Here is a 53,003-nt window from a genome sequence, read left to right as displayed (position 1 = left end):
AATTTACTATGAAAGGCGGATCATTCACGATAATACGGTGCATTAATTTATACCATCGATGCATGGATTTGAAATGAAATAGGATTTTGTTCTTCATTTCCATATTTGCAAGAATTTCATGTCGACGGATTGTAATTTACCTATTCACCTTACCAATAATCTTTTGAGTAATTAGGTCATGCGCACACCGTTGATTTTTAGTTGGCCGATAGTTGTGCCCGATTTTAATTTGTATGAAGAATCGGCCAAATCGAATCGGCGTAGTGTGCGCACTCCCATACATGCCCATACTGATCAACTGCCCGACTAAACTATCGGCCGACGAAAAATAACGTTAGAGTAGGCTCTAAATGAAACAGAGGTTTTGTAAAAGATATCCCATCAAAAACAATACTTGTCAAAAAAACCAAGTCTCTCAACTCAGTTGTTCTACGGTAAAAAGTTGTGAGATCCATGTAATACCAAGTCCAGGCCAGGAAATCTTTAACGTTTTACATAAATTATTGACTTGGCCATCGCACTAAATAATTTAATTTACACGTGTTTTCATGCGATGGCCAAGTCAATATATTTATGTAAAACGTTAAAGATTTCCTGGCCTGGACTTGGTATTACATGGATCTCACAACTTTTTACCGTAGAACAACTGAGTTGCGAGACTTGGTTTTTTTGACAAGTATTGTTTTTGATGGGATCTCATTTCTTTTTGTATTTTGTAGACAGCAGTTATGTATCTAGAAAACTGGACCGAAATTGATAAATTTTACTCGACTTGGCGGTTGCACTACCGTGCCCCCAAATATAATTTCTTTTTGTATTTTGTAGACAGCAGTTATGTATCTAGAAAACTGGACCGAAATTGAAAAATTTTACTCGACTTGGCGGTTGCACTACCGTGCCCCCAAATATTTTAGTTTTTCCTTGATTCATACACCAAACACTACTTATATTCCAAATTTGAAGCTTCTAGGTCTGCTAGAAGTGCCTTAGAGTTTTGATGATCGGTGAGTCAGTGAGTCAGTCAGTGAGTGACAAAATTAAGTAACTTTGACCCGTTATAATTCTTAAACTACTGGTTCAAATTGAATGAAATTTTAAATATACCGTGTCTTTACAATGCCTGCATAGCTAATGAAAATTTAGCCTTCTAGTTTTATCCACAACGAAGTTACAGGCGGTCGAAAATGGCCTGAATTGCTTCGAGAAAAGGATGGTACGGCCGTGCCGCTTTTTTGCTCGACTTGGTGGGGGCACTGCCGTGCCCCCAGATTATGGTACCTTTACATGTATTATTATATTATTGTGCATCGATATTTTATAATCCTTTGTCTGCTTTTGTGTCGAATACAGATTTTGCCAGGATTGTTTCTGGAGTACCGGACATATGTTCTCCACCTTCGTCATAGGCAATTGTGATGGTTATAGAAGCACGCAAGCTAAAATGGCGTTCATTCCATAAGAAATTGATTTCTTCCGTAACCGTAGATACGACAATACTTCGTCTTCTTCATCAATAGTGAAAGTTTAGTTTTTTGCCTTTGCATTGTCTGCCTCTTATGTGCAAATAATAGGCAATGAAGTCACAAAGGTTTCACTTCTATCAAATTATGAATAAGTAATAAACATGTCGCAGACGGTCATGAGTACGGACACTAAAGTGAAACGCAAGTGCGCCACCTAGCGGCGAATCGGCGCAACACCGCTTTGGCGCGCTTTGACAGAGTCGTAACGGTCACGCCGGGACGGATCGAACTCACTTTCGCTCCGGACGCCGACAAGAGAAGTCATCGTCACGGAACTGTCCCACGTTTCACCTAGTGCCTATTTTATCGCTCGACGAAGTCTAGATTGTAGTAGTTACTAAGAACTAAGTGCTGATTTTGAACTCTGTTTGACGATTATTAAAAGTGTTCGAACACAAGTCTCATTCTCATTGCACGATACCCTATTTCGCCCACAATATCTGAGGCTCGAATCCCTGACGAGCCGACATCAGAAGTGGGATCGAATCGTGCAATTGAGATCACTTTCAACGATATTGGCACCAACACGCTAATGAAGAGGCCAACATTTGCGACGTGCTAATTTGGACCAACAAAATAAGAACATACCTACCTACTACCGGCAAGCTCCTTTGGCATCCAGGAACCGCTTGCTCGCTGGTCGTTCACTGGGCCTCGACCAATGTCGTCTCACCCGGTGGGCTAGTACCGCGCTGAGGGCGGAACAGTGGTGTCAAAGTCGAGCTGAGGGTATGCCCGGAATATAACTGGCCAGAAGAATGAAGAATCAGGATAGATGACGCGGGGCGACGGTCAAGTTCACAGCGTTGGACCGGCGCGAGACAGCGGTCAAGCTCACAGCGTTGGACCGGCGCAGGACGGCGGTCAAGCTCACAGCATTGGACTGGCGCGGGGTGGTGGTCAAGCTCACAGCAATGGACGGCGGCGGCGGTTAAGTGGAGGACACTGGACCGGCGCGGCGCGGAACGAGGTTGCCCGCGAGTACTTTGGATCACAAGGGTGAGCGATATTGTTTTTCATTTTATTCTTTTGCTGAATACTTGTTGTTGTTGGTTAAATATTGTCGCCAAGATTGAGTGGCAGACGTTTCAATAATGTTACTGTAATGACCGGTATAGGTGAAACACAAGTAGTCAGCACAGAATACATTTTATGTTGTGTAATGATTAACGATCGAATTGGAGGAATGCCCATCAGTCGAGTGCCGATTGATTAGTAATAACGATGATTTGAGTAATGATATTAGTGATGTAGAGGCCACTGAGTGATAGTCACAGGGATGACTACCACTATGTTCGTAATCACAGGGATGATTGCGATGTGTGATGTAATCACAGGGATGATTACATAATTTTGACTTGATGACGGACCATAGACTTTCGACTTATGACGATATCGTGATCACAGGGATGATTGCGATTAGTAATGTAGTCACAGGGATGATTACATTATTTTGAAACCTATAGTCACAGGGATGACTTGGGGTGTAGTGTGCAGTTACAGGGATAATTGCAATAGTAGTCACAGGGATGATTACTTTATTTTGAAACCTATAGTCACAGGGATGACTTGGGGTGTATTGTGCAGTTACAGGGATAATTGCAATTGTAATCACAGGGATGATTACTAGTGATTGTTACAGGGATAACATTCACTCATTTTGAGAGTCACAGGGATGGCTTTCAAAGTTGTGGCACTTACATACCTACTATTCATGATGCTTTCTTTATATTTGACTGAACGGCACTTGTACTTTTTGGCTTTTCTCTAGTATTTTCGTTAAAGTACGATTTATAGGACAAAGGTAGTTTTCAGTTGATGATTTTTCATGTTTTACCATCTGGTAAAAGGTAGTTGTTTGCAAATTACTATTACGTCCAATCAAGTGATAATTTAATCTTGATTCAAATAATTTTTGGTTTGGCTCAGTGGTACAAATGGTATCAAAAAAGGGGGCCGTTAAGAACATGCAATAAATTACGTCACGTGCTCAATCACGCGTGACCTCAGCTGAGTTTACATTGAATGAAGATGTTATTGTAAATTGTTTGATTCCTAGGTGGTAGGTTCACTACTGATGTGAATATTATCGATACGGACGTACGTGACGGATGTAAATAGACTAAAACTATTAGAATTGCTTAAATAGACTTCCTGAATTCCTTGTCGGTTTACCTTGTAGGTACCTACTCGTTTAGTAGAATACGGGCGGTGAGCTTAAAATAAGATTTCATCTTAGGAAAGTAGCAGCCTTGCCACTTTGCACTTGCGTACCTACTATTCATGATCAATTGAGAAGAATGCCATAGGGTTATGTACCAGTCTAAAGTTGAAGTCGAGGTACATGCTGATCACAGTTGTGGTGATGATGATTATTTTTCTGTAATGGGAACTCGAGTTTGCTCTTGAGCCGTAAATCGTGGTGTGTAGTCGGTGAGTGATGCACACGGTGGCAGAGGACGTGGTCTTGGTAGACCGTAGTGTGTAGTCCGTGAGTGATGCACACAGTGTTGTGATGGTACTTAATGGTACAGTTTCAGTAATGGTGATTACTGTGGCATATGGAGATACTCGAGTGTCCTACGAATTTATTAGTGACTAAGATTATTGAAGTGTTTCATGTTACATAGCCCTGGCTACTTCTATGTTATTAGAGTTGATAATGTATCAAGTGTCGATTTTAGAAAATAATTAGAATTGAGTTAGTTTACTTTCATGTTTTAATAGCAGTGATTATGGTAGCGATTGGTAGTGTAATTATGAACATTGGATTGCAATGAAATTAGAACGCCTGAGGTAGACGTGTCTAATGTAGTACAAAAATGCTAGATAAAGTATTTGGTAGAAGAGTGTACTTGATGGAGGTATATTGCTTTTTCATGGATGATAATGAATCCCCTACATTCATATGGAGATGGACCTTAAACCAGTTGAAGGATTAGTCGATCAAAGCTCAATTATTTTAAAGTTCTTTTTCTCAGTATCGTAGTATGCAAGTCACTCAGATTGCTTGCATCTCCCGTGCATTCGTAGTCGTAAGCGTAAATCGGGCTTGATTTCCCGTAGCAGTGCGGCCATGACTGTGAATGGCATGCGTTTGGCGGTGAGGTGTAAACGATCGCTGTGAGTCCACCGGATTGTTTGTATTCGGGTACCGGAGGGAGGTAGCCCATGATTGTGTTGTATTTGGGTACTGGATGAAAGTAGCCCATGATGTGTTGTATTCGGGTACCGGATGGAGGTAGCCCATGTTTGTGATATGGTGTAAGAAACAATCGGATGGAGATGAAGAGTATTGTTTACTGCTTTGCTGACCTTAGTTATTATGATGATGTAGTTTATTGAGTTTTGATGGACCTCAATCTCTATTGTGTTTTGATAATGTATCAAGCGATCGCTAGGTACATAGTAGCATACGTGCCTCGCTGTATGGCACCTGCCGCGTTTCCGAATAGTCATCCGTTAAAATCTAACGGATCGTTGATTATTTCGTATTAAATTCTAATTGATTGTGGGAATAGACGTCTATACTGCAAATAGAGACTAATATTTCGAGTTTTCCCGCCATGTCAGACCCACTTTATAATGAGTCAACCCATCTACCTTCGCTTCAAATTGTGGAAATCTATGATGGTGACCGTTATGTTTTAAGATCCCTAATTAACAAACGTGTATTGAGTATTCACATGATCGTGTTAGGAAGACCCCAGAAGGCCCAGTACCTATTGAGATTGTGAGGGAAACGAGTTGGATGACTAAATTCCATCTAGTTAATTACAAGCACAGGTTTCTCAATTGTTTGGTCGGAGATTGTACCAGGATGCCGTAGCCGTAGCCTATTAGAAACAGGTAACTGCTCTGAGTAGTCCTTGGGAATTCGGTAGTGCGATAGTTCTGGGTGGTGCAGTAGGATCTGGCAGTGTGTAGCTAAGATCATAAAGACATTGGTTGATTGACTTAGGCTCCCGAGGTAGGGTAGCAAAATGTGGACCGCGATTGTGATACCTGGGTGGGACTCATTCAATTTTTGAAGTAATTTTTGAATGATGATTTACCACAATATGGTCTTAGTGACTTCAATGTAGCAATTATTAGGAATTGTGAATAGTAGTGATTGGATTCCTAAAAGCTAGGTAGTTTCTAATAGATAGCTATGGTTACTAGTTAGAAACACTAGACATCAACTTGGATGGCTTTTATTTGGAAGAGTGGATAGAGTATAGGAAACTAGTAGTAGAAAGAGTAACTAGTAGTAGAAAGAGTAACTAGTAGTAGAAAGAGTAACTAGTAGTAGAAAGAGTAACTAGTAGTAGAAAGAGTAACTAGTAGTAGAAAGAGTATCTAGTAGTACTGAAAGTTTAGTTTCCTCATTTCTGAAAGCACATAAGTTGCTTGAAATAGGATTGGCCGAGCGGATACTGTGCTGTTCTTTTGGTTTTTTTCAGATGATCACACGAGGACGTGTGACACGCAGGATGGCCGTGTCGCAGACGGTCATGAGTACGGACACTAAAGTGAAACGCAAGTGCGCCACCTAGCGGCGAATCGGCGCAACACCGCTTTGGCGCGCTTTGACAGAGTCGTAACGGTCACGCCGGGACGGATCGAACTCACTTTCGCTCCGGACGCCGACAAGAGAAGTCATCGTCACGGAACTGTCCCACGTTTCACCTAGTGCCTATTTTATCGCTCGACGAAGTCTAGATTGTAGTAGTTACTAAGAACTAAGTGCTGATTTTGAACTCTGTTTGACGATTATTAAAAGTGTTCGAACACAAGTCTCATTCTCATTGCACGATACCCTATTTCGCCCACAATATCTGAGGTTCGAATCCCTGACGAGCCGACAAACATATGTTTTTTTTAACTGCGACAATTATTTGGGCGCAATAAGTTGCAAACGGTCACTAGATAACGATTTCTTTTGTAACTATTTAATTTTAAATGGCTACTGCCTTTCATATGTTCAATTACTCGTATAGCTCGTTAGATTGAAGCAGACCGACAATAAATAAGCCACTGAGATTTATCTCTAAGTAAGAATGTTGTCTTGTAATATTCATGTGTTAAACGATTGAAGAATTTCTTTTAAACATTGTCTGCAATTTTAAATCGGTCTTTATTTTGGCACACAAATGGTAGTATGGCACAGTAAATAAAAAGAAAAACATTACATTGTTTTAGTAGCTTACGCACAGAATAGTGTTTAATTTTTTATATCTTTGGTGGGTTTGGTGGTCATTATAAAGCTAGCAGATATTACATGCTATGTATTCTAAGTTATTAGGTGATCCAATTTAATATTCACGTCACTGCACCTGCTAATCCGCTGCAGGAGCGGTCTCAGCATAATGTCCGTAGACTCCCTGGCGTCTGCGTATTGATTCATCTGACCTTGTCCTCCGTTATGTAACTCAATTGAAGGTTTCTTCCACATTTTTCTCTTCATTTTGTGTTAGGATTACTGGAAGTAGGTTACTTGGACAAATGCTGCTGCCTGCTGTTGATCAAAGGCTTTGAAACTCCTTTTGTCGTGATCGCGAAGTTATCCAATACCCTGCTTATCAGCATGTAGTGTTCTACATAATATTTGTTTGATCTTAAAAGTATATCGATACCTCTGGGCTCAAAGGTCGTAAAGGACAAAATACCGAAAATGAGTTATTTATACAGTTGTACTCAGAATTTAATTCTCTATCGATCTGTATATTTAGTTTGTCGAAATTCTCAAAAAAAGTGCCTTTACGACCCATCATATTTGATGAGCTAAACAGAATTCATCGTGAAAATTGGGATGTAAATACCATTTGATTTTTAAGTACAGTTAACATGGTAGTAAAGAACAAGTAAACACAAATTTTTGGGCGTATAATATACATGTAGTATAATCTATTGTCCTTTACAACCTAAAATTTTCATACCAAATTCAAGTAATTTGTCCTTTACGCCCTTAGATTATCTAAACCAATATTTCAAAAAACTATAAAGAAATGACAATATAACAACTGAGTAGGTAAATTTTATAGACGTTTCTTATTGTATTTAAGTATGTGCGTTTAGAACAAACGAAAGAACTAAAAAATCATCAAAAATATGTAATAAAACTATTTTAGAGTGTAACGTTTATGTGATTTGTACATATAAAATGATGACATCTATCCACATCGGGTAAAGTAATAATGATTTTTATTATTTCTCATATTTGAAGAAACTAGGTATTTGTCAGGTAAAAGATAATTAAAAGATGATTTAAGAAAATGAAAACGTGCTATAAAATAACATATTACCTAATTAAGTTAGGATAGTCATCATACAAAGGACAATGACCAAAAATGTATGGAGTGTGGTCCAAATGTCCACCACTAACGAGACCTATGTAGTAAAATAGTCTACTAAATACTGATTCATTATAACCAAACCGCAATCAAAAATATGCTGTCAGTAAAAAGTTATGACTGAATGAAAAGTCATGTTTTTTACCTTTTCATCCGAAAAATGTTCTTGATATCATTCTATCCATCGCACATTTTGGATTAATCTATGCATGTTATGTCATGTCGCTTAGTGTGCCGTGTTAGATTCTCGCTAAAAGAAAAAAAATAAGCTCAGAAGAAAGACAACAATATTGGAATTATGGTCGGGTGGTCGCTGCTCCTCCCCTATTGGTTGTAGGGTGATGTTATATAAGGGTATTTCTCATCGCCACGGTTCTCATCGTCACCTTCGTGGCGAATTTTATTTCTAACTTATTTCAACTTTTTGTAAACAAAAATTGTAGCGCTTGATGTGAAGATTGTATTCTCAGTAAATCAGTCAAATAGTGAGTCTCGTTTGGAAGCTTTAACGTTTTGAATTTTTTGATGCCACGAAAGTGATTCTGTACTTCACAGCAATAAATATTTTTTTCAAACTTTATTACTGTAAATGACTAAGTGTTTATAAAACATATATTTTGTCTTATATTCATAGATAAATAGCAATAACATAATATAAATAGGTACCTACTTAAATACAAGATAAAATTTTACCGATTACGTCACCTACTAAGTTACAAGATTCTACGCAATTGGTTTTAAGGGTGACACTGGTGACATTCTGAAATGCTAAAGAAGCAAAAAACGGATTATCAGTACCTCAATAAAAAGAACTCTAACTGATTATCAGTCCCTCAACAAAAATATGTTTTTTATTTAGGCCAGAGGGCCTCGTATTTTTATTGTACAACTTTTAACTCATACTTCAGATTAAATTTATCTTACAAACAGATACACAGTCACATATACAGACATACATACAGTCATACAGACAGATAACAAAAATACCCTTATTTATTTATTGATGTACTGATCTCTACTTACCACGTATAATTTATTAGTTATTAAAATATTGTAAAAACATAAACACCAGTCACTATATCTGGGGGCACGGCAGTGCCCCCACCAAGTCGAGCAAAAAAGCGGCACGGCCGTACCATCCTTTTCTCGAAGCAATTCAGGCCATTTTCGACCGCCTGTAACTTCGTTGTGGATAAAACTAGAAGGCTGAATTTTCATTAGCTATGCAGGCATTGTAAAGACACGGTATATTTAAAATTTCATTCAATTTGAACCAGTAGTTTAAGAATTATAACGGGTCAAAGTTACTTAATTTTGTCACTCACTGACTCACTGACTCACTGACTCACCGATCATCAAAACTCTAAGGCACTTCTAGCAGACCTAGAAGCTTCAAATTTGGAATATAAGTAGTGTTTGGTGTATGAATCAAGGAAAAACTAAAATATTTGGGGGCACGGTAGCGCAACCGCCAAGTCGAGTAAAATTTTTCAATTTCGGTCCAGTTTTCTAGATACATAACTGCTGTCTACAAAATACAAAAAGAAATGAGATCCCATCAAAAACAATACTTGTCAAAAAAACCAAGTCTCGCAACTCAGTTGTTCTACGGTAAAAAGTTGTGAGATCCATGTAATACCAAGTCCAGGCCAGGAAATCTTTAACGTTTTACATAAATATATTGACTTGGCCATCGCATGAAAACACGTGTAAATTAAATTATTTAGTGCGATGGCCAAGTCAATAATTTATGTAAAACGTTAAAGATTTCCTGGCCTGGACTTGGTATTACATGGATCTCACAACTTTTTACCGTAGAACAACTGAGTTGCGAGACTTGGTTTTTTTGACAAGTATTGTTTTTGATGGGATTTTAAAATAAACCAAAGCAAGTAATCACTTTCGTGGCCTAAAATCACCTTCGTGTATAAAACACCACGAAGGTGATGCCACGAAGGTGACGAAAATTTTAGTTTTTTATGAATTATCCTTAAATTTGAATTTAACGGTTCAAGTCGAATACTACATAAATAAGTCTAACATGTTGAGTTTTCAATGGCAAAGTTTCAATTAAATTGTTTAAATTTTAGAGGTAGAAAATATTGTTCAAGCAAGCGACGGTATGTCTATGGATAATCACAAAAAGTTACGTATTTTTTTCGCGGAGCGACGATCGACCTATTTCACCTCCCCAATGGTCGAAGCGCGACTGACGTTAACCGAATAGAACACTGTGATTGGTTGCTGATGTTCGGTTTAACGACAATCTTGTATTATTACTCAAAATTTTAGGTACCTAAAATCGTGTGACCAACGTATTTCGCTTTCTCAATTCAAAATAATTTTAAGAAGATATTTTTTTGACTATTGTGTGGAAAGTATATTTAATTACGATGATTTTAGTATATGCTACACACAAATTGATTGCTAAATAGATATTTTATCATCTGATTTCAAAGTTATTGTTCTAACTTATACCGTTTATGAACTATTATTGTGTGACCATCAAATTTGAGTGTAAATGAGAAGTACCCATAACTTAAACCCATCCTTGATAAATGGGCTATCCATAACAAAAATAATTTTTCAAATCGGACCAGTAGTTCCTGAGATTAGCGCGTTAACTACAACAATTTTTCATACGGTCATAACTTTTAACTGACAGCTTATTTTTTTTTCGTCCCGTACTGAAAGTTAATCTCTATTTAATGGACTATAAGCCAATATAGGTCTCATTAGTGGTGGACATTTGGACCACTTTTGGTCATTGTCCTTTAAAAAATGAAAAAACTAGATGAGAAAAAGAAGTCACCTTACTGTAGTACCATAAGGTGTCATTATTACCCGACTACCGACATGTTTTGTATGCATAAATCACACAAATGCTACACTTTACAATTGTTTTTAATGATTTCCTACGAATTTTGACTAACCACGTCAAAACTACGTTTGAGTTTTGATTGTAACAATTATAATAAATAAGTATAGTTTCTAAAGTTATTTGGATCAGCTAATAAAGTATAACTAGTAGGAAAAATATTTACGCTTAACATGGGAAAACATAGTGTCAGTTGAGACTTAATGTACTAAAAAGCGTGAATGCACTTTTTTTCGAAGTTATATTTTTATATTAAAAATAATTTACTTTTAAAAACGGTATTTGTGTAGGAGTACAGTAAGTGGATGTACTTTACTGGAATGAAAAACTTCCTACTTGAAATCTTACTTACCTAATCTTTCTACTTTTGTACCAAGTACAATGACATAATTTCAAGCTATTATGAATAACAATGTTTAATCTATTTAGAATTTAGAATAATTATTGTTTGGTTTTCGTTTGTCCTTAATAGTTCTATCCTATCTGCATTATCATAAGGTCAACTGGTTGACAGACTGCCCTATGGAATTAAGTCCGCCATTTGTAGTTTTTGGAAACAATTATAATGATTAAATAAATAAATAAAATAAAATTGGTTTCGGCTTTTCGTATAAAGTAGACATTATTAATATGAAGTTTTATTTAAAAGCGTCATAATATTTATTTTCTATATTCGCTCTTATATCGGAAATGGTATCTTCTAGTTTGAAGATATCAAAACTTCTGCTTGCTTAAATAATAGTTTCATAAATTGTGTGCATTAAATTATGAAGCTACGAAAAATCATTTTATTTCATTTAAAATACCATAATTCATTAACAATATGTAAAGAAATGGTATATTACATATCAAATACCATAAAACATTAAATATTTATGCTAAATTATCAATTTACCCTTGCATAATACCTTACTTGGGTGTTCCGTTACGACCTATGAAAACCTATAAAACTATGTAAATTGTCATTTATTACCTTGGTTTTGTAGTTTTGTAAAATAAAAATAGACTTACGACCTGAGTAACTTGCCTAGGACGTATATTTGAGGGGCGTAAAGGACTTTTTATTGTAATTTTGAGGGCGTAAAGGAAATCTATCTCAGTAAATACAGCCCTAGTCCAGTTTTTCAATACCTCTTCGGAAAATGCTGTGAATTCTAAGCACTTTCTTCTTAGGTCATATTTTAGTAGCTCAAAAAACAAAAAAGTTACTGTCGAACAAAAAAATAAAAAATCGTTTTTTGCTTCTCCTGAAAAGTCGTACTTTGTCCTTTACGACCTTTGAGCCCAGAGGTATCGATATCTGCTCATCCATATGATATTCATTGGTTAGTCGATCAAAGTGGCACTCGAAAGCTTTAATTAGATCGTTGGTTCATCGAATGTGGAAGCGTTCAGGAGTGATTCTGGTTTCTAAGTTATAAATTAATCTAAGTTTTGTCTGCCTTGGTAAGTTCCATCGATTTAGTGGAACTCCTCAAATGTTTTTGTTACCGTTGTTAGTGCTTAGTTGAATTCTATCGAAAAGTAATTTCCTATCTAATCCTTTTATATCAGCAATTTCAAATCTTCATAGATAGTTATTAAAATATTTTTTTCCCTACGGCTAGACATTACGCTCTTCAACAAGGGATGCTCTACCAATTTGTTTATCAACTCCATCATGATTCATGGCAACCCCGTTATTAGGTGTACAATCGTCACAAGCTGACGCTGTATCATCTTATGCAGTTGTATTAGATTCTATTTTAGCACAAAAAATGTGTAGCTGGATAAGCTGTCGACTGTATACGTGTTGTTGTGCAGATGTACTTGCACAAACTGCGCATGTGTGCGGGGTAGGGTCGCATAGGGGTGGCCACCCCAGCTAACGCGATTGGGAAATAGGGCGGTGCAACGGCTCGTGACGAGACGGCTTTAATTTGTTGCTCGATTTCAATCTCTTTTAGGAAATGAGAGGTACGGTTTGTGACAAAATACTTTATCGTAACATTCGTAACAGACGTTTATGTTCTCATCACTTTGACGGTTGTAAGGATTATAAAATAAATAGCTTAGTAAAATTTTGTTGAAAAATTCAGCTCGTACCTACCTGTACCATAGATTCTGTTTTTTTTGTTAATAGTATTTGATAACTGCTGATGATAATTTTCCAACCATAAACTTCTCGAGATATCTTGAGATCTAATCATTTTATAGAATAACCTTGAAACTGCTGATAAAAACAAACTAGTGCATACGTTTATTATTACTGTAAATAAAAACACGAATCTTGACTGACCTTATAATCTTGGTGATAACAGGCTAGTAGAATGTCTAGGTCAATTTATGGTAGGTATTTCACATAAATGTCCTTATCATTGATAGTTCGTCTTGTGGTTTGATTGTTATTCTGTCAAATCACATAAACATGCTTTCTGTTCCATACCAACATGCACTTTGATCCTATAAACTTTTTCGTAAAATCGTGTTAACTAGATAAAATATGCTATGTCATAGCGTGGAGATAAGATTTAAAGCTATGAATATCACAGCCATTTCATCGAGTTCACCTGTCGCTATACTATCGACTCGATAATGCTAATCGAGTGGCGCCGAGGCGCGCGCCGCACTAGGCCACCGCTACCACTAGTCGATTCACTCCAGTACGCAATTCACCTCCGGCGCGGACGGACGCGTGCTGTCGCTCCCAAGAGCCGGCATTAAAATAACCACTTTGAAACCGTTTACGCGTCCATTTCAACAACCGTCCTGAAACTCACCGTAATAATCTTCAACCTGTGTCTCTCAATGTTCGCTACCTTGGAAGGATCAATGTTCATTCAACAATGTTTTTCTTCTTCAAATTAATTGGTCGCATCAGGCGATAATCATGCTTTTTCTTATTAATGTATTTGGACACTAACAATTTTAACGTACAGCCACAAATCACGCTTTTAAAAAAAATAGAAACGTTATTGCGTGTTTGTAAACGAGGTCTTGTAAAATCGATTACGTTCCAACTATGATGCGGCTTCGTGAAGCTAGTGAAATACAACATTTTCCATTCGATCAAAAGAAAAATTTTTAACCCACCCACATGGTAATAAAGATTCTGAGTATTCTTGTAAGTCCGATCGGGTCAATAAACTAAATTCATGTGAATAAAAAATTCTTCAACGTAATTAGAATTTCATAACAGATTGAATTTTATTGTTTTTCTTTTGAAAGGCACATTCGATCACACGAAGAAAGCTTCCGTTGATTAATCAACTTTCGATTTTTCTCAATCGAGGCATTGTTCAAGCTATTTTCAATGGACGCCCAGTAATTGAAATTATCTGACTATTAAAGATATAAAGATTAGTTGACCCAAATGATAGCAACGCGAATAGTGCGATAGTATCGTTATTTTATAAAGCGAGCGGCTGAACGGCATGAGAAAACGGCCCGGGCGCACACATTCTTTTCACGATTAAAGTCCTCAGTCATTAACATTTCTGCGCTGGTATTCGCGTTTCGTAAAATTTAATTACGACCACGTTAATACACTTTATAATACTCGAACGGCTGGTTTTTCCTTCTCCTAATGAACATTCGGATGTGATTCGGATTTTATTGACAACTGCACGTCAAATCAATTATTTATTGTAAGATGAACATCTTACTAGTCGGTTATCAAATTAATTTAGAAAATATACTATGGAGAGACTGCTGAACAAAAGATGGATTATAAAATTTATAACAGTCGTACATTTTCGTTATTAAATTCGCAATTTAAACCGCAAACGGTAAAGTCGTATTAAAAAACAATGTTGATTGTTGTACATGTATTGCATTAAGCTCAAAGTAACAGAACTCTTTTTATCTTTGCCAGTAATTCAGATCTGGCCTCATTACTGAGTATTAAAAAGCAGGAAGCAAAAAGGCTCTCTTCATGGTTTCACTCGGAAATATCGAAGGATTTCTAGCTGATTTAAATTCTCTGAGTCAAAGGGTACCGCTTCCGTTGAAATGTTGGAGAGCTTTTGCCGAGCTTAAGATTTCCCTCAGGAACTCCGGGCAGAATGAAGTTTTCAGTTCATAAAATATGGTTACTAATCTGTGGAACTCTTTATTATTCATATCGTCATACGTTAACAGGTCATTGTCTTAAACATATAAAATATTCAATACATGCAGTTGCGCGTCAAATGAAATCACCCAGTTACCGGAATCAAAGCAGAATGTGGTTGCAAATCGCTCGTTAGATTCGCAATTATCGCATGATTTCCACCGAGTCATGCGTTATTTACATTTTTACTTCAATATTTTAAGTTATATCGAATATATTTTCAAGTGTGTATCGTTAATCCAATTGGACGTAATAATACATCTAATCTTCACTCTAAAACTGAATAGTTTAAGAACACCAATCTGCAAAAAAATAATGAAATATTAAAATATTTCGACGCAAATGCTAGGTTTAATTATTTTCCTATTCTTGCTGCTACTGAGTGATTGCGAAAGTATTTTCATTAAATTAATATTGTTGCGCACTGCGGCATCATAACTTATTTAGTGTTCTATTGTAGTTTTCTTGTTTCTTGGAAAATGAAGCTCCCACATCCATCATGGAATACATGCTTGAAACAACGGCACCCAATGTTTACTATGGTAATAAAGCTCGCTTTTATGACGTTGTATCTGGATTAATGAACTTACGCCGATCGACTTCGATATGTAGCTTGGATTTATTTATGACGTAACAAAAACAAATTATTCTAAAATACGATGTTTGATAACAAATAATGCCACACGTCGTTGATATGATGCAAAAACAAAAGGCGATAGCATTGTCAACGGATGAGTTTAAGGGATCAACGACACACCAGCGGCGGAGTTGCGTAGGAGTTGATCTATTTTAACTCTTCAGTTTATATTTCGAACTCTTTCTTTCTCGGGGGAAACGTATAGCGTCGTTGCGTACAGTTGAAGAATTGTGCAACTATTGGCACGGCATTTATTTTCCTCACGATGTGTGCCAAAACCACACGTGGATGACCTGAGCCGATATAGATAACGCTTCCTTAGTGGGTTCATGGCGTTTCATGCCCTGTTTTTGTTTGTTTCGATAACGATATGTCGGTTTAGTTAATAAAACGAAAATCTAACGAAACGGGCTAAAAATCTACATACAACCATTTTAATTTTGTTTTGTCAAAACAACTTACTTCCTCATGCAATATTGATTTTCGTGACAATGAAAAATTAACATGCATACATCCTTCCAAGGTTGCTACAAATAGTTTTTTAAATTCTGAAATTCAAATTTACATTTATTTACAGTGGACAGTGTTAGAACTTAGAAGTTAGTCATAAAACAATATTTTGCTACAATATTTACTACGTGGAAGTTGTGTGATAAGAATGCCGTTCATTACGTCGTTCTAGTGTGGTGAAATGGATTAATTTGTTAGTTGCCCACCAATTGTATAATGTCGAAGACTCTGAACGCATACAGAATGTGAGTATGAAGTTATTTATGTTTCATTTCAATTATATTCGTCATGTCAGCACCTATTCATTTCATTGTCTGTTTAACAATAACACTGTTGACACACAAGAAACGTTCAACAACGACAACATGGTTGTAATTTGTTTCGATTTCGACAGAGTGTACGAAAGTGAGAGTGTCTCAAGGTGTTAGTTCATCTGACTGATTATGTTTTTTAATAATTAGTATTTTAGGAACATTAGAAATAAAAAACATTGCAAATTTTTCAGAAACAGTTACGAGTCGTCATCAGCTTTTCAAATCTCTTTATTTGTAGACTAATTATTCTGCACAATATGGACGTTACATTAGCGCACTTGGGAATAAATTATGGTGCGACGAAGTGGCTCTATAAATCTCGGCCCCTTATGATTATGGGCAAACGACGGCCGAATTACGGGTCATTAATGAGTGTAATATGTTCACTTTCAACCGTCTAGACTTGCTCATCATCAACCTCCATACAAACATTTGCTTTTAAAAAGCTGTTATGTCGTCCACGAAGTTTATTGATGACTCTTCTTCGTGTAGGGTGTGATGAACATCAATTCTTATAGGCATGACGATGGTCAAGTTACGTTTTACTTTACGGGGCCTGAAAAGCCCCAGTTTCGCTCTTGAATCTACATAATCGATATCATATTTCTCATTTTTCGTAAACTTTGTTTTGCTCAGTCTACAAAGTATGTGGAACACTGGAACAACTTGTAAAATCTCATCTCTGCGAATAGACGAAGTTGGGCAGCAACTGCTTCCAAGTTGTTTCCTCCGAAGGCGCTTACGTACATTCGGTGTACTTAGTTTTATCAGTCACGTCTGTAACTTTCGCTTTGCTGTTAATTTATAAAAGGAGGAAGCCGATTAACTAAGATAGTTCTGACTCGAAAACAGCTTGTTAATCACTTTCTATTGTTATTTCTCCCAGCCAACCTTTACAAGCCTTTATGTTATTAATTTACTTTTTAAATCAACTTCCAGACGGTTTGTCTTGTCAGCATTATTACCAGAATGTACCTGTTACATAATTTCAGCCAAGTAGCTCGTCTAAATTCGCGCCCTTGACCTTTTGTGCCCTTTCAGAATCATCCATCTAGAGTTCTCGGCTTACTGACCTTGAAAGGATTTGCTCAAGGGTAGTGGGTATTAGATTAACGTATTGGGATTTTAGCATTTATATTGCTTTTATAATAAATGAAGATAAATAACTTGAAACTGAAAAAATTGGCACACATCTTTGGGTCTTACCCATTTCAGCAGCTCTCTATGAGTGAGGTGGCGGATAATACGGGTCCGAAAATACGTGCGGGCACTGACATCCACGCCTTTTCACATGTCTACCGAGAGCTTTTACCACCTGTGATTATAATCTGTACACTGTCAGAAGGCAGCGGGTTCGCATCCCACCTGAACTGAAGCAGGTTGTAGATTAGTTAATGACAGACTTTTTGAGATTAATCTGGGAAGTTTAATTAGTTCTCACTCTTTGCCGCTCTTAAATTAATAATGAGTGATCATTAGTCTAGTATTGATGTTGTGTTGATCCGTAAAGTGTAATACTTTAACAAAAACTAGACATTGTGAAAAATATTCAGAGTAGGATTTTATAAAAGCTTCATTAGTTATTAATTAACACTTTTGCACTGTCTAAACTAACTGATGAAAATGTAACCATAACTTTTTTCGTTAATTGCTCAACTTTGCTTAGATAGATACAATTTACAGCAAAATATAATAATGAATCGCATCACGAAATAGTGTTTTAAATATTTATTGCTAAATCATCTCATACCGTCGGAATCCAAATAGATCAATGAACCAGGCGAGACATTTTAGTTTCAATTCAGCATCAGCTTTACAGCCGTGGCCCCGGTTGCCTTTATGTCTAGACGCATCGATTGGCCGGCCTTTGTCCTTATATGAACACAGTATAATTGCATTAGGGTAACTCGGGCCCTTTGTTTGTGATTCGCAGATCACATTTATTCTCAGTACCAGCACCACTATTTGATCAGCCCGTGAGTCACTCGTTGTCGTTGCCGAGTCTAGCTTGTTTGTTGTCTGATTTAGTAGCCATAAAGAGTGGTCCTAGGGATGTCGTAGGTAGTGCTAAAATATCGATATTATTCTTTAGTATAGATTTCTGGCGATCTAAAATCTAGCCTTTCCTCTTATTCCTACTGACCACGAGTAAATAGCTATCTGATTGACTTGTAATCTATCATAATGAGTTCATTTGTTAGATGGAAACAGAACACTGTTTTATCACTTGAAATTTTAAATCGATACGGATGCCAAAATATTAAATATCGCAGAAAAGTATCGATATTATATCGATGTTTTTTAACACTTAAGTTATCCTTGGCATCTTTACATTGCAGTCATTGCGCATCTCATTCAGTCGACCAACGCGATGTATTGTCTGCTGAAACCGTTATTGTTCTTTTTATAAACGTGCTGTTTATTAGTTGCACTAATTGTAGTTGTTATGTAAGTGTCGCTTCATGGATTAGTTTAACGAATGACGTCATTGTTGCCAATAATGTTGCTTAGAAAATATTTCCTTTGTTCAGCTGTACAAATATTTTACCAAATCTGCGGCATATTGCAGTATCATATGAGTACCAGTTGCTTCTGGCTCTCGGCCAAGACGAAAGCCTCCATTTCATGGGGTTTAACGAGAAAACGAGAGAGGGAAACTCTTCCCATATCCGTAACCCCCGGTGAATTGGAGTTTGTTTTACGACGGATTTTATTGCGTCTGGGATCAAGTATGCTTCAATATTTTGAATAGATAGGTACAGATGTTGTCTGCAATGTAGGAATACCCAAACATATACCAAGTAATAAGTCGATTTTATTAGTTTCTGCGCCCATAACATATTATTGTGACCCCAAGCAAAACAACGACGTCATCAAGATAAACCCAACAACGTATGCCTCAAGCATTATTTGCTGGACTCATTCGCCCCGAAACCGTGTCAACATTAATAGGCGCCCGAAAATGTAATCAAATGTAGACTAATTTCTCCTTTTCTAGAGCCTAACACGTAGACGTAGTTAAGGGGGGTTGTCGCCCTTGGTAGCCATGGCAACGGGTATTTTATGCGGCCCACGTCGCTCATTCCTCTCCCCCATGAGAAGGGGGTTGAACTCGGTACGAATTCGGCAAGGCTACGAGCCGGTACCTCTGGATTATATGAACTAGTGAGTCGGGTTTAGTGCTTTGAACCAGACTCCATTGATCAGCCACCTGGAATTGTGAAAGTAGAGGTAATTGTCTTACATTAGAGACTGGTTTCCTATGTAGGTATCTACTTCTAATGCGAACTTTTTTTGCATATGTCGTGGGGTGGGAATAATGGAATGGCTAAGTGCTGACTAGAGTTACGGCGAATTTACCCTTTTTTACTAAAACTGAAAAAATAGTAAAAAGTTAGTGCTTCGCTTAAAAGCACTAACTATACTGGCTGCTTGAAGTAGCAGCCAGTATGTAAACAAAGAATACCTGAGGCGTCTAGTTTCAAATCCCGCTAAAACGATTTTGATAAGATTTCGAGAAATTGAAAAAAACCGCTTATCCATATAGCTTTGGCCTTAGGCAAAAAAAAATATGATACGAATTATTATTGTCATCTGGCAATACTAACAGTAATTGCTATTTATCTTTAAATTAAATATAATTTGAATTATAATGAAAACTATTTTCATTTTGGCGTATTTTTTTACGAACATTCGGTTTTAATGGGATTTGAAACGGACATGTTGTATTTTAGCGGAATTTGATAAGAGCAAATTATGAAGCAAGCACGTTATGAAAAAATCTCCATACTGATTTCGCAGTCACGTGACCAAAATACCGTGCTACCATTGGTCAATCAACTTTTAGAGGGTTTTGAAAGAAACGGACGGCGTTTTAGCGGAGTTTGTAACATAAACCGAATTTTAAGTGCTAGTTTAGTAGTCTTTTAGTGTATTTTGATCGAAAATAATTGAACAGTATGATGAGAAAATTGCAGTAGCATCATTTAGAGATATAAACAGAAATTAGTTGCAGGAGCGTTTTAGCGGGTTTTGAAACTAGACGACTCACCTATACACGAATGTTTTCTTTTTATACAATACACGACACAAAATGGTTTCGGCATTGAACAATTGTTAGAAAATGGATGTATTTATTCCATTAAACCGTTTAGGTTCAGTATAGTTCTCACGAGTGTTTGCCTATTGTTATGTGACCATCTTTACTTTGTGGAAGGTCATATTGTTTAGCTATACCTTGATAATGAAGTTATTCCCAAACACGGAAAAAGAAAATTGTGATGATATAAGAGATATAAACAAATTATTAGTAGAGTTACGAACGATACTTCAAGTAAATACTGTGGCATTTTATCTAGTTCAAGTCTGATGTACACTATTCTTATTTCATTCCTGGCTTTGATAAATTAATGAAAATAACTGTAATAATGAAAATTCCTATGTATTCTTAAAAGATTTTCTTTTCTTTCTTTTTTGTAATCTGAAATTAATCAAATAATTAATAATACCTGTACCGTTAGCTTGTTCAAGAAATTAATTAAATGTTTATTGGTAATTTCATTTCAGTTATAACAGTTTTGTTAGAATATCTCCTGAGGCTATCCTTTTGTTCCTTAACATCGTTCATCGCATCCCTTTTAACCTTTACCCTACGCAAAAAGGTTTTATGTAAAATCCTTACTTATAAAATTTTCTATGTATTTATGTTACCTTTAATCACGTTTTATTAAATGTTGGATTTTCTCTGGCCTAGACAATGTAAGATTCATAGTGAATTTCGCATAAAAATTACATCAACGTCTCGTATAATGTGTTAACGTAATTTAGGCCGTAACGAAGTGATCACGACTTAGATTCGAAATGTAATGTACTGTTTAAAGATAGGTACCATAATTTGTGACGTTTATGACGTATATGATAACAGTATAAAATAACGGTGTTTTTAAGTGTCTTGAAAGGCAGGGTCTAGAATCTAGATTGCGTTTTGAATCATAATAACCCTTGACAAATTCGTAATGTAGAACGAAGGAAGTACCCATTCTCCAAAACTGTTTGGTAATTTGCATATTATTGAAATGATACATAACATTTTGTCACGTTCAAATCATAAATTAGTATTCAGCTAGTAGCCCTGTCATAGTTAAAATTTGATATGGCTGCGATTATAATGTTAACACCTTGTACTTGTATCCTTTATAATCTAACATCGGCATACATATGAATTTAAATACCTACCACAGGCAAGTTGCCAAGCTTTTAATCACTAATTACACAAATAAATTATGATTCCTATTTTATTTTGTAAACAGTGATGTATTTTTATTGTTGTCTAACATTATTCCTAACAAATATTCATGTTGTTACTGTAATAAGCTGCTAAGTTATTCGTGTATCGGCTATTCACTTACTTACCTACTTATTACCTAATTATAACCGCTAATTAAGTTACGGTCATTTGACGTTAATCTTGTTTTAAAGCTTATTTACGTAACCGAGATTGTCGGTATTTCGGCGAAATGTAGTAACGGTTATGATTTACTTACACACACTATTTTTGTGTGTTTTATGTGCCTTCTATTACAAACAAACACCCTATTTCTCAAAAAAATGAAGCTTGTTTTCTCAGTGAAATAAAAAATAATAAATATAAGTTTAACAAAAATGTCATACCGTTAAAATGATCTTTATTTCACGTTATCAAAGTGTTTTAACAGAAAAATCTTTCTTTTTATTATCTTTATTTACGTCATCAAAGTGCTTTTTGACATAGCGGTTTTGCTTACTACAGCTTCAAATTCTCTGGGCACCGGTTTTGTTCCAAGTTTCAGCGTTTGACGTCTTGTTTTTATTTCATACTGTATCAATCTTATAAGAACTGCTCATTTTGCACATAGATATCTAGCTACCTGGTAATATTGTAGTGATCGCAAATCGAATTACCAGGACGTCAGCTCCACTATGTTCCCGACCGCGGCTCTTCCGGCGCACATTCTCACGGCACATCGGCGGCCCATATCGCCGCACCACGACTTTCGCAATATCCACTTCCACCTTTTTTCTGGTGTCAATGGACCGGCGTAATGCACACTTCCTCTGTTGTCCACTCGATGTCGACCGTTCGACCTGAATCGAAAGACACAAAAATACGATATTTTACAAAACAACGCTTAAATTATTGCTGCAAATATCAATTAATGAATTCTATAATGAAAAATGGCATTCAGATATCCGTGTTTCGCTTCGTTTATAAATAAATAATGAATAGGATCATCCATAAAGCTAATCAAGTTTATTAATCGCGTTTTCACCTTTCACACTAAAAAGTGTGTCTGCTGTCTGTCTCGTCTTGATTTGTATTGTTGTTAAGATCAGTCTCCAGCCAGTGCAGTATAAATCTTGCGTACTTATTATTTATTTGGATAATATTGCTACTTTGATTGTATCATTAAGTGGAATTATTCTTTGAAGAGTCATCATACTTTCTCCTGTCCTTCCACCTGTCCAAAATTAAATAGATGATAAATAAATATTTTTATGTTTCGTAACTCCATCGACTGTGTCTGCGAATCGTCATGTCTTCGGCTATTTATTAGTCAAATAGCTTAATGCAATATGAAATGTGTCGCGCAAAAAAAGCAGCTTCATTTACCCAAATGTATGTTATCATTAAAAATGTATCAACACGATTAGGTTTGCAAATGATACATACATATTCTTGTTGTGACTAACATCAATAAAGACAGCCGTGACAAATATGTTGCTTCTTGATTACAATCTCATCTGAAGGATGCAGACGCGATCTTTAAAGTAGCGAGTTGACCAGAAGTTGCATATTCACTTGTGTCATCAACAACACAAAACACTCTTGAGCTGATCATCGATTTTCATCTTTATTACATTGGCACTATAACTCATTATTCCCTATCTTGTCCACAGAAAGAAGATCGAATCCCTAGGCAGGATGACGGCGATGACGCAGGAGGAGATGGTGGCCGGCGCGCGGACTGTCGCCGCCGGCCTCGAGGCCCTGAGGGCCGAACACGCACAGTTGCTGGCAGGCCTGGCCTCTAATACAGACCACGAGCACGAGAAGGCAGCCCTGGTCAGGAAGAGCATCGACGCCATCGAGCTCGGGCTTGGAGAAGCACAGGTGAGAGTCTAAGTGTAACGTTAGAAGGCTTGAGGGCGAACACGCACAGTTGCTGGCAGGCCTTGCCTTCAACAAGGATCATGAACACAAGATGGCAGCCCTGGTCAGGAAGAGCACCGATGCCATTGAGTTCGGGCTTGGAGAAGCACAGGTGAGTCTAAGAATGATAATAGCCTTAAGGATCTGAGGGCCGAACACGCACAGTTGCTGGCAGGCCTGGCCTCCAACACGGATCATGAACACGAAAAGGCAGCCCTGGTCAGGAAGAGCATCGATGCCATTGAGCTCGGGCTTGGAGAAGCACAGGTGAGAGTCTAAGTGTAACGTTAGAAGGCTTGAGGGCGAACACGCACAGTTGCTGGCAGGCCTTGCCTTCAACAAGGATCATGAACACAAGATGGCAGCCCTGGTCAGGAAGAGCACCGATGCCATTGAGTTCGGGCTTGGAGAAGCACAGGTGAGTCTAAGAATGATAATAGCCTTAAGGATCTGAGGGCCGAACACGCACAGTTGCTGGCAGGCCTGGCCTCCAACACGGATCATGAACACGAGAAGGCAGCCCTGGTCAGGAAGAGCATCGACGCCATTGAGCTCGGGCTTGGAGAAGCACAGGTCAGTGTCCTTTGTTCATTTTTGACGTTAAGGGACGAACACGCACAGCTGTACGGCGGCCTTGGTCTCAGAAGCTCTGGTTAGTGTCCAAAAGTGTCCGTTAGTCTCAAGGCCTTGAGGGCAGAACACGCACAGTTGCTGGCAGGCCTGGCCTCCAACACGGATCATGAACACGAGAAGGCAGCCCTGGTCAGGAAAGGCATCGACGCCATCGAGCTCGGGCTTGGAGAAGCACAGGTGAAGTGTGACATTAAGGCACGAACAAATAATTCAGTACGGCGACTTTGCTTCGAACCATCTCTGGTTAGGGTCCAAAAGTGTCCGTTAGTCTCAAGGCCTTGAGGGCCGAACACGCACAGTTGCTGGCAGGTCTTGCCTCCAACACAGACCACGAGCACGAGAAGGCAGCCTTATGCCCGTTTTTTTCACCATCAATGCCTAATTTTTAAGTGACCCCTATGAAAACAAAATTCCTGTTATTCCTTACCGGGAATTAGTCAGGAAGAGCATCGATGCCATCGAGCTCGGACTTGGAGAAGCACTGGTCAGTGTCTGATTGTGATTGTGATATTAACCATGACAATCTAAAAGACAAGCTGAACTTTTTGCCCTGCCTGGGTTTGGGCTTTGAGTCTCTGACCAAGTAGGCCTCAACCTTTAAGCGTCAGTAGTGACCGAAATGAGGAAATGATTAAGAGTCTAGTTATTATTACGTGTATTTACGTGTAATTTTCATGGAAATTATAGATATGGAGTAAATTAAATTACTCATATCCTTTTCGATGATGTAATTTATATGTTTAGATGTCTTGACTGCGAGTGAATGAATGAAGATTTATCGGGACGATTCAATCGACTCAACGTCTCAACCTGTTGCTATAAAGCTCTGTCAACAATAGATTACGAGTAATGTCTCTATCCTTCGCACATGTTTGCGGTTGGTCGATCTTCATGCGTCCCGCACATGTGCTCAACAAAACAAACGAAACGTGATCGAGTGCGGTCAGGGCTTTGGGTTTCACTATCTCGATTCGAGCATAACGTGTGGATGGTCATATTTCCACGTTTGAGGTCTCCCCTCTGCGGTTTGATGAAGATACGCGTGGCGCTACATGTGTCTGAAGCTAGAATCGTTGCACCATGAAAACTTATCCCTTTGGAGGAGCTACAGTGATGTACTCTTTTTACAAAAAGAGTAACATTACGGTAGTTGTTCACGGCAAAAGGAATTGCTGTTAATAATTCCAAATTATATGCTTAACTGCTCGCATTCGATATGCATGATACTAGATTTTTTATTGCTGATAAACATAAATCCTTAATTTAGATGTCGAACAGCAATTAGGAAAACCAGTTCAGTCTGCATATTCATTGATATAGACGATATAAATAATTCGCTTTCTCGCTGGAAAGTTTTTAAAAGTATTTTAAAAGACAGCCCTTAGGGCGTGAGGGTGTCCTACATTCAGTCAATGCTTAAAGGACTTTTCTTGGCGCGGCATTTAGGTCACCTCTTATCTTCGTTCGCCGAGGCGCCTTTTGAATCAAAACCTAAGCTTTGATTCGCCTTAGAAAAGTCTGAATCTTTTGATGACAAGTAAACCATTAAGGTCGTTTTTTCAATTTGTAAAAGTGTCTATTGTCTCACTCAGATAAAAAAGAAAGCTTACAAGTCCTTTTTACCGCCGTAGGAAACATTTTAGTCCGTAACGCAGGCGAGAGAGCGCGCGCACGCCCCATTCATCATGGCACAAAGAATAATTAAGTACCACTACATTATGACTCCACTCGGGCGTCATCACAAAAGCTTACGCGCCACCCCTTTGTCAGTTGGATGTTTGGTCTGTTGCTCTGGCGCAATTTACAAGCGAGGACTATTTTTTTATGGAAGCAAATAATTTATGGTAGGTAGGTAGGTGAATAATGCATTTCAATATTGTTATCGAAAATATGCTAAATACGTCAATAAAATTGAAATTGCCCGGAATTGCCACGTGATCATACTTTATGTACTCTTTTCTGAACACCCGATTGCTTTTTTATTGGAAATTGTTGTGTTGTTCTATCCTGACGACTGTTGAGTTAATTGATCTATTGAAATCATCAATTTTCAAACTGCCCGTCTCTCCATTCCAGGTGATGATGACCCTCGCCTCCCACTTGCAACTGGTCGAGGCCGAGAAACAGAAGCTCCGCACACAGGTCCGCAGGCTGTGCCAGGAGAACGCCTGGCTCCGCGACGAGCTGGCGGCGGCGCAGCAGCGGCTGCAGGCGTCCGAGCAGCGCGTGGCGCAGCTGGAGGAGGAGAACAAGCACCTGCAGTTCATGGCCTCCATCCGGTGAGTGCTGGCTACGGCTGGTGACGTCACCGGCAGGAGACTGCGGAACAGTAGCTCCGCATTAGGTCCGCAGGTTTTGTCAATCAGAAGCCAAGATGTGCCAAGAGCAGTGTGACGCAGCTGGAGGAGGAGAACAAGCACCTGCAGTTCATGGCCTCCATCCGGTGAGTGCTGGCTACAGCTGGTGACGTCACTGGCAGGAGTGCGAGGAACAGTAGCTCCGCACACAGGTCCGCAAGATGTGCCAGGAGCAGTGTGACGCAGCTGGAGGAGGAGAACAAGCACCTGCAGTTCATGGCCTCCATCCGGTGAGTGCTGGCTACAGCTGGATGACGTCACTGGCAGGAGAGCGAGGAACAGTAGCTCCGCACACAGGTCCGCAAGATGTGCCAGGAGCAGTGTGACGCAGCTGGAGGAGGAGAACAAGCACCTGCAGTTCATGGCCTCCATCCGGTGAGTGCTGGCTACAGCTGGATGACGTCACTGGCAGGAGAGCGAGGAACAGTAGCTCCGCACACAGGTCCGCAAGATGTGCCAGGAGCAGTGTGACGCAGCTGGAGGAGGAGAACAAGCACCTGCAGTTCATGGCCTCCATCCGGTGAGTGCTGGCTACAGCTGGATGACGTCACTGGCAGGAGAGCGAGGAACAGTAGCTCCGCACACAGGTCCGCAAGATGTGCCAGGAGCAGTGTGACGCAGCTGGAGGAGGAGAACAAGCACCTGCAGTTCATGGCCTCCATCCGGTGAGTGCTGGCTACAGCTGGTGACGTCACTGGCAGGAGTGCGAGGAACAGTAGCTCCGCACACAGGTCCGCAAGATGTGCCAGGAGCAGTGTGACGCAGCTGGAGGAGGAGAACAAGCACCTGCAGTTCATGGCCTCCATCCGGTGAGTGCTGGCTACAGCTGGATGACGTCACTGGCAGGAGAGCGAGGAACAGTAGCTCCGCACACAGGTCCGCAAGATGTGCCAGGAGCAGTGTGACGCAGCTGGAGGAGGAGAACAAGCACCTGCAGTTCATGGCCTCCATCCGGTGAGTGCTGGCTACAGCTGGTGACGTCACTGGCAGGAGTGCGAGGAACAGTAGCTCCGCACACAGGTCCGCAAGATGTGCCAGGAGCAGTGTGACGCAGCTGGAGGAGGAGAACAAGCACCTGCAGTTCATGGCCTCCATCCGGTGAGTGCTGGCTACAGCTGGATGACGTCACTGGCAGGAGAGCGAGGAACAGTAGCTCCGCACACAGGTCCGCAAGATGTGCCAGGAGCAGTGTGACGCAGCTGGAGGAGGAGAACAAGCACCTGCAGTTCATGGCCTCCATCCGGTGAGTGCTGGCTACAGCTGGTGACGTCACTGGCAGGAGTGCGAGGAACAGTAGCTCCGCACACAGGTCCGCAAGATGTGCCAGGAGCAGTGTGACGCAGCTGGAGGAGGAGAACAAGCACCTGCAGTTCATGGCCTCCATCCGGTGAGTGCTGGCTACAGCTGGATGACGTCACTGGCAGGAGAGCGAGGAACAGTAGCTCCGCACACAGGTCCGCAAGATGTGCCAGGAGCAGTGTGACGCAGCTGGAGGAGGAGAACAAGCACCTGCAGTTCATGGCCTCCATCCGGTGAGTGCTGGCTACAGCTGGTGACGTCACTGGCAGGAGTGCGAGGAACAGTAGCTCCGCACACAGGTCCGCAAGATGTGCCAGGAGCAGTGTGACGCAGCTGGAGGAGGAGAACAAGCACCTGCAGTTCATGGCCTCCATCCGGTGAGTGCTGGCTACAGCTGGATGACGTCACTGGCAGGAGAGCGAGGAACAGTAGCTCCGCACACAGGTCCGCAAGATGTGCCAGGAGCAGTGTGACGCAGCTGGAGGAGGAGAACAAGCACCTGCAGTTCATGGCCTCCATCCGGTGAGTGCTGGCTACAGCTGGTGACGTCACTGGCAGGAGTGCGAGGAACAGTAGCTCCGCACACAGGTCCGCAAGATGTGCCAGGAGCAGTGTGACGCAGCTGGAGGAGGAGAACAAGCACCTGCAGTTCATGGCCTCCATCCGGTGAGTGCTGGCTACAGCTGGATGACGTCACTGACAGGAGAGCGAGGAACAAGCTCCGCACTGGGTCCGCAGGCTGTGCCAGGAGAACGCCTGGCTCCGCGACGAGCTGAGATGTCAGAGGCACCCACTACTGGGCCCCGATTACGCTAAAAATGTTCATCTTCAACGTGCCCGAACGACTAACGAACATCAGCTGTTTTGACAAATCCGTATCACGGTGTCGTTTTGACAGCTAGTTAAAACCAAGCATAGACGTAAACGTAAAGCTAAATACAATGTGACAATGAAAATACTAGGCAGGTACGTCCATTACCGTGATACTGAATTTGCACCTCAGCTGGAATGAAAAACGGAAGAAAGAAAGCTAGAAGCTCCGCACACAGGTCAGCAGGTTTTGCTGACTTACTCTGCTTATTGTGCCACGAGAATGCTTTGCTTGTGTCTGACCAGTTTTCACAGCCCTACCTCTTAACTTAATTCTTCCCTGACAACCGTCAAGTAGACGGTTCTCTAGGATGGTGACTTCTAATAATGCTAACTACATAGAAGTAGTTGGGAAATTGAGCATCTTGCAAACAAGGTTGTTGATCCAGCTGTAGGATGATAATATCTAGTCAGTCAATCTTACAGCTCCATTGTTAAACATATGTACACCATTTATAGACGAAAAATATTTAGTTTGGTTCATCTACCATGATTTACGGTCCGTCTCGCTATGTTTGAACCTCTTCGAGAATTTCATTAAGGCATTGCCACTCCATCGAATGTAAATGACTCGTGTTTTGCGTTAATAATTTCCATAGTTATTGACTTACCGTGATTTATTCCATTGCAGCAAGTACGACAGTGACGTGAACGAAGAGTCGGACAGCGGGCGCAGCGGGCAGACGGAGAGCAAGCGCGACGACCCCATGGTCGACCTGTTCCCTGATGATGACCACGAGGACAACAGGAATAACAAATGTAAGCATTCAATCACTTATGCTTCAACCACACCAACGCGTGCAGATCGCCATCGCCGGCGCAATCATAGTCCAATGACAATCGCGCGACCCATGACAGTCTGCGCGAGCTGTCATTGGCCTATGATCGCGCCGTTGGTGTAGTTGAAGCTTTATGACCAGAAAAATAACCCGATATATCGGTCTATTCCACTTTGATCATCTGGATTTGATTACCCAGGTGATCAAAATGGACTTCAGGCGACACTTTGGTGTCCTTTGCTCACTCATCATCCTTTGATCAAGGAGGACTTCTTATCCATGGGTGATCAAAGGACACCAAACTGTCTTTAAGTCCAGATTAGTCGCAACAACTGCCTATCCTTGATCATCATCATTTCAGCCATAGAACACTGTTGACTATAGGCCTCCCCCTATGATTTCCACAATGACCGGTTGGTAGTAGCCTGCATCCAGCGCCTTCCTGCTATCTTTATGAGATCGTTGGTCCACCTATCCTTGAACTCTTATTAAATTCGTTGCGGTTTCCAAGACAGTAAGCTATCCCCCGGGACTACTCAACTTTCATTAGTTTGATTTCATTGGAGGCCAAACTGTAGATCCTGGCTATACAGGAGTTGCAGTGCAGGTGCAGCAGTGGTTGGAATGAGAAGCTATTAGTCTTTCATTTTATCTTAAAACTAAAAGTAGAACAACATAAAAGCCTTACTTTGTTCCGATAGAAAGGCAAAATCTTACATAATTCAGGCACTAGTTTCCGAGCGTTTATAACGTCGTAAATAAAGGGGAAACACGGCAATCATAGTGGAATGAATACATAATGTGTCTATTCATTGTCTTGAAATAGATTGCGCTATTTTGAGTTCAATCAATAATCTTTATCGATAGCAATTTCCCTGCCAACTTAAATTGAAATCGCTTCATGTAGCGGCTACTGAATGAGTCACTGGAAACGATAGATGTTACTTTCTCTTAGAAACATGCAATCATCTTTCTTATCAGAATTATCTAAATTACTTTGTGTCGAAATAACAATCTTGCAAATAATAACGCGGCAAGGCTCAAGCACAAAATATAACAGAAGACAAACTCCATACTAAACGCGCTCGAGCCACGCACACATAGACACCGCTCCTAGCAAGACTGTCTTGGACGAATGCGAGCGCGACGTGGCGCGACAGACGTTCGCCACACGTTCGCTGTGGTTCGCTTGAGTCACGCGCCGGTCAACCGCTTGTGATATTATTTTGTTTTGCGAAATTGACGAAAATGAGTGAACAGAACAGAAAAAGTCGTCGTTCGGTATTTGGTTGCTTAAACTCATCATTAAATACCGAATTTTCATTTTTTAAATTACCAGTTGATTCGGGGAGGTAAGTAAGTTATTTATTTGAATTTCAATTGAAATTGAAAGCCAACTCAATTATTAGGAATATCGAATTGTTTTAGAGAGGTTTTAGGAATTATTGGATAACTAGCTTTTGCCCGCGGCTTCACCCGCGTGAAATTTAGTTTGTCACAGATCGTCATAAATTATAGCTTATATGTTATTCAGGGTTATAAACAATAATACTGTAAAGTTACATCAAAATCCGTTCAGTAGTTTTTGCGTGAAAGAGCAACAAACATCCAGACATCCAAACTTTTGCATTTATAATATTAGTTGGATAATAGTGTCAACCACTCAACTAAATACTACTTCCTTCTCGTGTATTTGTTTGCAAACTATTACTATAATAACGTACTAAATATAAATAAGTATACGTGGATGTCTGTTATTGTCTTTCTTGCATAGTATTAAGAGTATCATTTTTCTATCATAACGAAATAAACACAACACATGACAAGACAACCCTGGCGCGACGGCCGAGCGTGCGAGCGAGAGAGGTATGCAAAGCGAGGTACATACATGAGTTTACCTTCTGTTATATTTTGTGGCTCAAGGCTGACATTGTCATCATATTGTTTGTACACAGTCGTGTACTAATTAGTAGTTTTTATTAGTCCCATAACACCGTTTTTATTAAAAATAATTTTTGTTTTACAAACTCCTGGTAATTCTACCAGCTAAGTTAAAATAATTAAGTTCACCATAATCAACACTTAAATTGGCAGTACGACACTGAAACCGTTGGTTTATTGTCGCCTGAAATATTATTAAATTTTCTTGATGTCGATGCGAGGTCGAGGTAACTCGTATCAAATTATTATGTAAGCGGCTGTGTTTCTTTTAATTTATTTAGCATCCCGAATGTTTTCTATGCATCATCCTACTAATATTATAAATGCGAAAGTTTGTGTGGATGTCTGGATGTTTGTTACTCTTTCACGCAAAAACTACTGAACGGATTTTGATGAAACTTTCCAGTATTATTGTTTATAACCCAGAATAACATATAGGCTATAATTAATGACGATCTGTGACAAACGAAATTTCACGCGGTTGAAGCCGCGGGCAAAAGCTAGTTTAACCTAAGCAGTTGGTCGTTTTTCGCTTTGCCAGTTGATTTTATGAGCAGCTGATTCGCTGCGAACGATGCGCGCGGTTGCTATTATCCGCAACTAATGCCACTAACGGTCTACAAACTGCCAATAGACAGTCAGCCGCTTATAGTCCGCTTTAAGAGATACACAGCCTAAATGGGTTAGCAAACTAACACGAACATCCCCTTTCCAGCTATGTCTCCCACACCGCCGTCGCAGTTCGCGCAGCAAGTCAACGCGGGTTACGAGATCCCGGCGCGTCTGCGCACACTACACAACCTCGTCATCCAGTACGCGTCGCAGGGCCGCTACGAGGTCGCCGTGCCGCTGTGCAAGCAGGCGCTCGAGGACCTGGAGAAGACCTCCGGCCACGACCACCCCGACGTCGCCACCATGCTCAACATCCTGGCGCTGGTCTACAGGTCAGTGACCCGCGAGGCGCTCTAGACCTCGTACAGTACGCGAGCAGGGCCGCTACGAGGTCGCCGTGCCGCTGTGTGGGTAACATTCGGCCTCTCGTGGGTCCGTATGTTACAGTTCTCGACCTCGTATAGGACCGCTAGGAGATGTCGAGTTACGAAGTATACAGGTCGCTTATCCTACACAATCTTTTCTTGCGATCACTTACCTGAACCTCTTCATAGAGGCGATGGTTGTTCAAGTGAGACTGTTTAGTCTAGTAGATGATTTCGTGTTCGTCGTAAGTGACGTTCGTTCATTTAGCGGAACTCTTGACACAGACCATTTTTCATCCAAGCTGATGTAGCCAGAAGTTAAACAACAATGCGGTTAATTGTTTGGTGTCAATAAAATTAAGATATCATAATAATATAAACATGTGTATTAATTTGACGTCATCGTTGCAGGGACCAAAACAAATACAAGGAGGCTGCCAACCTGCTGAATGACGCGCTGTCGATCCGCGAGAAGACGTTGGGAGAGAACCACCCCGCCGTGGCCGCCACGCTCAACAACCTCGCCGTGCTTTATGGGAAGCGAGGTGTGTATGGCTGCTACACTAAAGGTGCTATTCTGAAGCGCTGGAAGCGCTGTCGAAGGCTGTTTTCAGCAACTCTCTTTGGAATAGCTTTCATTAAGGCTAAATACTCACGTATGCGGGTCCCGCGACACCGGCGGGCGACTAGTAGAATCGCGCAGGCCGCGGTAACGACAGCCTCGGCGGTTTTCTCCCGCACGCTCTGGAATCTATCGGCGGGCGACCATTTTGTACCAGTGACTTGATTGGCGCGATTTCTACAAGTGCGAGTGAAAATCGCGCCGTGAGTTCTTAGCCTAAAAGTCTTGCTGCTGAATGACGCGCTGTCGATCCGCGAGAAGACGTTGGGAGAGAACCACCCCGCCGTGGCCGCCACGCTCAACAACCTCGCCGTGCTTTATGGGAAGCGAGGTGTGTATGGCTGCTACACTAAAGGTGCTATTCTGAAGCGCTGGAAGCGCTGTCGAAGGCTGTTTTCAGCAACTCTCTTTGGAATAGCTTTCATTAAGGCTAAATACTCACGTATGCGGGTCCCGCGACACCGGCGGGCGACTAGTAGAATCGCGCAGGCCGCGGTAACGACAGCCTCGGCGGTTTTCTCCCGCACGCTCTGGAATCTATCGGCGGGCGACCATTTTGTACCAGTGACTTGATTGGCGCGATTTCTACAAGTGCGAGTGAAAATCGCGCCGTGAGTTCTTAGCCTAAAAGTCTTGCTGCTGAATGACGCGCTGTCGATCCGCGAGAAGACGTTGGGAGAGAACCACCCCGCCGTGGCCGCCACGCTCAACAACCTCGCCGTGCTGTATGGGAAGCGAGGTGTGGAAGCAGCTTCTGTAGAATGCAGATACTTATGTAAAAACTAATGCACAACTCACGACGCGGTTTGCGCTCGCAGCGGGCGCGGATGTATGCGGGTCCCGCGGCACCGGCGGGCGACTAAAGCCCGGTCCGTGAGCACTTAGAATTTTGTCCAATGACCCCTAGCTACCCATCCTTATCGCTCGCGCGTAATTATATTGCTGTCGCGACTGTGCGACTGGCACCCGCAGTGAGTGTGCGAGCGCGACAGCAACATAATTACGCGCGAGCGATAAGGATGGGTAGCTAGGGGTCATTGGACAAAATTCTACGTGCTCACGGACCAGACTATAGTAGAATCGCGCGGGCCGCGGTAACCGCAGCCTCGGCGGTTTTCGCCCGCGCGCTCTGCAATCGATCGGCGGGCGATCATTTTGTACCAGTGACTTGATTGGCGCGATTTTTACAAGCGCCCGCGGCGGCTGCGGGTGAAAATCGCGCCGTGAGTTCTTAACCTAACCGCGCAAATAACTGCTCCCGTGAGTTTTGAAATAAAACCGCAATTCCACAACCGCCGCGGGCGCGGGTGTAAATCGCGCCGTGAGTTCTTAGCCTAAAGTCTTGCTGCTGAATGACGCGCTGTCGATCCGCGTGAAGAAGTTGGGAGAGAACCACCCCGCCGTGGCCGCCACGCTTAACAACCTCGCCGTGCTGTATGGGAAAAGAGGTGTGTATGGCTGCTCCTCTGAAGCGCTGCTAAACTAAATGGACAATTTGCTAATTGGACGATTTTAGATTTGGACTAGTTGTAAATTTTGAATCCACTGGACATAATGCTCCCAACCGTTCTGAAGCGCTGGTAGTGCTATCGGCAGCTGTTTTTAGCAACTCTCTTCCTTCTTTTAAATTCTTGCACTCATTTGCGCGGAATATTTTCTTTGATAAATTGAAAAAGACCTACTTGTTTTTTTTTTTTCACAATGTAAGTAGAATATATCCACCTCCAGACATCTATTCTTCCCGCGGATGTCGTACTCTGATAACTTAGACAGTGCAGTCGAGACTACTAACCTTTACCTTCTATGTTCTTCTGATAAATTTCGTTGCGGGTCCAATGACAGTCCGGGACAAACTTGACCTTCACTGGTTGGGTTTTTATTGGCGGTCAAGGTCTCAAGCTGTAGATCCTGGCTACACAGGATTGAGAGGTGGGAATAGTCCTGTTTTTGACGATACAATCATCATGATTTACTACCGGCCGACCGCGATGTACCCATGAATCCCGTTTTACCCCCTTAGGGTTTGAATATTGCAAAATCCCGTCTTAGTGAACACCTAAGTTCTAAAAGGAAACCCATGCAAAATTTGAGACTCCTAGCACTTGTAGTTTCTGAGATTCCATGATGAGTGAGTTTTATAGTTATCTATTATTATATTGTGTGCTACAGGCAAGTACCGCGAGGCGGAGCCGCTGTGCAAGCGAGCGCTGTGCATCCGCGAGGCGGTGCTGGGCCGCGAGCACCCCGACGTGGCCAAGCAGCTCAACAACCTCGCGCTGCTCTGCCAGAACCAGGTCGGTGAGCTACCAACTAATGAAACGTAAAGTCGAGTACAGTTAAAGCCTGGTCCGTGAGCACGTAGAATCCCGTCCAATGACCCCACGCTACCCATCCCTATCGCTCGCGCGTAATTATGTTGCTGTCGCGCTCGCACACTCACTGCGGCCGCCCGTCGCACAGTCGCGACAGCAACATAATTACGCGCGAGCGATAATGATGGGTAGCTTGGGGTCATTGGACGAAATTCTATCTGCTCGGCAACCGGGTTTTATGCGGTCTCACGGTGCGCGTGGACGCACTGGATCACGCATGAACCAATCACCGAGCTCTATTCAACACTGCGTTCGATTTCCCGCTTCACAAGCAAGCATCGTTTGTGAATAGGGGTGTAAGAATATAAAAATAGTCGCGTAAGGGCCAGCGCAAACTTAAGAGGCCCGGCGAAGCGTGGTTCTGATCGCAAATCATGAGATTCCAAGCGTCACTAAAGCCATTAGTCGAGTAATTCGCATTTAGTAACTAAAATACTTGCTACTGACCAGAAAACCGTCCGCACTTTTGCAATTATATAATTTACAAGTGAGCAATGTTTTCTATAATAATATGACTCGACAGGTTCTAACATAATATTTAGCCGTTGCACGAGTGAGCAGAGAGTTAAATGTGTAACTGAATCTAAAACGTTAAAATGCTGAGAAGTGTCTTTGTCTTTTGTGCATTGTCGTCACGTCCTTGCCAACCATCTGCTAATTCGATAAACTCTCTTCTCCCTCAGAACAAATATGAAGAAGTGGAGCAGTACTACCAGCGCGCGCTGGAGATCTACGAGAGCAAGCTCGGGCCCGACGACCCCAACGTCGCCAAGACCAAGAACAACCTCGCCTCTTGCTACCTCAAACAGGTACGCTGTCTATCATCATCATCATGTCAGCCACAGGACGTCCACCACTGAACATAGGCCTCCCCCAATGATCTACGAGAGCAAGCTCGGGCCCGACGACCCCAACGTCGCCAAGACCAAGAACAACCTCGCCTCTTGCTACCTCAAACAGGTACGATTGTCTATCATCATCATCATCATGTCAGCCACAGGACGTCCACCACTGAACATAGGCCTCCCCCAATGATCTACGAGAGCAAGCTCGGGCCCGACGACCCCAACGTCGCCAAGACCAAGAACAACCTCGCCTCTTGCTACCTCAAACAGGTACGTTTCTATCATCATCATCATCTCAGCCACAGGACGCCCACTGAACATAGGCCTCCCCAATGATCTGCGAGAGCAAGCTGGGGCCCGACGACCCCAACGTGGCCAAGACCAAGAACAACCTCGCCTCTTGCTACCTCAAACAGGTACGATTGTCTGTCATCATCATCATGTCAGCCACATGACGTCCACTGAACATAGGCCTCCCCCAATGATCTGCGAGAGCAAGCTGGGGCCCGACGACCCCAACGTGGCCAAGACCAAGAACAACCTCGCCTCTTGCTACCTCAAACAGGTACGATTGTCTGTCATCATCATCATGTCAGCCACATGACGTCCACTGAACATAGGCCTCCCCCAATGATCTGCGAGAGCAAGCTGGGGCCCGACGACCCCAACGTGGCCAAGACCAAGAACAACCTCGCCTCTTGCTACCTCAAACAGGTACGATTGTCTGTCATCATCATCATCATCATCATCTCAGCCACAGGACGCCCACTGCTGTACATAAGCTCAATGATTTCCATATCGCTCGGTTGGTATTCAAGAAATGCCTTTGCCTTTGTCAATCAGTGGACGTCATTTGGCTAAAAACGAAGTTCTAAAACCTTTAGGCTACGTTTAGATGTCACGCCGACGCGCATGTAAGTGAACGTACATTCCGAGGGCTTAGTGCAAGTTTACATCAAACGTCTTCTGGCGGCTACTTTCAAGAACTAAAATCTTCTTAGATTTTTTTGACGCACCACTAGCGAGGACGTTCAATGCAAACGCACTGTCTCGCACTAAACACACTGTAAACGGTCTTCCACGTGCGACCATCTGAACGGTCATATTATAAGTTATGCTTGCCACTGAGTCTCAATATCTAGTCTCAACGAACAAAATCCACTGCCTTGCCAGAATGGCGTTTGGCATAGTATTTAAAGTTACTCAGTTGTTCCATGGATGTGCTTGTAATTATTAGTGATAGAAAGCTTATATGGATACAGGGTGAAATTTTTAATGAATATGAATGTTCGTCTTTCCAGGGCAAGTACAAAGAAGCAGAAACATTATACAAACAAGTGCTTACACGGGCACATGAGAGGGAATTCGGAACTATTGATGGTAAGTAGATTTATATTTCAATACTACACAATTTTATAATAAAAAAATAATTACGATAATACTTTAACATAACATTAGTACTAATGGTATGGTAACTTGGATAAATTGTATATACCGCCATTGAAGCTCGAGTCGAGCAAATACTGACATAATATTACTCTATTCCATACAACGTATTTCTCTTTGCCGTTTCAGAGTATATAGCATCATTAAAAAAGCCAAAAAAATAACCGCAATTTTCACCCGCACCTACTGTTTAATATTACCTACGAATGTCTTCTGATATCACGATGAAGAGTTCGCAGTAACAACTACATTCCTAAACTTTAAGACGCAATATTTGTTCAATAATAATTCTATATAAATAACTTGAGATGAATGACAAAAATCTATTTTATCTTTCAATTTTTAATTCGAGACGGTAAAACTGTGCTGAAAACTTAATTCAAACTCGACAATTAATGCCTATTGTAGACTGAATTTCTATTTAGATCAATTATACTATTTTTTTTAGATTTCATTCATGAATATACTGAGCTCGAATTATTAATTGGAGTATAGAAACCTAAACGGTATCATATATTTTATATGCGTATACGAGTAGGTAATAAAAAAGCAAATATTAACCAATAATAATAGGATTTTGTCATTCATCTCGGTGATTAAAGTGGTGATGGTCTAGACAATTTCTAATTAATATGACCAAAGCACAAACTCCAAATGAATCATTGCATAAAATATTTTAATTTTTCTGGATTAATTTCAACTAAATCGAGCCAATATTTTATTTTATTCCAAGCATGTCGTTTATTTAAATATTCGCTTATTAATTTTAAGGTTTAGTTGTAAATAGTGCGTAGTGTAATAAACTTTTAAAAGTAAAAAAAAAAACTGCATGGCTTATTGTTATATTTGAAGAAAGTTAATACAGAATGTAACGAAAACACCTAGGGGCAATAAATTACTCAACTAAATATTTTGTACGTAAAGTCCGACAGCAATATGATGTTCTCAACTTAAGGCCTATTCAGACCTAAGCGGTATTCGCTACCGTCTGCGGCAGAGAAAACCCAGTGGGTATGCGGTAATAATACTGTTCAGACCCTTAGGTCTGATTATCGATTATGATCGGTATTCGCTACCGTCTACGTCGTCACAGCGGCAGCGAATATCGCTCAGGTCGCTCTAGCCGCGATACTTGATACTAAATACCTGAGCGAAATCCGCGCGGTATGTACCTCAACCCACAGCGGCAGCGAATATCGCTCAGGTTTGAATAGGCCTTTAATTGGGTAGTTACGAAATATGCGACGAAAGATTACATTGTATAGTTAGCGTCAAATAGTTCGTGACACCCAAAGTAGCCAAAAAGTTCGCAACACGTCAAGACGTGTTGTCAACTTTTTGGCCACTTTGGGTGCCAGGAATTGTTTGATGGTGACTCTAAATGCAATATTTTATCACCGGTTTGTTGTCGGGCTAATTTAGAAAAATGATTGTCTAGTTTTTTTAAGTGGTAATCAATTCTTGTTCCTAGGGTTTTGGTTACAAGCTAGTATTTTATTTATATGGCAATGAAAGTGTAGTTTTTGTACTGATGCATAAACATTAGGATGCTCATAGTTTTGTTATTGTGAAAAATATTATGACCCACCTATGCTTGTTCAAAAAATTATTTAATAATGTATAGGATAGGATAGTTTTATTTATGGATAATGGATATGGTTACCAATTTTTTTAAATACCTGAATTTGTTTTATGGCATACTTTATTTTTTGTTTCATTTACAATACTCATTTGTAATTTCTCGAATTTGTTTTGCTTTCATTTTATTTTGGTGGGTCATGTTTTTGATTGTCATATTATATTATAAAGTAGGCAGCTGCCTTTGCTATGCTGACTAGATTTTTTATTTTTCAATACATTTGTGTTTTAAAGATTCATGTTATTTATCTATTTTTATAGACGTTGATGTTTGTTAGGATCTCTTGTTGCATTTTATTGTATTGTATATTTTGCCATTAGAGCTTGAGAGGATTTATATTAGTTATCTTGCCGCATATAAAACTAAAGTTTTTGAAATGCTATAGTTAGTTTTATGAATAAGAAGTGATATGTAGTTCCTTTAGTTATACAAGCTGTTATTATGCATGAAGATAGATCCGATATAAAGTTATTGGTGATTCCACGTTGTTTTGCAGGATGTGATACCAATTCTTTTACCCAACTACTAAGGCGCATATGTTTTTTTTTGTGTATATTTTTTGGTTAGCTCTGTCCTAAGCCTAAACGTCAAACCAATTTTGCCAATGTAGCGGTAATCGATTCTTTCTTGGTTGTGGAGTGACATAGTGCTAATAAATCATCAACCAAACAGTTGATTAAATCGAAAATTTTTAAAATACAGCGTGTATGATATTTTCGATACAACTGCGTGCGGGCGCGCAAGTTTGATTGACCAAAACTACCTCGCTCTTGTAAGCTGTATTTAAATGTTAAAAAAAAGTACTTATTTCTTCGTCCTTATTTCCTGCAAAGCATATGTTGGAATCCTTATAACTTTATTTATGTCGTCAACATGCGAAACTCTAATTTATGGGATTTAATAAATCCCAACTAAAACTCATGAATTGGGTATTAAATTATAATATTGTCAATTTAGCTAGCCATTATTAAATTAATAATTTTCCAATAATGGTGCTGTCGAATGACTGAAATGACGTTTAATAAAATCAATTTATAATTAAATTATAAATTTAAAAATTTCTCATCAATTTATTGATTTATTTATGTTATTGAAATAGTAGTGTTTTTCCATGGTACTAAATTATGAATTAAGCAGTTACTTTTTTAGTTTTTCGCGTGTAGACCTACTTACTTCCTTTAGCATGATTGTGATTGAATACGAGAGGCCTCGTGAGTGGTGTTTGCTTTCGTACAACCGTCCTAGAGCTTGTCCATGAATTAAATTTCATAGACAAAGCGTACCCCGGTCCAAATGTAATCAATAGTGTGCACACTCAGTTGCCTTTTGTATTTAAAAGGGATTAGGAGTGTTGCAAAAATATAAAATTGGCAGATTTTAATGCAATGAATGAATTTCTATTTATATTTTTGATGACGCTTTTATTTTCATATCAGATTTTCTATTTTTTTTTATTTGTGTAGATTTAATACATTGTTCTTATGATTGTAGACGTTAAACGTCGTATCTAAATATGCCAAAATATTTTAAACAGCCGCTGAATATAGTATTTATGAAGATTATTTATGTTTTCTTTTGTAATTAAAATCGCAAGTAACATGATTTTGTTTTTTTGAAACCTTGAAATAATTGAACAGTCGGTGCGAATGGTGATTGTAATAGGTAAGTGACACAAGTTTGGATATAGTGTGGCACAGGTAGGAAAGGTAATATTACTAGGCTTTTATTTGGTTATATTTTTGTTGTAACTTCATTTGTTTTGCGTCGTTGTGCGACTGCCAGTGTGTCACACCTTCCCGACTTGTGTCACATTTAGTTTTCTTGGTCTTTCTTAATGTGGTGTCGGTTCTCAATTGCTTCATTGTAGTAAATATAAGAAGTCTAACCGTAACATTTTTTATAGTTTCTCGTTCGGCTATCGCGAACACGCGTTCGGATATTTTTTACAACTGTCGAATGAATGTTATTTCGCTGTTCGTAAAATGTTTTTGATAATTCGATCTTCAGATGCAAAACAAAGGTTCCTATTCTGAAGCGCTCGAAACTCGAGACTGTGTATCTGAAATCGAGTATTGCGAGTACTTTCAGAATATGAGCCTGTGCGGTAGTGTTCTTTAGACGCTTTGTATAAAATGTTTAATATATCTTTGAGTGGAATGGGTACTAAGGGTAGTCAATGCGAGTATTGAGAGTATAAGATTTTAAACTTTCGCGTTCCATTTCAACTAAAATAGAAAGACACGGGTTGACGTTTCGGCTGCTATGCTGCAGCCGTGGTCACAAGCAGACTGGCGGCTCGCAGCGTTGTCCGTTCGGGCGGGCTCTAAAATTTTTCAGGTGTCTTTCTATTTTAGTATTAAGAGTAGTTTCAGAATACGAGCCCGTACGGTAGTGTTGATTAGTCGCTTCATATAAATATGTTTGTACACTATCTTCTACTGTTTGCCGTTGTGTGGGGTTGGTACTAATAAGGCCGTGTGTACAGGGGACAACAAGCCGATCTGGCAGGTGGCGGAGGAGCGCGAGGAGAACAAGCACTTGCAGAAGGAGAACGCGCCCTACGGCGAGTACGGCGGCTGGCACAAGGCTGCCAAGGTATTTATACATCGCCTTCTTACTATATCAGGGGTTCCCTAACTTATTTGAGATGCGCCCCCTTTCGAATATAAAAAATTCCGCGCCCCCCTACTCCAGTCAAGATTATTTATTGGTCGTATCGAGCAGTCTGGAATGCATTCTCTCAGCGGTCGCAGGTTTTTTAATAATTAACTACACAGATCTCCCGCGCCCTCCTTTAAAGGTCTTATGCCCGTTTTCACCATCAATCCCTAATTTTTAAGTGACCCCTATGGTAACACAATATAGGAATTTTGTTTTCATTAGGGATTGATGGTGAAAATAGGCATACGCACACTACATTAATGACGCTCGGATTGCTCGGATCAAACTCCCCGTGCCCCGCGCTTTCCTCGACCAAAAATTGGTGGGGCACGTCTTCGTGGATGAAACGATCTAATATGCCAATATAAGGTGTTTATTGTGACTCTTATCTTGTAATTGATAGTTGAAAAACGTCTCATCGCGTACGTGTGCATTGGTTTGGTAATCACTTAAAATGGCTCAGATTGCAATGCCATGACATAACGTAATACTGTTTATGTGACGAGTATGTAAGTGTATGAAATCTAATAGCAACTATCTTGATCAAGACTTGTACACTAAATCAGTAGAACAACCTATAAAAGAATTACATATTTCTCAAATAAGTGTAAACTTTTGGTACAGAGATTTTTCTGGTAGGTTTATTCACAACGTAAGACTCAACGTTAGTTGAATGCGTTAAAATAATTTGTTACCGCTACATGCGTTTCAGGTGGACTCGCCGACGGTGACGACGACCCTGAAGAACCTCGGCGCGCTGTACCGCCGCCAGGGCAAGTACGAGGCCGCCGAGACGCTCGAAGACTGCGCGCTCCGCAGCAGGAAAGAGGTAACCACAGCACTGGCTTAGCTCATCTTTAATATTCACTTTGGGTTCGACAGATGTGCGATGAGCTGTATTGTTTTGAGACTTATAAAAGTGAGAAGATTGTATTTTTGTTTGACTATCAAGTTTATAATATGATCTTGCCCACATTAAAGGCGTGGGGATTTTAATTATTATTTTCGATTCTCGTTTGCCAAATCGTTAAAAATAGGTCTTGAATAACGCTCGAGGATATTACATTTATTTAACGATGAATGATTCAAATAACCAGTGGTTGAATAATTTTGTTTGTACCTATGCTCTACTGCTGCTAGCTAGAAAATAAACTAAATCATAATGCACATCTGTCGAATCTGGTATTAGCACAGTTTTCATAAAATTATTCCATGAACTATTTTTATTTATCTAATATTTAATAATCGATTTAGAATTTTTAACAATATTATATACCTACTATTTTAATTTGCTTTATCAAATTCAAATAGCACAAAACACGACACGTATCGTTATATTATCATTTAATTATGCATAATAATGATTTATCTATTTATTTATTGTGTTTACTTCATTACGGATATTTGGTATGAACATTATTTTATTTATGTAAGATCGCTAGTGTGGGCACAGTATTAACTGGTACAATGTTGGTTTGCACGCTGCCTAGCACGTCCAACAAGTAAGTCAGAACGACTCCGTATCTTGCTATCACACCACACCTTATATCTAAATTTAAATTATATGACATTTATTACAGGTGGCTGCAATTGGCAATACTAAAAAAGTTTTAATAACAATATCCTAATGTGTCAACATGATTTTTATTGGCACAACAATTAATAAAAAATTTAGTGTAGTGGAACAATGTTTGAGTAGACTTAGTAGTCCACACAGGGATGTTTTAAAAATACTCTAAAGTCATCACTTTATCGATATTGTTACTAGAATAGACCATTTAAAGGCCTCATGAAAGTTGAAATTGGAGTCGATGACGATTGTTTTCGCTGATTATACCAATGGCACTTTAGGAAGCTTTAGTTGGTTATTAGTGCTGCATACAGATGGATATGCCACTACTATCTACTGATAAATTAGCCAAAATTACTATGCATAATCCAGAAAATCGATTTCCATGTGTGTTCCACAATACTATCGATAGTGTGTTACGCGCAATGTGGAATTTATTTTTATGAATTTATACTTATGCTCCTTTAAGATTATTACATGAATCGACACTGTTGATAGTCTTTATATCAATACCAGCACATAAAAAACGTAACTGTAGTATACAGACAGTGCTATATTAGGAACAGTTTCGAAACACCACCTAAATTAAAACAGGATAAATAATAGGATTTTTATAGATTTGACATTTTGCGCTTTGAAATTATGCGCCTAAACCCTCGGTCGCGTTAGGTCGTATCTTAGGCGTGCTGACGTGTGTTGTGTGGTAGGCTCTGGACATCGTGAAGCAGTCCCGCGCGCGGGCGCGGCGCGGCTCGCGCGAAGCCCTGGACGCGCCGCCGCTCGCCGACCACCACGACGAGGTCAGGCTCGCCGGCGAATAGGGCTGTGGGACGGTCAAGGGGCTATGGGGCAATATTAAACCCCACTGACCTCTACAGGGTGTTAGGTAAATGGGTATATGAGCCGACACTAGCCCATGTTAACATGGTCATATAAATGGTATGGTGAAGTCAGAAATTTGATAACATCATTTTTTTATTTTTATTTTCATACAAAATAAATTTTATAAAATCCGATTTGTATGAAAATTAAAATAATTAAAATAAAGATATCAATTTTCTGACTTCACCATACCATTTATATGACCATGTTAACATGGGCTAGTGTCGGCTCATATACCCTTTTACGTAACACCCTGTATACACACTGGACAGGTTGTCTCATATAAATGAGCTAATTTTGTGTGCCAATTTGAAGCGCCAATACGAGCGTCCCGAGAACTAATTTTGACGTATATTATATGGAATAACCATAGGAGTAAGCGAGAAAGAAAATCACTAATTTTAGTTCCATGGACACTCGTATCTGCCCAGTAAGGCCTACAGCGCCAAAATGGCGAAAATCAAATAGGCACAAAAATAATATGATAGCAGCCAGTCCAATGTGTATAGTGGTTAGTGTTAAACCCCCATTACTAGTGAAAAGTCACGCGTGTTGAACACTAAGGCCCGTTTCAGACACAGCGATAATCACGCGATTGCTGGGCAGACCTCGTACGTTTGCATCAAATTATAACTCCGCGATTACCACCTCAACGATGCCTCGTGAATAAAACGATCCAAAAACCGCGCGACTATCGCGCATGTCTGAACCAGGATTAAATTATTGATTTTTTTTAGTATGCAACTCGTGTGCAACTTTTATTGGTAAGGGGGTTCTGATCTGATCATGAACACAGACAATCTCAGTACTTAGTTATTTAATTTACCTTACATATTGATACGAAATGGTTCGCAAATGAAAAGACTTGTGTCAAGAATGAAAAAAAAACCTGACCGAGTACAAAATTTCGTTCAAAGCCTTAACGACAGAAAATAAATAATTATTGATTTCATGCTATTTAAAATCAATGAATTTGCTTTGGTGCTACTTGCCTTGAATTTATAACGAATGTCGATAATCTTTATACACACTTGAGTTGTCTGTGTTGATGACTGCAAAGCCCTCGATGTCTAAGCTGGGAGAGGGCCTTGTACTGTACAGAGGGGACTTGGGATATAGGACTAGATCACATTTTACTTGGAAACATTATGGGTTAATGTTAATCAAATCTTCAATAGAACAATGCATGAATCTTGCCATCTGATCTGTTAAAGATTCTGGAAATAATAATACATTTTTATGGTAACTTTATGGGTCTAAAACTTGACTGTCTCACCTACTGATCCCGGAAAAGTTGTCCTGATTAATCACTTTTATTGTTTAATTGAGATAACAAAACATGGACAATATTTTCCCGGGAACAGTTCGCATTTTGTTCGCAACTTTGGATGTGTTCTGTCGCAAACGCACTCGTTTGGTCTTATTGTTAAGTGCATTCGACTGATGTGGGGCTTAGAACTGTATTGTTGTCCTTGTCTGTATGAACGAGATCGCACGTCGTTGCAACCAGTCACTAGTACACCACAGGTCCTTGGCTCATTTGAACTTATGCTATGAGTTTGCTTCAGTGTTTTTATTAATTGAAAGTTTGACGCGGAAGTTACATAAGATTGTTTCATATTATATTCATTTGTGAAGGTCTTTCAGATTAGTGTCACTAACTGTGGGCTCGTTGTCACTCGAGACTATAAGTCTTTAAAAAGTGGATTCTTACAATCCAATGCTTAGCAGCAGCAAATATGAATTTGCTCGCGCAGAAATGAATTTATGAGAGCGTCCTCGGTCATGCGAGACGTGCTAATGTGCGTACTATTAGAGGCCGGTAGATCTATTTTCATAAATAAAACACTGGATACTCATCTTTCACATTATATTGCCTTATTTTAGATACAGTTCATCACTTAGCACAAAAGCGCGGGGAGTCGTCCTCGCGCGTCCCTCTATTCTCCCGTTTGATCCTAGTGTGACATTGACATTACGTAAATGTCACTAAGACAACAGCCACAGATATGGATTAGAGTAGATACAGCAAGTTGATCGTCAAAGCGTGCCATTCCGATATGTCCAAATGGACATACATGGTCGAGTGATGTTCATGTAATCCGATTACAACAATCGGTTACGATGATTTTACGAGGACAGTAGTACGAACACGGTAGAAAGAAGAAATTATTTACGGATTGAGAATTATAATTAACAGCACAAGTAACAAATAATTAATTAGAATAAAGTAGCAGTAGAAGAAGTATAAAGTAGCATTGTTTTTAATACATATCCTGCGATGTACTCTTAAGAGTTAAAACCATGGTCCCTGTATGTGGTGCACTCATACCGATCCCAAGGAACCGTACTTACTCATAACAATAAGACACACACTGATGCATGTATTCATGCACTTGACAAATTTATGTCTTGAAACGCTGGTAGGGTAAAAAAATAACGAGATTTGACGATTTGTAAGAATTAATTTATTTTAAAAAGGTAAATAAAGATGTTTTTGGTTTTGTATTTAACAAATTATCAGTTTTATCGGAATTAATTAATTTTCGAATCGAGTCACACGATATCATTCGATGACTTTGCAAATGCAGTACGATGATACGATTACTTTTACGTTGCGGCAATCACTAAAATTCGCTAAAATGACACTAATGACGTTTAAAAAGTGGCACGCTCGGCTTCATACAATTTTTGACACATGCTGCATCTATCCATATCTGTGACAACAGCTCATTGGCCACAACGATACCGTTATTTTAACGTTTTAGATTTTCACAATTAAATAAAATAAGTCGAAAAAATGTTGAGATCTCTGTAGCAAACTCACGGTAAAGGTTCTTACATCACCGACGTTGGCTTCTTCGCTAGTTTTCGTTCTCGAAGCACTCGTCACAAATCATCACCTTCATCTTCACCATAACAGCACCTCGCTTAGCTTACTTTGTCACATCTAAACGTCTAAGGTCTGTGTTTTGTGAACGTCATGTGCAACAAAACTCACAATTAAAGTACTAAAACCTAAAAAGGCAATGGATGCAAAGGATTTTTGTTAGGTTTGCTTTTATTGTGTTTGTTTCATTTGAACGTTTCAGGTTGACTAAACTGAATTAATTTATTTTAACAACTATTCAAAATTACTATTTTGATTAAATACAGTCACCTTATTGTGATATATGATATTTATAAATAAAAGATTGTACGGCAGCGTAGCTGACCAAATTATTTATGTTTCCCAACTTATTATTATTTATCAATCTTCTCTTTACTTTTATTTATTTCTGTGTACATAATTTATTTTTTATTTCTGTTTTATACGACACAATCAACACCGCATTACATTTTTATTTTGCACATTTTTAATTTTGTTTTTTGTTTTTTTTTCCCCCAACATAGGGCACGAATCAAGCGAGTGAGCCACGCATGAACCTAAAATCAAAGTTGTTCAATGCGCTAGGAATCAACACTGGGAGTAGCGCGCCCCACCAGTAGTATAAGATGTAGCTGTCTAGGCTTAATTAAGTACTCACTCGCTTACAACGTACGTGGTCCTTTCAGTCTGCGCGCAATCGACATCGAATCATGTCAGGTACATGAGAATACGACCCTTGCTGTCGTTTTTCGGGTGTCAGTGTACTGAAAATTAGTACAGGAGGAGTATATCGTGCACGCGATGTTATAGTTTTGATTATATTGTTTACACGCTTGAAGAATGCTTTTGCCCGACAAACGGTCATTTTATACTACTTAGATTTCTCTCACAAAAATGAGGGTGTCGTTCGATTGTGCTAGGACATTATCGCTCACTATTTCCAAAGGATCACTTATGTTACGGCCGGTGGTTTTGAACGCTGCAGTGTGGTCTCTGTGATCAATTTTTTTAACGTAGGTCGGCACGATTCGCATTTCCTCACACTGCAGGGTTCAAAGCGACGGGATATTATTAGCTTAGTATTATTTATTAGCATTAGCATGCGGTAGGTAACCATAATATTATTATGCGAAAAAAAATAAAAAAATACAAATAATATTGTGTGATAGAGATACACTATTGAGCATGTGAGCCGTCCGTATAAAAATTTAAAGTGTTATTAGAGTCTAAAATACCACTTGTGCGACGGTGTAATTTATAAAAAATCCATTTTCATTATTTTAATTATTATGACCTCTTATGTCGCAGTGTATAGTTGCATTTTAAATAACTAAATGTGATTGCAATATTATTTCAAATTAGTATTTTATCGCTGTATTTCTTATAAATAAGTAAAGTATTGTAAACGTTTAGGTATTTAAATTGTAACTGTTTGAGATCTATTAAATTTGCATTTATTAATTGTGGAGTGTCCGAGAATATTGTAATGGCATATAAATGATTATTTTAATTCGCGCATGTTTTAAACAACGATTTTTATTCGCTTACTTATTCAATTTTAATTTGCTGATATTTTTCATATGTTGTTCTTTGTATAAAAGAATGCATGAATGTGATTTTATCATTGTGAACGTTCATTATGTATTTTATGTGTTGCCAGTAGTCAATTTAAATATTTTATTCATATTGTCAAATAATTTTATGCTTACATAAACTTTCATTCCAGTTTTTAGTGTACGTTTATCGGTTTAAGCTTTATGTGAGAGTATAGGTGATAAAATAATATAGTATTTTTATATACAATTAAATTTTTATATTTGTATGTGGGTGCTGCTTGAATGGTGAAATTTTACTCTATTTGCACTAGAATATAATTTAAACATGAGACAACATCAGCGATTAATCTTGTAGCTTCAACAATGGAACATATATAAAGAATCTCCATTTAAAGGCACATTTCCCTGTCACAATGCTGAAATACGGTTAATTTTTATCGTCTCGATAATATTGTGTCGAATTTTTAATTGTTAATAAATATTTATGTAACATTTTTTTGTTTTATTTTGGTTTCTTTTTATTTGTTTTAAATACTGAATACGAAAGGTGAGTCTACAGTGTTATGCAATTTATAGCCCATACACAAATTAGTTACGACACTGTCTTGTCTGACCGAACACTCACGAAACGCATGAACTCAATATGAAACTGCAACACATACAGATTACGACGGCTTTCGTTGTTAGTAGATGCATGGCGGCATCTCGATCTCATTGTACTGAATCATTCACTAGCGCCAAGTAGAATATTTATTTGATATTTTAAGTTGCTGCCATTAAAAAAGGAAACAAGGCCAAGGCGTCAATGTATACAGCTTTATTGTTTTTAAAACATGGAGTGTAAATTGCATAACACGGGCGCGGCAGAGCCCGGCCGAGGTGCCACGCAGCGCGAGCTTCTCGAAGCTTCGAGAGTCGCTGCGGCGCTCGTCAGCTCGACTCTTGAGCCGGCTCACGGGCCGCCACTCGGCCAACCTGCCCGCTGACGTAGACTTCACCGACCCCGAAAGGTAAAGCCTGGTCGTGTGTCCACTGGCAACATTCGCATGAGTTGAAGCAAAGGAATAGATTCGGATTTCAAGTTTAGGGCATATTATAATCAGGTGCCTTTGTGGTCTGTATTCAGAGGGGTCCCAAAAGACCACTGTAAAAAAAATTAGAAAACTTTATCTGAGTAATTTATGAAACTTGCGCGCATTTCAAGAACTTTTTCACTAGTGTTCAATCAAAACAGTTATCTAAAATTAGTAAATTATCTTGTTGTTAATTTAAAAAGCAATGTTGCAAGTAGACATACAACTTGATGGCCTGGCCACACGCGGTGCGGTTTTGTTTTGCGGAGCTCTGAGACTGGTAGCTTATAATCGGCTTCACCCAAATAAGATATTGAGGAAAATTCTCGTGCATAACTTACAACACCTATCACCACCACCATAGACAGTAAAATTAAAGTTGTTGTCAATCTTTTCTTGCACTCTGTTTATCTATAAACCTATTATTACAAGAAACCTACAATTTATATACCTACCTAATTTGAAGCCGGTTATGCCATAAAAGTAGTGCTTTATTGTTTTTGTCTGTTGATTAGCTACAGCGGATTTGTCGTAGTTAAATAACTCTTGATTACTTTTACTACTCTATTCAAAATAGCTAATAATAATAGTATTTAGTGCGCCAGGCAGGAGCTTTTGTAAGTAGTGTGTGTATGTGATTGCCAAAATATAGCGAACGTAGAGCGCTTGTGCGTGACGTAATTTAGTAAATTATCATTAAAATTAGGTTTAAACTTTTCATTTCTTGAATACTTAAGAAGTAAAAAATACATACAGCCTTTTGTAAGTACCTATTAATTAAGTAATTAATTCCGTGTTAATTAATTTACAAAATGCCTATTTATTGCACACTAGTAAGTAGGTACCTACTTGTGTACTTAATTTAAAACACACTCCTGATATAGTTTAATACTACACAGTTCATAGCGTCTCAGTGAAGAATGAAAACCTCGTAAATCCAATTTCTTTTTAATCTTTTGTTCAACATATTATTATTATGAAACATTCTAGATAATAGTGTACCTTCATATTAACAATAAAAGATACGTATATAGGTACGTATTCGAGGTTTTCACTCCACACAAAATCACACACATCAAAAACTAACATTTCACCAACATCAAACTAACATTCCCACCTCGGTACCTCTAGCATGAAGCGCGCAAGCTCCCTGTCCGCGCTCAGTAGGGCTGCGCCCGCGCCCGCGCCGCGGTAGCGATCGGCGTCCGCGCACCGCGCCCTCGCCTTCGCTTCGGTAGCTGTCGTGCGCTTGCTAGCGCTGCAGTCCTAGCGAAGAACACGGCCTAGATTAGACATTAAGACTAAGCGCGAACCACCGATTTTTAGTTGGCCGATAGTGGGCCCGATTTTAATTTGTATGAAGAATCGGCCAAATCAAATCTGTGTAATGTGCGCACTTCCATACATGCCCATACTGATCAACTGCCCGACTAAATTATCGGCCGACGAAAAATCGATGGCCTGCGCCTAGGCTAACTTGTTTGAAATGTACGGTGGGTTTTTGAGACGAGGTACTTAGATTATCGCCTATTTGAAAAATAAATTAAAATAAAACAGACTTTTCTCGTTCATTACAATACTAGGTTTCATTGGAGGCTAAAGTGTAAATTCTGGCTATACAGGAGTTGCAATGGTACAGTCAGCGACCAATAGTTCGCGGTGACACCCAATGTGGCCAAAAAGTTGTCAACTTGCGAACTTATTGGCTAGTTTGGGTGTCACGAACTACTTGACGCTGACTGTACCTGTACGAACGAGAGGCGGGATCATCACAAAGAAAAGTTCTGAAATTCTGAAATTTTGACTTGTTTTAATTTCAGTTGCCTATGCTATGTGCCTAACAAACTATTGGTCTGCCTCATTTCAAAAATTCACCTCTATTGAATGGTAACTCTTGGAATGACAGCGCCGTCACACAGTTCACTTGTAGCTTTTTGGGTGTGAAATTGTTATTCAGAAAAATCTCACCTAGAGCAGCTTCCAGTCTGCAATGGCTTTATATAACCACCACTCGTGTCAAATGTGTGGCGGCGCACCACATGCTCGCAAGTCACATAGTCTGCACACACTTCGGTACTAATCGAGGTTGTTAGGTTGAAACAGTGTAACACCGCATTATACAAAAACCAAGAAACTATGGGACTTGCGAGCGAAACGATCTTATGACAGTACCTACCTAAATAAGGTATGTTTAGTGCGCAGTCACTTTTTCTACCGACACTGAACACTGTTGTGAAACTATTTCGTACACCTGTATACAGATTCATCTAATAAACTATTTTATGTCTGTAAAGCCACTGAATGATGCGAAGGATTTTTCTGATAATTTTAAGCTTCAATAATAAAGGACTTCATGAATATTAGATGCATTCAGCCGTTGATTGTTTCGGTAGGTCTTAATTTCGTGATCTTAATACAAGATAATTATGAAAATAATCTAAAAATAATTCTTATGAACAAAATCTGCTGTACCTACGTAGAATAAAAATATTTTAAACGGCTTGACTTGAAGAAACTTACGAGAGAATAAACTGGCTAGGATGTTATTAATGTTCAAATGATATAAAAATCACTTATTTATGTTCCAGAATATTTATAGCCTACCTAGCTGTAGTTTGTAGGATTTGAATAAGTAGAATACTAAAACTTTTTACAAATAAAAATGGAATGAAAATTGATATTGAAACTTTGTAGTAAAAGGATTAATTTTAAATTAATTATTTTATTACCCTGGTGAAAACGACTTAGCTATTAAAATAATGCAAAATTATATCATTATTAATATTGTTTACTTTTGTTATTGTTATTTTATTTAGATTGGGGCCTCTACACAATGTAACAATCAAAATAGATTCTTATTAAAGCGATCACGCAATGACGAATCGAATTCGAATGTTATTTTGTTTACGGGCACAGTATTCTACGTTCTAGTTATTAACTATGTAAGATTATGTATTCTGTGTATCTTTTAATCTTATAAGAGCCTCCCATAATTATTTTTAACTGTACAGAGTAATTAAAATAAATTCCACTAATTAGTAATGTGAGCTTCGCTTGCTACAATAAAGTGCAATTATGTCCTGCTTGTACCTAACTAGGTATAAATTACTTATTAGCTAGGCAATGTTAGGATATC

At 39.6% G+C, this 53,003-nt stretch overlaps 1 protein-coding gene across 1 annotated transcript; it reads left to right on the top strand.

Annotated features, from left to right (window-relative positions):
* The first annotated feature begins 13,382 nt into the window (after positions 1-13,382).
* LOC135078123 (kinesin light chain) lies at positions 13,383-49,286 on the top strand. Its single transcript, XM_063972705.1, has 14 exons — positions 13,383-13,496; positions 16,041-16,218; positions 23,224-23,437; positions 26,186-26,388; positions 29,267-29,394; positions 32,071-32,299; positions 32,744-32,877; positions 35,124-35,248; positions 36,010-36,135; positions 37,473-37,551; positions 41,742-41,851; positions 42,630-42,746; positions 44,195-44,287; positions 47,763-49,286. The coding sequence occupies exons 2-14, from the start codon at positions 16,190-16,192 to the stop codon at positions 47,856-47,858; spliced, it is 1,683 nt and encodes a 560-aa protein (XP_063828775.1). The 5' UTR covers positions 13,383-13,496; positions 16,041-16,189; the 3' UTR covers positions 47,859-49,286.
* Positions 49,287-53,003: the final 3,717 nt, after the last annotated feature.

The sequence above is a fragment of the Ostrinia nubilalis genome, chromosome 14, assembly GCF_963855985.1.
Source record: "Ostrinia nubilalis chromosome 14, ilOstNubi1.1, whole genome shotgun sequence".
Classification (NCBI taxonomy): domain Eukaryota; kingdom Metazoa; phylum Arthropoda; class Insecta; order Lepidoptera; family Crambidae; genus Ostrinia; species Ostrinia nubilalis.
The sequence above is the reverse complement of the archived record's forward strand: the minus strand, read 5'-3'. Positions and strand labels throughout refer to the sequence as shown.

What these genes read in the sequence shown, in the direction of transcription:
- LOC135078123 (XM_063972705.1), top strand. Translation starts at nt 16,190, where the DNA reads ATGTCGAAGACTCTGAACGCATACAGAAT. An exon ending in CGTGCTTTATGGGAAGCGAG is followed by an intron (nt 32,878 to 35,123) that starts GTGTGTATGGCT and finishes TGTGTGCTACAG; the next exon opens with GCAAGTACCGCGAGGCGGAG. An exon ending in GCTGGCACAAGGCTGCCAAG is followed by an intron (nt 41,852 to 42,629) that starts GTATTTATACAT and finishes CATGCGTTTCAG; the next exon opens with GTGGACTCGCCGACGGTGAC.